The 72,089-nt window shown below is 40.2% G+C and overlaps 1 protein-coding gene, 1 non-coding gene and 1 pseudogene across 2 annotated transcripts; 1 reads left to right on the top strand and 2 right to left on the bottom strand.

Annotated features, from left to right (window-relative positions):
* Positions 1-9,417: 9,417 nt before the first annotated feature.
* On the bottom strand, positions 9,418-9,699 carry SMIM36 (small integral membrane protein 36). The gene has a single exon (XM_049701634.1). It carries the CDS (start codon positions 9,697-9,699, stop codon positions 9,418-9,420), a length of 282 nt encoding a protein of 93 aa, XP_049557591.1.
* Positions 9,700-21,943: 12,244 nt separating this feature from the next.
* LOC101287556 (growth hormone-inducible transmembrane protein-like) lies at positions 21,944-40,130 on the bottom strand (annotated as a pseudogene).
* Positions 40,131-49,858: 9,728 nt separating this feature from the next.
* TRNAG-UCC (transfer RNA glycine (anticodon UCC)) lies at positions 49,859-49,931 on the top strand. The gene has a single exon. It is a non-coding gene; the product is annotated as a tRNA-Gly (tRNA).
* Positions 49,932-72,089: the final 22,158 nt, after the last annotated feature.

Genomic DNA, 72,089 nt, shown 5'->3' with positions numbered 1-72,089 from the left:
GTACACTTGACATTTTTTAAGATGGAAAAACACAGAAAGGAGAGCATATGATATAGTCTTAGAGTGAGGGTGAGAAGTGAGGCAGATCTGCCGTATGGTCTCCCAGAAGCAGAACAGGAGAAAACCAGTCTGTGCTATTCATTCTCTCCTACTTTAAGCACCTTCCAAACAGCTTTGCAACCATGATTTGGAATGCTCTGTTATAAGGGTGCAGGGAGACATTAGGTAGGGTCATATGTAAATTCATTTATTTTATGTAGAAAGTTAAAAAAAGGTACCACCTTATACATACACTATGATTACTAATATGAAAAATATACATAAAAGTGGCAGAAAATGCAACAGAATAGTATAGTGATTATCTCTGGGTTATGGGTGATTCCTATTTTCTTCTCTATACTTTGCTCAAAGTTTCCCTAATGGATGGGCATTCCTTTTATAGTCAAAAAAATACAATCAGAAAAACATAAATACTAATAAAAAACCAAGCATGCAATTACACTAACTGCTACTGGAGATCACTTAGGGTAGTTAAAATCATCATTATCTCTTTCTTTTCCAATTCCAGAGCTTTCAAGTTTACCTTAACAAACAGGTATTAATTTTAGAAGGAAAAACAACCCCACAAGGACAGTTGCCTATACCAAATTCATTCTCTCCCTTTTCTTTTGTAATGAAACCCTGAATTTGGTTGGGGGGAATGTCAATGTACCCTGCAAAACTCTGCATCTTCCAGCCTTCTTTGCAGATGGGGGTAGACATTTGGTTAACTTCTAGCCAATGAAATATAAGTAGAAGTGGTTGAGTGGGCCTCTCAGCTGACTTGACTGGTATCAGCCCATTTGCCCTTCCCCTCTTATTCCTCTCTCTCCCTGCCTGGAACTCAGATGGAAGGTTTGGCACTGCAGTGGCCATCTTGCAATGAGAAGACAACTTCAGAGATAGAAATCATGAAGTAAAGCTGATGGGGCAGAAATAAATGTACCTGGGTCCTTGGGGGTATCTTAGAGCCACTGTACAAGGTTGAACCATCTCCCTCCCAACTTCAAGCTGCAGGAGAGATAACAAAGTCCCCATCATGTTTCAGCCACTGTGTTTTGTGTCTTTGTTAGTCATAGATGAGCACAATTTCTAACTAATGCAACCACTTAAAAAATTTATTTTTAATTCCTAATCACTGCAACCATGTGAAAACAAGGTTTTAGGGGGAAGGCAATTGAAATTCACTTAGGATGGAAATAAAAGGCAATGTTTTACTAAAAATTAAGGATTGTCTCCGAGGCTCCAATAAATCTAATCTGTTTCACATTGTCAATGTTCCACACTTGGCAGTAAGTTCATTATTTTTACATTTGGGGACAATAAGTTTGTTAATACATCCCAGGAACTAGGAAATCAATGCATCACCATATGCCTACACTGAGACCATTTGTCACGGTTTATGCTCCTTCCAAAGCGTGCAAAAGAGACCTTGACTTGAAGAAGCACCAACGTGGGGATAGTTAATTGAAATGTCAGATGAAAGACATGTTAGAAAATGGGGTGTGTGCATGCCTCCTGTGAAAGAAAAGGACTTAGCCCTCCGTTAAGCCTCACTTTGCAGCTCCCTGATCAATAACAATGCCACAACCAAAGGCAGGTTTTCGGGACAAATCCTCCTGTCTATAGTTTCTTCATTCTAAAAGGCCAGGAGAGAGGAAAGTTCAGGAAAAAGGAGAGATATGGGGTCAAAAATGCCAGAGCTGGAAGGACCTTGGATGGTTGTTAATTAACTTCATTGCTTTCTTTCTCTAGATGAGCAAGTGGGGCCTAAAACCTCCCAGGAAGTTAGTGACTGGGTTAGAATTGGAACCTGGGGCAGCAGCAGAGTCTAATAGCACAGAGGGACGTGGCAGGACCAGGTCCAGGAGGACTTGCAACCATTTTCCTGGTGGTTCAGTAGAGGCAAAAAAGGAAAAAGAGGGAAAAGCAAAGAGGGAAAGAGGAAGTTGGAGGATTTTGGTGGCGCTGGGGCCAGAACGGGTAGAGAGGTGGAAGGACTCTTTTCTATTGCTCTGGTTTCCCAGCCTCCTCTCCACTGTGCCTGTGAGGGAGGGGAGCAGCCCTGGCATCATCTCGGCTGCTTCATTCATTACAAGACTATGTGCTGCACGTTCCTAGTCTTCGAAGCTTGGGGATGTCAGAGCAGCCCAGCCACCTCCCTCCTGTGTCTGGGGCACTTTGTTTCCACAGGATAGTAATTCCTATTCTACAGTTGAAGTAAAAAAAGTCTTCCTTTCTCTAACAGGATGAAGATTTCCTGATGTGTTCAGTCCTTTACTGGGTGCTGCGGGGACTGAACCAGGCATACAGGACACTCACTCTTTTGTTGGCTTTTGTTGACTTAAGATCCAGCCAGGAAAGAGAATTCAAAGTAAATGAATAGGATTTACAAAGGAGAAGAACTTATCTTTGCATATTTAAAAAAATCATCAAGGAATTTTGCCAAAACGTCCTTAACAGTACAGAGATCTAGTCCAAACTTGAAAATTACTGCTCATTATTAAAAAAATATATTTCCTAGATCAAGTTCTTAGACAAGGTTCCCATCCCCACTCATCCAGAGCAAAACTTAGGGTTAGGCTGGGGGAGATTGGAGGTAGATTATTGCCGTTATACACAGACAAAATCAGGAGGCAAGGTGGTGGAATGGCGTGGAGCAGTGGTCTCCAAGGTGAGGTGTACAGGAAGATCCGTAAAGTACATAAAATGTGTAAGTATATGCATATGTGTATATACATCTACAAATCTAGACTTATTTAAATATATATTATTTAAATATTCATAAATGTATACTTATATAAATACACACACACAGGTGAGTACTAAAGTTTTCTTTAGGGAAAGGAATGCAGGCTCAGAGGTGCTTGGAGGCCGCTGGTCTGGAGAATGGGTTTTAGAGTCTTAGCTACCAAAAATTCATAAGATTGGGAAAAAGACAGTACCTCTTAGGGTTGTAGTGGATAGACAGACAATACATGAAAAGTGCTCAGGAATTTTTCCTGCTACTTGGCAAGCTTTGTGAGGACAGAACTCGCATCTGTTGTGTGCTTAACGTATCTCCTGGACCTGGCACGAGGCCTGTACAAAGTAGGTCAAATATTTGTCAAATAGATGAGTGATCAATAGCTATGTGCAATTGCTTCCATGTTAGCTGTCACCACACCTGTATCAGCGCTGCCTCAGCAACAACACTGGAGTACACAGAAGTGACAGTGGCATTAGGATTGAGATTACCTTTAATTCACCCCGTATTTGAAAACAGGTAAATCATTCACAAACTTAGATAACTTATTTTTAGTAACAAATGACTTGCAGACATCTCACAACTGATGGTGATTCGTCAATAGGCTATGAGTGTGATCAGCAACCTTATGACTGTGATCTAATCTGATTGGATTCTTTCATGAGACATGTTTATACAAATCACCCGATAAACAGTGATTTCTAAAAAAAAATAAAACCCAGAAGGGGCAAATGAGAGAAAATGAATGTAGAGTATAAGAGGCAGAAGAGATTTAGGTTAAATTTAGGGAGACTTTCTTGTTGCCATTTCAGAAACCAATCGTTTCCTTATCTGGACCTTCTGATTTTCCTCCTGAGTATCTGTCTAATGACTGTTACATTGAAATTTTTCTCCAAAATTCTATCACAAGTTTTTCTCCCTCATCTAATGGCAAGCAACTTGTCACTGATAAATTTCCATGGTAAGAATGTCCTTATCAGTTCTGACAAACAGTTCAGATTCCAAATTCCACTGCCACGTTTCTTCTGCACGCTTGTTGGCCATTTTTTTTTTTTTTTTTTTTTTTTTTTTGCGGTACGCGGGCCTCTCACTGTTGTGGCCTCTCCCGTTGCGGAGCACAGGCTCCGGACGCGCAGGCTCAGCGGCCATGGCTCACGGGCCCAGCCGCTCCGCGGCATGTGGGAATCTTCCCGGACCAGGACACGAATCCGTGTCCCCTGCATCGGCAGGCGGACTCCCAACCACTGCGCCACCAGGGAAGCCCCTTGTTGGCCAATTTTAAGCACACGCCACCCCAGCCCTTGGAGCAACAGGCTTTTCTCTCCCTTGGTCCCCTTCATCCTAACCAAGTCCTCATTCTTCTAGTATCTCCTAAGTCTTGAATGTCTTTCAACCTCAGATTGCAGCTGAGGCCACCAGGCTGTAGATATGCCAAACAGAGAACCAGTAGATCCCAGCATATGGCTGATGTTTAATTAAATAACAGTCAAGTACAGAGAAACTTCGAACAAAAAATAAGCATGTGCAGACAACTTCTCACTATCTTGGGAGGATGTGAAATAGCTGAGATCTTTCTTAATCTCAGTGTTACAAAACCCTTATCTGGAACACTGACAGCCCAAGTGTTCTTTTACTTTGTATATTTCAACCACTACTGTTCTCAGGGAAGATGAAGTAATGAGAAAAGGGCTATCCTTGGTACTCTTGAGCAACGCTGGACTGTGCCCTCTAGTTCTCAGGGGCTTTTGCCCTCATCAAGGGGTTTGTGTTATCGGTGCTTCCTGAAAGTAAAGGCAGTGAGAGGTAGATTGCAAAAGTGTACACTCAGCAGGCCCAATCGCTCTGCTACTCTGCATAGATTCTGGGCTGCCATGGAAATATAGGCAAACTCAGGGCTGAGTCAGGATCCCAGGGCTCTGCTAATCCTATTCTGTCCCCTAAAAGTTCAGACAAGACAATCTGAAACTCCCTTGTCTCTAAAATAAGAATAAATGTTCCTCCCCCTACAAATTTTCTGGCAGATTAAATGATGTGTCTGGCACTCACTAAGTGGCTTCTGAAGTATCTATGGGATATCTGGAGGGACTTGGATTCTTTAAGGCTAGTTCTGAGGCTTTTTATTTTTTTGGCTTCAACCCAGTAGGTTTACCCTTGGACTCCATAACATCTTTTCTTTGTGACTGGCCCCTTCTTCCTCTTTATAGAGCTTATTCCTCTCAATTATCCTTTACATTCTATTTAGGAAACCACAAGCATAGTTTCTTCCTCAAGACATTTCTCCTGTATTCTACCCTCCTTAAAAACACAACAAATTGTTACTCTGCTTGTGCATGTCTCTTTCCCAGGTAACTCTGATAAAGCTTAGCTTTCTAGCTTCTGCCCAAGGCCCCAACTCAGTATGGTGTCACATCCAAAAGAATCATGTCACTGACTCCAAAGGGCCTTAAAATGTTAAGCGTCCCATTATATGTAGTAAAATTACCTTTAGGCACTGTATGAGTTTGCTAATTCTATCCTAACAATTTACCACAAACTAAGTGGCTTAAACAACAGGAATTTATTGTCACACGGTTCTGGAGGTACAAAGTTTGAGATCAAGGTGTTGGCAGGGTCATGTTCCCTCCAAAGGCACTAGGGTAGGATCTGTTCCAGACCTCTCTCTTCCCTTCTGATAGTTCCTTGGCAAGTGGTAGAATAACTCTAGTCTTCACAGACATTCTCCTGTGTGTATGTCTGTGTCCAGATTCCCCTTTTTCATAAGGACACCAGTCATATTGGATTAGGGCTCCACCCTCCTCCACTATGACCTCACCTTAGCTAATTATACTGGTACTGATCCTATTTTGAAACAGGATCACATTCTGAAGTACTGGGGGTAAAGACTTCAACGTATGTCTTCAACCCATCACAGATGCTTCCCCCTATTTCCCAATTCCTGCTGTGTGTGGCAGCTCTCCAACCTCATCTTCCTTCTCCTCAGTGGTCCCATAAATGAGCCTGAATCTGCAGGAGCAGTCTTTGCCGCTGAGTGGCAAGATGCCCTACATTACTTTCACCTTATCTGTTGGTATTATAATAATAGTGGCTTTCGTTGTGTTGAAATCATACCATATGCCAGATATTTTACATATATAATTCTAAACCTCATCGACAACGTTGTATTTAAGTTGGGCAAAAGGCTTAGGCAGTTAAGTGATGCATAAAAGACTCAACAGCAGGTAGAGACAGAGGGTCTTGAGCTTGGCATTTCTGGCACCAAGCCCTGCCTTAGGCCATTCCATCTTGGTGTCTTTTGGAATATCAGAAGATAATGTTCTGGCCAAATTATCACAATTTATTTTTTCTTTGCTAGAAATCTGAAAAAACTGTTATATGATTTAACAGCTTTTTCTTGAGCAGTCTCCCAGGTATGCACTTCTAGCATGGGAGAGAGAAAAAGAGGAATAAACATGGGTTTGCTACTGCCCTTGAATGGCTGAAAAACATAGAGAGCAGAGGCGACATACCTACAACTGAGCTCAGATGCTGCCTCCTGCATGGACCTGCTGTGGACCTGCACAAGCTCTAGTGCATTCCTGAGCCTCCATTTTCTTATCTTTAAGCTACTTTTAATTGTGTCTGTCTCATAGGGGAGGGGGAGGGTGAAAAAAAGGCATCTGGCATGTAGAGATTCCTGACAAACCTACATTCTCTCCCTCCCTTCCCTGGCCTTGGAAGAGTTCTGTTTATGTCCTTCCCACAACTATCATCCAAATTAGGCCAAAATATTGCATTTGCTTTGATAAAAATTGTGCATGATGGGAGAATAATGAATTAAAAGAAGGTGGAATAAGGGAGTCCTAATCCCAAAAGGAAACAAAAATAATGCTGTAGTATTTGACTGTAAAAGGAGCTCCTTGGTTCTAGCTGGCACCCGCTTCACCAGGCTTTAAGACATTGGTTACAATTTCATAGCTGTGCAACTAATAATTCCATTGGGAATTAAAGCTTTATTTAAAAAATAAGAAATAAATCACAAAGTTTTAAACTACAAACAGGTAAGAGATAACGTTTACCTGAAAGAGGACTGGGGGACAAATAGGAAAAAGGGAATAACAGGATCTTTGTGTCAGTTTTGAAGCCAAAGGCTCTTGGGAAAATCACTCTTCTTTCTGGGCTAGTTTCCTTGTTGGTAAAATTCTTAAAGATACTTCTAGTTCTTATAAGATTCTAAGTGTACGTGCTATACAGAAAAGATTGTTTTAAAAGCTGAGAAGCTGGTTCCTGTTGGAGAACACAACTCCAGATGAACCACAAGTCAAAGGAACCGCAGGCTTGGAAAAGCTTAATGCCCTTTATTCCAACATCCACCCTAGAGCCTTTTTAGTTTCCTTCTTTCCTTCTTTTTTCTGACTTTATTTCTGTTCCCTTTTCTGTCGTTGTTGTTAGTTTAACTATTTGGTTTTTTGTTCTTCTCGTTCTCCTTCTTTCTCTTAGAATTTATTTTTCTTTTCTTCCATTTCTGTTAATTTTTCTTCTTCAATTGACCACAATATGGAATTGAAATATAATTGAAACTATTTGTTTATCTAAAAATTATCAATGAATGATTATATAATCTTAACTTTAAAATTAGATGAGATAAACATTTTCTATTTCTCTCTCTCAAAAAGCTATGATTACAATTATTATTGTTGTCAACACTTTTCTTGTGGTCCTTGGATTTTTTTCTTCACTGATATATTTTTTTCTCCACTAATTTATATGTATTCCCATGATGGGGAAGTAAATAAGGTTAGTCCAGGTGAAGTTCACACTAGGCAAAGTGCAGGTTCTTAGAAGCTGCCTGTTAATTTACTCTATTTTCCCATTAATTTTATATTTTCACTATTAAGGTAAGGATGGCTCCTTGACCATAAAAGAAAAAAATTTCTCTGAAAGATTCTCAATATAATTTTCAAATCACATATGTAAGAGAAAATATGATTTTCTGATAAAATATAAAGAAAAATTTTTAAATATTAAAAATCTGAAAACAAAATTACTGGGATTTTGTTTGTTTTTGTTATACTACTCAACAATCCAATGTCAAAACAGTGCCCATTGCTGAAGCTGGCAGGGCAGGCTGGGCCAGTACCTCCTCTTCAAGTTTTCTATAAGCTAAAATGAAACTTAATTTCTCACTTTTTCTTCCAAGTTTTGGAAGCCATCAGACTGTCACAGTCAGTGAACGCTACAATTTCTGCTTCCAAGCTTTGTCTATATTATCTCTTCTGTCTAAAATGCCATCTCCTGTCCTACTTCCAAGCCCCCAACACATTTTTGTCCTTCTAGAAAATAGTTGCTTATCTTTCAAGACAAATCATCTCATCTTTGAAGCCTGAGTCTAAGATGAAATTGTTTATTCAACATTATGCAAATGTTTCTTGAGCCCCTTCTTAGTGCTAGGCACCCATGTCTCTGCAGACTCCTGCACTCTAGGTAGACTTCTAGCACAGAATCTGCAATGCCTTCTTGTCCTTCATCCTCTGAGTCATTCCTGACTCCTCCTCTTCCTGTTAGGCAGCAAAGACCGAAGAGAGGGTCATGACGCACTCATTTCTTTGTATTTCCAACAGGGCCTGATTAGAAGAAGGGGTTTAGTATATCACCAAGTGAACATGTAAGTTGCTCTGAGCTCAGAGCAGGGAGGATTAATAAAAAACATACATACACAATGGAGATACTAATTCAAAATTGTGAAAATAAATGAATGAGCAGAAAAACAAATTTATAGCTAGTAACAGCAAAGAAAGGGAACAGGAAGACAGCAAGTAGTGCTGGGGGGAGTGAAACACCAAGCCATGGGACCTCAGTAACTTTGCATTGGACCAGGTCAGATTTGAGGACTGGAGATTAAATTTCTTGATGAGAAATATGAAAGGGAATAATATTAATATTCATCATAACAGCTAACCCTACGTGCCAAGTACTGTCTCAGGTGTTTTCAGTGAACTCACTAATTTAAATACTCCAAACAGCCTGGAGGTCCTCCCACTAGTCCTGAGGCACAAACAAATGGCTCTGGTCACACAGTCAGTAAGTGAAGGAGACAGGGTCTGAACCCAGGCTCCAAGCTTTGTCAGTAAACCACCATGCTCTACAGTTACTGTGTTCACCATATTGACTCACAGTGAGGAATGAATGTGAAGAGATGGTACCTATAGAAATAATAAAAATCTTAAGTCTGGAAAAGTTCAGTGGTTGCCTTGAAAAGAAAGGATTTGCTAAGTATAGGATAGATTTGAGCTAGTCTCATTCCTCACCACACACACACATACCATTGCACTCTCTTCTTTCAACCCTTTCTCAAATGTCAATCTCTCCTAGAAGTTGCAAGGAGAGCTTCATCAGGAATGTACTTGTTACCAGCTTCACTAAGCAATAGTATTGCTGAGATTTTGCATCTGGAGACCTTGACCAAAGGTCGCCGTGGGCTTCTTACCTTAAACAGTTGCTTCACCCTCAAGGAGGATGACAAGAAAGCAGAAAGGAAGGCAGAGCTCCCACTTACATAGCCAAGCAGGACCTATGTGCCGAGAGAATTGTAGCCATGTGGGGAAAGTTTTGTCCAGAATGTCTAGTGCTCTCTCCCCAGTATCCTTCAGCCAGTCTCACACCATTGTGCTTTTCTTCCCTAGTGGAGCACGATTCCCAAAATGAAGGCCAGGGCCCCTTGCCCAGTGGGCCCGCGGAACACTTTGCTGCATTACCACCAGGTGGATGGAGGACTGAGCGTCCAGGGTGGCCTCAGGAGCATACTCCTTACTGGGGTCCTTGCCTCGGCAGTCATACAGCACGCAGGAGATGAGGAAAACCAGGAGCAAGATGACGTAGCTCGCAACTAGGATGATCAGGTTCAAGGTGACAGGGTCAATCTCCAGGTAAAATTCCATCGCATCCCTCACGGTTGGGAAGTGGGTCTAGAGAAAGGCAGTGGGGCCAGTTTGGTAGTTGCTGGAAGCAAACCCTGGCTCGATGGAATAGCTACATTGGCTCTGCAATAAAAATACATTAATCCTCACTGCTTCAGGAGACCTCACAGATTAAAGCTGCCTGGTTTAATAACTTAAGCTCTTCTGTTAATACTGCAGCCACCAAAGCACAGAAACTGTCTCATCAACTCACCTATACAGAGAGAGAAAGAGAAAAAGAGACATGGTTCATGTTACCAAAGTGTGGTATGTAAGCAGGAGGTCCATATAATTCAATGCCCAAACACGGAGTTTTGGTGAACAAGAGTAAGTGCTGTTAATAAGCACACTGTTAAACACTGGATTGTCCTGGAAAAATTGTGAAGTATGGTCACCCTTTATATAAGGGAAGTTTATTTATTTCATTTTATTTTTTAAATTAAATACAATATTTTATTAGTTTCAGGTGTACGACATAGTGATTGAATATTTTTATAGATTATACTCCATTTAAAGTTTTATAAAATATTTACTATATTCCCTGTGCTGTACAATATATCTGTGTATCTTATTCTTTTTATATATAATAGTTTGTACCTCTTAATACCCTACTCGTGCCTTGCCCTCCCCCCACTGGTAGAGTTTGTTTTCTGTATCTGTGAGTCTGTTTTTGTTTTGTTATACTTATTTGTTTGTTTGTTTTTTTTGGATTCCACATGTAAGTGATAATATACAGTATTTGTTTTCCTCTGACTTATTTCACTAAGCATAATACTCTTCAGGTCCATCTGTGTTGTTGCAAATGACAAAATTTCAGTCTTTTTTATGGTCAATATGTAAATATGTGTATATACACCACATCTTCTTTATCCATTCATCTGTTGCTGGACACTTAGGTTGCTTCCATATCTTGGCTATTATAAATAATGCTGCTATGAACGTTGGGGTGCATATATCTTTTCAAATTAGTGTTTTCATTTTCTTTGGATATATACACAGGAGTGGAATTTCTGGGTCATGTGGTAGTTCTATTTTTAGTTTTTTTGAAGAATCTCCATAGTCTTTTCCAATGGCTGCACCAGTTTACATCCCCACCAATGGTGCACAAGGGTTCACTTTTCTCCACATCCTTGCTAATGTTTATTTGTGGTCTTTTTGATGATAACCATTCTGACCTGTATGAGATGCTGTCTCATTGTGGTTTTGATTTGTGGTTTCCCTGATGATTAGCAATGTTGAGCATCTTTTCGCGTGCCTGTTGGCCATCTGTATGTCTTCTTTGAAAAAATGTCTATTCAAGTCTTCTGCCCATTTTTTAATCAGGTGGTTTGTTTTTTTATATTGAGTTGTATGAGCTGTTTATATATTTTGGACATTAACTCTTTTTTTTTTTTTTTTTTTTTTTGCTGTATGCGGACCTCTCACTGTTGTGGCCTCTCCCGTTGCGGAGCACAGGCTCCGGACGCGCAGGCTCAGCGGCCATGGCTCACGGGCCCAGCCGCTCCGCGGCATGTGGGATCTTCCCAGACCGGGCCACGAACCCGTGTCCCCTGTACCGGCAGGCGGACTCTCAACCACTGCGCCACCAGGGAAGCCCTGGACATTACTTCTTTATCAGACATATCCTTTGCAAATATTTTTTCCCATTCAGTAGGTTGTCTTTTTGTTTTGCTGATGGTTTCCTTTATTATGCAAATCTTTTAATTAGGTCCCATTTGTTTATTTTTGCTTTTGTTTCCTTCTCTATCTAAGGGAGATTTGGGGGTTTTATTTTTCTATTTTATTTATTTATTTATCTTTGACTGCGTTGGGTCTTCATTGCTGCACGTGGGCTTTCTCTACTTGTGGTGAGTGGGGGCTACTCTTCGTTGCGGTGCGCGGGCTTCTCATTGTGGTGGCTTCTCTTGCTGCGGAGCACCGGCTCTAGGCGCGTGGGCTTCAATAGTTGCAGCACGTGGGCTCAGTAGTTGTGGCTCACGGGCTCTAGAGCGCAGACTCAGGCTTAGTTGCTCCGTGGCATGTGGGATCTTCCTGGATCAGGGCACGAACCCGTGTCCCCTGCATTGGCAGGCAGATTCTTAACGACTGCACCACCGGGCAAGCCCTCTAAGGGAGATTTTAATGCCAAGTATCCATCTTTGGAGTGATTTGGGCTTTGGGAATGGATGTGTTTCTTTAATAAGAGGAACACGCACAGCGCCTGACATTTTCACCCTTTCTGCCTTTGTTGGTTTTTTTCATTCATTAATTCAAAAATACTTCTTGAGCACCTCCTGTGTTCTAGGTACTGTGCCAAATAATAAAAAGATAGAAGCATTTAGTCTAGCAGGGGAGACAGACATTAAACAAATAATAGCACAAGTGGGAATAAATTTATAAAGACAAGGAGAGGGTGATAGGAGAGTGTGTCCCAAGGTGGGTCAGAGAAAGCTTCCATGAGAAAGAGATATTTAACCTATGACCTGAATGATAGTCAAAATTTAGCCGGGTTAGGACAGGAGGGGAAGACTTTTCAAGCCACAGAGAAGGGCATTCGTGAGAGGTCTGAGCAGAAAGAAGCCTGGAAAACTAGAGGAATTGAAACAAGGGCAGTGGACTGTAGTATAGAGAAAGAATGGGGAGCATAACATGAGAGCGGTGGGCAGGAGTCAAATTGCAAAAGGATGTGCTAACCCTGCTCAGGGCTTTAGAGTTGATGCTGGATGTATGGGCGCCACTGGATCAGTTAATGCCGGGGTAGGGACAAGACAGATTGCACTTTAAAGAGATCACCTTGGCTGCTGTGTGGATGCAGGAAAATAAGCAAATTGAAAAGAAGATCAGATAAAAATACAGCTATCCCTTGATTTATAATCATCTTCCTGCCTCAGTGGTAGCCTGTCCCAATAGTCCTGTAGAGAGCCAACCTCACGGGCATGGGATCTGGGCAGTTGCACAGGGCCACTTGCTCAGAAGGGCCACACACTTAGTTTAATGTCCTGCCATCTCCATCTTCAATTTTTTAATAATTTTAAATTTTGTACTGGGCTTACAAATTATGCATCTGCCCTTGGTCTCAGGGTCTCATGTGTGTGCCTGTGTGTGTGTGTGTGTGTGTGTATATATATATATATATATATATATATATATGTTATTTATTTATATTTTGGCTGCACCACACAGCATGCAGGATCTTAGTTCCCTGACCAGGGATCGAACCCATGCCCCCTGCAGTGGAAGTACGGAGTCTTAACCACTGGAACACTGGGGAAGTCCTTCACGTATACGTTTTTGACCAGACAGGGCCATTTCTCCAAGAGCTAATGGGATTCTTTTGATACTCCTGGTTAAAGGTCAAAGGTCCCAGAGGTCTGCTAGTTTCTTGTGGCTGTTAAGCTTTAATGGCCTAGCTTCCCGTCTAGTCCTTGATGCCTTCCCTGGGCACATGAGGGTTCAGGGTTGCTGTAAAAGGCATTCTTATTGATGTGGAGACCTTTTTCAAATAAAATATTCCATGAATCTGTGGTTCTGGACTAAGCTGTGGAATTATATTTAGAAAGATGAATGGTTCTCAAACACCATAGGTGTAGAGCCAGGCTCGTTGGAATCAACTGGGCTTCTTAGGAATACAGATTCCCGGATCAACGCCAGATCTATTGAATTAGAATCTTTGGGGCTGGAGTCTGCAGCTCTGCATCAGTAACAATCTTCATGGATAATTTTGATATGCAGCCAGGATGGGGAATCATGGCCACAGATGTGTGAAAGAAGGGTGTGTAGAAAATGGGTAACCAGAGCAGTGGTGTCACTAAGAGATGTCATAGGAGGCATTCAACACAGACATCACACCAGTCCAACACGCTCAGATAGTTCATTTTGTCAAGAGAAAGTCCTTTTCCTGGTTGCAATTCACATTTACCAAGCTGATAGGAGACTGATGTTTAAAACAGAATACCGATTTATTGTTACAGTGAAACGTACACCTGTCACAAATGTTGGAAGGTCTTATGCTGGAATGACCACAGCTTTTTCTCCCTGGAGGCAGATCTAAAGACAAAGTTCATTTATAATAGAAAGTTTCTTCATGAGCACCGAATCTCATCAAGTGGAGTTGCCGGGTGCTTCTGTAAGTCACATCAGTGCTCCCAGATTACAGCAAGGCTTTAAAAGGCAGCAGTATGTACCAGGTGGTTATTACTCTCTGCAGAGAGTGTTTTTGTCTTTGTATCTACCAGTGCCCAAAGGTCATTTCAAATCCCGCCTTGTGGAGGCTTTGCTTCCTTCCAATGTGTTAGGTGAAATGCTGGCTACCTGATTTGTTAAATTAACCCTGGGGGTGGCTGCCTTGTTCGTACTGCAGCTCAACGTTTCCAAAGCACCTTGCCTTCATTCCTGATCTTTAAAGAACTTTCCTCTTGTGCCATCTAGTGGCCAAAGCAGAGACTACTAACTAAAGAAAAAAACTGGCAAAGGCAAGCTGGGAGGGCGCTTTGTAATCAGCAGCAGAGGGTGACAGAGGTAATAATAAGAAGCTACAGTGCAAAACAACCCCTTGACATAGTCCGGACATAGTCTTTCCTTCACTAATTTACAAACATGTATTGTGCACTTACCATGTGGCAGCCTGCTCGGTGCTTTGGAGCTTGACGATGTGATAAATGCTGAAGCTACGCTGAGTGCCTGATGATAGGTAGAGAGCACTAATGAACAGCAGGAGCATCAGGAATGAGGAAATCTAAGCTCAGAGAGGCAATGGGGTTCTAATTAGCTCATTCTTATTCCCTTTCTCCCCGTCACCCTTCCACCTCTCTCCTCCTGCTTGAAATATAAATCAAATATCTACATAGAATACACTATGCTATGTGCTCTGGGGCATTTGAAACCTAATCAGATAGATATTCCTTGGGCTCTCATTTGTGTACACACTTATCCACAGTCTAGTCCATTTTGTCTGCTGACCTGAGTCGTCACCTAATAATGCCAGATAAATATGTGCTCCATGTAAATGCATTTCCAGGCAACTAGAGTTTATTTCTTAAAACTCCAAACTATTTTTGAATTTTAATTATGCTGCATAGGAGTTTATCTCTGACATTACACACTGCCTTTCTTCTTCAATAAAATACAGCATCCAAAAAACCTTAGTGTAGTTTTAATTTTCAATAACTTTGGAGGTAAAAATGTCACAAACTTACAAAAGAATCATTGGAAGTCTAATTATTTTACAGTTGAGGACATAGAAGCTCAGGAAAGTGATTTGCTTAGAGCCAAGCAGATGGTAAATGATAGAAATAAGACTTTAAGCAAAGTTTTAAATTCTAATCTAGTGCTTTTTCTCTGGAGCTATTGACTAGGTAGAGAGGAAGATGAACGAGGTCTAGATGTGATAGATGTTAGAAAAGCAAGAATGGCAATGATCATAAAAACCAAATGCTAGCCATCTATATTTTCAAGTCTACCTGACCTAAAAATTTGCACTCAGAGAACAGAACTACCTCCAACCCATGGCCCCTCTCAACTTCACAGTCAGAATCTAGTATGTGGCTCACCTGGGACCTTCTGGAAAAATACTTCCATGTATTATCACAGAACACTTCAAGATATTTTTTCCACCTTGAACTAGGTTGAATAGAGTCTCCCTCCAAATTCATATCCTCTTAGAAACTCAGAATGTGACCTTCTTTGGAAATAAGGTCTTTGCAAATGTAATTAGTTAAGATGAGGTCATGGTAGATAAGGGTGGGCCTTAAATCCAATGACTGGTGTCCTTATAAGGAGGATATATGAAGACACAGAGATACACCAGAGGAGAAGGCCATGTGAAGATGGAGACAGAGATTGGGGTGAGGCAGCTACAAGCCAAGGGATGCCAAGGATTGCTGGCAACCACCAGAAGCTAGGAGAAAGGTACGGGACAGATTCTCCCTCAGAGACTCTAGAAGGAACCCACCCTGCTAACACTCTGATTTCAGACTTCCCACAGTCTCCACAACTGTGAGAGGATAAATTTCTGTTGCTTTAAGTGGCCCAGTTTGTGGTATTTTTGTTACAACAGTACTAGAAAATGAATATACCATCTCTCTAATGCTTAGATAAAACTAGGCATGGCTTGGAGCAAACTGGGAGATAAGCAAAGCTCTACTTTGGATATACCTACCTCTACTTCCTTTGGGTACTTGCCCTTCTAGCTCTGGTTTTGGTTCCTGGCTCCTTTGCTAAGTATGGCTCCATGAAGAAAATGCCTGAGATGAAAGAGAATTCCTGTATGTGAAATTTGCTTCCATAAAAAATAAACACAAGTTTAAAAATAGCAACTTCTTGGCAGCCCATGATATAGCCTTTTATATCTTCCCAATAAAATTCCTTGGAAGATACAGAAAAATATAAAGACCTACAAAAGAAATAAAAAAGCAGTGTGACAGGGGGTAGTATTTTAAAGGTGTTTAAAGATTGTTTCTTCCCTGTCCCCTTCCCAAGAATTATTTGAACCCATTTCTCCTCCCCTTCATCATCCAGGGTTTCTAAAGGTAGTGACTCCCAGGAGATATACATCCTGAAAGAGTCAGATTCATCATTCTTGAGTTCTTTTGTAGACTTCTGTAAATTTACACTAAAGTCCATAGGCTTAGAGCCAAGCATTGTGGGGAGAGCAAAGACCATTTTTAAAATTACAAAATATTGGCTTTGTGTATCAAGAGACTAAGAACCTAGAATTTACACCTCAGGCCAAAATATAGGAAAGAGAAAGTAAAGAATGTGAGCAACTTTTCTACTTTTAAGGCAATAAAGAGTTGAAAGGGGGATTCCAAGGGGAGGTAACAAGAGAGTAGATGTTAGTGTGCCCCTGTGAAGGCCCTTCCCTTCCCCCAAACCATCTTTCGGTGGAGAGACTGTAGACTCACGCAGAGAGAATTCCAAAGCTGAAAGTCTTGGGATCTGATTGCATAGTATGTCTCTGGGAGATTGTCAGATTCTTGGAGAGGCCATATGCCCTATATGACTCCGAGTAGCAGCGTGCTGGAATAGTAGAGAACAATTTCCAAAAAAGGTGGCTAACTGGACAAGCCAGGGCTACCTTACAATTGAAGGCATATCAGGATGGTGCAAGGAAAATAGCCAAGAGTTTCCAAGACCCACAAATACGGTTAAGGTGGAAGAGTTGAGAGATGTTCAGTTGAAGGGTTCAGAGTTTTACCAAAGAGCACAGAGTGAGCAGACTGCCAGCTGTGTGAATGGAGGCTTGGAAAGGAGCAGTGAAGTAGCTGGTGCAGAGACTGATGCCCAAGAACAGATGGGACAAGCCACATGTCAGTGGGGGACATTGAAGACAAATGAAAATATGTAGACCACATGTTCCTTCTCCAAAGCTGGGACCTGAGACCCCTGGAACTTAGATGATTCCCAGAAAGGATGTGGGAAGAAGGCAACAAGGGAGAATCCAGAACTTGAATAAGGATTTACTTCCTCAAAGATGAAGCTTTAAACAAGAAGTTGTTGAACTACTTTTTATTGGCAAGATTGGATTTTTATCATTGGCAGATGTGGAGGCTTCTGAATTAATTTATCTTTCTAACAGAGAAATGAAGGAAAATAGGTTTCGTATGCTTGAGTCATGCCTGTAAATTATACATGTATTAAAATAAGACTGAAAGACAACCCAATACAAGAATTTGAGAGACTCATGACATCAGGTAGATGGAGCTAGATTTAGCAGTATTTAAACAGTTTTCACTGCAGGGCATAATCAGGCCTTGCATTAATTAAATACAGAATGTTTAAGGATAGTTGGACATTTGTCCAACCAAACCCACCATCTGCCCCTGTATCACAGACCCAGGACACATAGAAACTTATTGCTGTCCTCCTATCCTTAACATCTTCAATTCAAGGGAAGTGAGTATAGAAGGAGGGGATGGTGGAGATGGTGGTGCCTTACATCATGGGCAGCTATTCCTCACAAGTTAAAGGTGTACAATGTGATGGTCTGACATACGTTATAGGTCAATTGTATCTCAGTAAAGCTGGAAAAAAGAAAATAATAAAAAATAAAAATAAAGAGAGCAAAAAAATAGGAGGAACCCTGAGAAAAGGCGCAATGGGCAGCAGAAAATTCCACCCCTGTAACAAAGCTGTAGTAGATTAATGCAGGGTCAGATCACAGAGGGCTTGGTAAGCTATACTAGAGAATTTGCATTTTATTCTAATTGCCACAGGAAGCTATCAGAGATATTTAAATAGAGTGACAGTGATCACACTTAATCTTGGAGAAACTCTCTATGTCTGATCTTCAGAGAATGAGTTACAGAGAGACAAGAGTTGGAGAAGAGAGATGGGTAAGGGAGACTGCTGCAATGGTATAGGTGAGATGTGATGATGGCATGGACTGGAGTGTTGATGAAGATGCTAAGAAGTGGCTTGGATTTGAGAAATATATGTTGCACTTGCTGAGGATTGGATGTAAGTCATGAGAGAAAGAGGATTTTGGCCTGAGCAACTGGGTATAGGGGGGTACCATATATGGGGTTATCACTTAGTGACATGCACATGGCTGATTTGGGGGGTGGATATAGAGCTCTCCTTAGGATTAGTTAAATTTGATATGCTGGGGAGGTAGCTGGATATCTGGGTCTTTATCTTAGTGGGAAGATCAGTGTGGCAGGTACAGATTTTGGAGTTAGCAATATAAAGGTAGCATTCATAATGACAGAACTGGACAAGATGAGATTGGGAGAAAGTGCCGATAGGGAAGAGACGAAAGGCTCAGGATGGGGTCCAGAGTATTCCAACATTTAGAGACTCAGCAGACAAGAAGGAGCCAACAAATGAAACAGAGGAGTGGCCAGTGAGGTAAAAGGTAAGCCAGGGGAGCATGGTATCAGGGAAACCCAGGGAAAAGTAGGTGTAAAAAAGGAAGTAGCTAATTGGGTTAAAAGCTGCTAAGTGATTGGGTAATATGAGAATAGGGAATTGACCATTGGTTTTGAGACCCTGATAAAAAATGAAGGAGTTTTTCATGAAGGTGGGTGGGGTGAGGGATGAAACCCAAAAAGGTAGGTTGAGAAAAGAAGGTAAGAAAATACAGACTGAGTATAGATAATTTTGAGGGGTTTGGGTGTGAAAGACTGCAGAGAAATGAAGTAGCTGGAGGACAGTGTGGGAGTGAAAGACAGGTGTTTGCTTTAAATTTTTTTTTTAGATGAGTGATATTAAAGCATGTATGTGAGCCAATGGGAACAGTCCAGTTGTGAAAGGGCAGTTGATAACACAAGAGAAAAGGGAAAACTATAGGGTCAAATTCCTTGAGCAGGGATGAGATCCCATGTAAACATGGAAGAATGGGTCACAGCTAGGAGCTGGGACAATTATTCCGTCATATCAATAGAGAAGGAAAAGTGGGTTCTGAGTGGCTTTAGTGGTAGGAAGATGAGGTTAGTTTCATCTGATTCCTGAGTTTTGTTTTGTTTTTCACTCAGGAATGAGTCAAAGTCATCAGCAGAGATTGAGTGAGGAAATGTGTGGTCTGTTGAAAACAAGAAGTTCTGAAATATTTGTGCTGGAGAAAGAGAAAACAAATATCCTAGGGAAGTAGGGTAGGAGTGCTGGGCAGTGTTGAGTTGAGATTAGTCATCATGAATTTAAAGTAAGATGTTTAGCTCAGAGTAGGTAGATAGTTTGGTTAAGCAGATTGGAGGCTTAATCAGATGAAGAAACAAAGGGTACGGCCAATAAGGGTGTTAGGAAGGAAATGATTCTCAAACTAGATCAAAGCTTCTAAGCTGGAGGTAAATGAGGGCATACAGGGGCGGAGGGGGGGGGCAGTGTGGAGTAGTGATAAGTGGTAGGGTCAGTGCAATGGCGGCCCCTGTGTGGTCAAGAGACGATTGGGGCAGACAATTGAGTCCATGAGCCAGGAGGGCTGGAGGTGGTGGATGGTAGGGGCATGACTGGAACTGTGATTTCAGAAGGTGTATGGTTATTGGTGATGATAAGATTTTGGGAGAACCATAAAAGTGTGGATGGCTGGAGTGGAGTGAAGGGCACATCCTCTCAACTGAATAGAAAAAATCTGCAGAAACAGAGGATTGTTGAAATTTCCAAGTAGGTTGAAAGAGTAAGAGTGAAGAGAATGAAGCCAGCTGAGCACTAAAGCCCTTGATGAGCGGGGAGTGGTCAGGAGATAGCCAGATCACAGTAAAAGGAAGAGGTGTCTGATGGTCAAGTCTGGTAGATAAAGGGGAAAAATATGTTTAGAAGTAGCATTCAGGGTAACAAACCACCTACTTAAACTGCAGCTCTCAAGTATGTGGGTGTGTTAGTTTCTTGTAGCTGCTGTAACAAATTAATACAAACTCTGTGGCTTGAAACAACAGAAATTTATTCTCTCACAGTTCTAGAGGTCAGAAGTCCAAAGTCAGTATTACTGAGCCAAAATCAAGGTATTGGCAAGGCTGTGCTCCCTCTAGAGATTCTAGGGAGAATCCATTATTCCTTGTCTCTTTCATTTTTTTGGAGGTTCTTGGCACTCCTTGGCTTGTGTTTTACATCTCTTCAATCTTCAAAGCCAGCATCTTCAAATCTCTCTCTGCTCTATCTTCACATTGCCTTCTCCTCTGTGTGTGTGTTAAATCTCTTTTTGCCTCACTCTTAGAAGTGTACATTTGATTGCATTTTGAACCGACCCAGATGATCCAGGATAATCTCCCCATCTCAAGGTCTTGAATTTAATGGCATCTGCAAGAACTGCCATATAAGGTAACATTCCAGGAATCGGAATGTGGATCTCTTCTTGGAAGGTCATTTTTCAACCTACCACATGGAACATGGAAAAAAAAAATCAGCTTTTATCTGAGAGAGCTGGTGTGGAACCAGAGTCTTCAGAATGGTCATTTTTCAATTAAAATAGTACTAGTTAGTAATAGTGATAATTTTTACTTTTTTATTTTTCATCTGGCTGGGACCTTTATTATGTCAGAAATAAGCATTCTATGTGACTTGAGGCGGTAAGAATAATTATTTCTGGATTACTGTAATAAATCTTTGTCAAAACACCAACTATCTCAATAATCATACACTTATTTCATTCATAAGAACTTCCAAAAATAACTCTTCTGTATCAAAAAACTTACAAATGGCACAAGAGAGTTAAATAATGATCTATGGAGGAGAGGAGGAAAATTCTGCTAGGGGAAGCTCTAATGAAGCATTTTCTCCATTATATTTTTGATTGATATAGTTCATGGAAAAACCTCACTTTGCCTTCCACTTTTTAGTGATTCCTCTGAGAGGGAATGCAAGAAACCAAATCTGAGGGGAAAAACTGCTTTCATAATCTCAAGTGTCAACCACAAACAGGCTTTAAAGCTTGAAGAGATGAGAAAGGCAAGCATGTTTTCCTTTAAACATTTCAATAAATTTACAAAAATATTCAGCAATTATGAACATATTGTTTGTATACTTAAAAATGCAACAATTTTCATGCTTTGAGTATTTTAAGGATATTTTGTTCTAGACGATTCAAAAGTAAGACTCACACGCACACATACTATATAACAGGAATTCTCCATATGATTGGCATTGTGGACTCTTCTAACAGTGTCAAACAATGGGAAGCCAAACATGATCACATATGTACTGTAAGGACAGCCTTGACAATCACCTATGTCTTTGTTTCCTGCTCAGTGCTTCTGCTAAGTTCAGCAGATGTACAACCATGACTTGTTTCCAAATGTCCAACCCCCCCCCACTGACTCACCACAATTGCGTAAGTGCTAAGTTCTCAGCATTCAAAGAAAGAATGCAGGTGACCCTTTACTTCTCTCTGGTCCCTTTACCAAACCCCTATGTCGCTTGTGACATTACTTGTTAATAGTCCACCTTCAAAAAAAAAAAAAAAAGGAGGTACACAAGTTTGCTAAGTTTCACCTAACCAAATAAATTTAAAAATAGATAAAATACTTAACTTCCTGCAACACAAACCTTGGTTTTCACACTCATTAGAACATTTTAGAATTACTCAAACGTGAGAATTGAAAATGTGTGTGCTATTTGGAATAGAACTACTGAATTTATTCTCCAGAAGAAAAAGCAGACCTGAAGCATCACATTATTGGAGCACTTGAAACATGCTGACAAGTTCTTATCTTCTAAACTTCCATGAAAGCTGCTTGCACAAACCATTTAACAAATATCTGCCCCTATTAAACAAGCCAGATATCTGATGTATTAAGGAAGTCAGAAGCTGGTCACTTCACTTCTTTCTGTTGCCTCCAGTTGCTAGAATACTGGCAACTCACATAAATATGTATAATGTATCCATGTAGACTCCCAGCATTGAACTGATGGGATCACATTTTAACTCCATACACTGGTACTCTTCTGCATGCTTGATTACTTTCTGTGGGTCATACAGAAGAAACATGCTGAAAAGAACGAATCCACCCTAAATTGCCACTGAGTACAGAGTGGCACCAGCCACAGTGGTAGGTGGAAGAAACATAGATCCCAGTGAGGACAAAAAGACGAGACCCAGGCCCATGCTCAGTGGTGTTCCCATGTTCAGAAACTTCTCGCTGGGCACACACATGGCCACGGTGGAGAGGCGTCCCACAGTGCCAGCCGTGTACCATGCATCTCTGATGAGAAGAGGCCCCCCTAATATCATCAGAGGAGCCACCACTGCACACATCACACCAGAAAGTAATAACCAAGCAAGATGCTTTGGGCCTGGGCTCCTGTCATATGATATCGACTGTACCAGCATTCCAGCTCCAATCATGGCTGCATGACAACTGGTGCAATCAAAGGTTGTACCAGTTGTCACCCAAGAGCCTCTCATCACCAAGTTCATGAGAGCAGGAGTTCTGCTCACTGCCAGGGCAGACAAAGCTGTTAAACCAATACTTCCTTCTAAGTACATATAGGTGGAATGAATTCTACCCTTCACATACTGAGGCCAAATTATAGCCTTTTCAATAGCGCCAATCTCATTAGACATTTCCAAGCCACAGTAGCACAGAACACCAAAACAGACAGCAGCTCCTCTAGCAATAAAACATCTCATCTGATCAATTTTAAATATTTTTTCCAATGATGGTTCCAAAGCTGCCTCTTTTGAGTCCTTGGCCAGTTTTCCCATGCCAGACCCCAAGTCCTGTCTTGGTGGCATATTCCCTGCTGGGTGTGAAGAGCCATCGATTCTTTGTGATGGAATTCTTCACAACAGGGGAGGCCTTGGTGAAAGCTGGGAGGAAAACTCTGGAAGGTAGTGTCCAGAGACACACAAGTCTTGTGGCCAGTATGGTGGTGCACCTGGTTTACCAAGCAGATCTGAAATGCGCAGTTCGCGTTCCGGGCGGCGAAAGGCAACCAGGCGCACTTCCCGTGCCCTCCGCCCGCCTCTTACTTGATAATTTTTACTTAATAAAAATTGTGTTGAGCTAAACTCTCAGACTATATGAACAGAAATCAGGGAAGGAAAAGATGAGTAGAACTATGCTGAAGTCTTCATCTTAAATAGGAAAAACTCAAGAAACAACTTCTTAACGTCAGCAATTGGAGAACAATTTTGCAGCTTGCTTTCAAAAGTATTGACAAGAACTGTTGCACCATGCCAGTCACCCACTTTTAGGGTTAGCAAATTTTATCACTTTCCTGGTCTGCCTTCCTCTCTTCTGCTGTCTTTTCCTTTTCTGGTTAGAAGTGTTTCACATGCATGATGACATTTTATATTTCTTTATCCGAATATGATACCATCTGGAGGCATTCTGCATTCCTTTTGGCTTTGGACTTTTTATAACCTGTGATCAGAATATAGATGGTTAAAGATGCCTACTTTATCCAGTTTCCTATGTAGGATTTATGTAATGTTAGTGCTCATTTATTTTGATATGGAGATTGAACTTGGGAGTCTATGCATGGATTTAAGCTGTACACTTAGCTCCAGGATACAGAGAAAGCTCAATGCAACTGAAACCTTGATAGTGCTGATTGGCAGGATGCCAAAGGCAATCTAGAGGGAGTTATGAGCACCAGATGGAATAACAGAAATTCCTGGTTGTTCTACATTCGAAACATCAAGAATCTAAACCTTTCTTACTAACTTCACTGCTTCTACTTTACTGTTACTGACAATTGTAACTAGTTGACCTACTCACTCACCCTTCCCCACTCCCTCACCCAGTCTATTCTCAACACAATAATCTGAGTGGAGCCTTTAAAAACAAATCAGACCATGCTCAAAACCTTCTAGTGAGATATATGCACTCTTGATACTACGTATAAAATAGATAACTAATGAGAACATACTGTATAGCACAGGGAACTCTACTTAATGCACTGTGGTGACCTAAATGGGAAGGAAATCCAAAAAAGAAGGGATGTATGTATATGTATAACTGATTCATTTTACTGTACAGTAGAAACTAACACAACACTGTAAAGCAACTATACTCCAATAAAAATTAATTAAAAAACACCTTCTAGTGACTTCTCATTTCACTCCAGCAAAAGCCAACATCCCTACAATGACAGCAAGGCACCACACAGGGGACCTGACCTACCTCTCCTCTCATTTCCAAACACTTCCTCCCTCACCTGTTCTGCTCCAGCCACATTGATGTTTCTAGTCACTCCCAGCTCAGGATCTTAGCTCTTGATGTTCTGTTGGCCTGAAATGTTCCTCCTCCAGTTATCCGCATGGCGTGTTCCCTGACTTCCTCAAGTCACTGCTAAAATGTGACCCTAGGAGAGGGGCTTCCCATGACCCCTCCTTATAAGGTAGTCAGTCATCCCCCTGCCCAGGGTGCTCCCCTTCTCCCTTATTCTTCTTTCGTTTTCTCCATGGCACTTGTTCACATCTGACTCACTCCAAGTGCTGCCATGTATTTTGTTAGATTATGGCACCCCTATTAGAATGCAAGCTTCACCAGGGCAGGCCAGTTGTTCCGTGTATGGCTGGATCCAGGCACACTGCCCAGAATACGGCACAGGAAGCACTGAGTATGTATCTGGGGATGGTCACCCCAAGTACACCTCTTGACTTTCTTGGTAAAGTCTCAGACTCTTTATTATGAGATAATGGTCATGAAAAGAGACCTCCGTGACAGGGGACTGGAGAAAATATTATAATGAGGAGAAAGATCCTAGCTGAGTGTTGTGGGTTGAATTGACTGTGTCCCCCCAAATTCATATGATGAAACCCCAACCCCCAGTACTTCAAAATGTGACTGTGTTTGGAGAAAGGGTCCTTAGAGAGGTGATTAAACGAAAATGAGGTCATGAGGGTGGGCCCTCATCCAATATGGCTGTTGTGTTTATAAGAGGAAATTTGGACACATGGGGAGACACCAGGGATGTGCACACAGGGGAAAGGCCATGTGAGGACTCAGTAAGAAGGCGGCCATCTGTAAGCCAAGGAGAGAGGCCTCAGGAGAAACCAAACCTGCCAAGCCCTTGGTCTTGAACTTCTGGCCTCCACTTGTGAGAAGAAAAATTCTGTGGTTTAAATCACCCAGTCTGTGGTATTGTTATGGCAACCCTAGCAAATGAATATACCTAACTTCAGGGAAAACTGATATTTTGAGTTGGACTTACAAATGCCTGGGTCTACTTGTATATATGAAGCCAAATGGAAACAAGCTCATTAAAGGTTTCTAAAGGCACAGTGGTTCTAGAGAGTTCATGATTACTGAGAAAGAAAGGTGTCCTACCAGTAGCAATTGTATAGAGCTAGGTTGACTTCAATCCTAGAATAATGAAGGCTCCCCTTAGGGGCAGACCACGACTATCATTGTCATCACCATTGATACCAATGCTGCCCTACCATGTGCCAGGTCCTCTTCCAATGATTCCCATGCGTGCATGGAGTCATCCAATACTCACAATAGCTCTGTGAAAGTTTATCACCTCATTTTACAGATGAGAAAACTGAGAGACAGGTTGACAAAGTTGCCCAAGGTCATATATATATATATATATATATATTTTTTTTTTTTTGCGGTACGCGGGCCTCTCACTGCTGTGGCCTCTCCCGTTGCGGAGCACAGGCTCAGGACGCGCAGGCGCAGTGGCCATGGCTCACGGGCCCAGCCGCTCCGCGGCACGTGGGATCTTCCCGGACCGGGGCGCGAACCCGTGTCCCCTGCATCGGCAGGCAGACTCTCAACCACTGCGCCACCAGGGAAGCCCGGTCATATGTTTTAAGTGGCAGAGCCAAGGTTTGAATTAGGCAGTGTCTCTGGAGCCCGTGCTTTTAACTCCTGCACTCCACCTCCTTTTATATATCTTCCCCTGCCTGCAAAAGGCTTTTTCCTGCACATTTAGATTTGCTAGTCACTGGCCTACAAGGACAAGTTCTTAGCTTAGCCTTCTATTAGCACAAACCTATATTTCCAGCTTTATTTTTATTATTCTCATACATTTAGAAAAATTGTATCATCTTGTCTATCAACTTTTCCTTGCTCTCCTCCCCCTCCCCCATATCCCTGCTTTCTTGGTCTTTGCCTTTTTTTTTTTTTTTCCCCTTAGGTCATTCTAGTTTCCTATAGTGTCTTCTGTCCTCATTCTTACCTATTATCCTTATCTAGAATCTACTCTTGAAGACCAAATCCAAACCTTACCTCTCCCATAAGATCTTACATTAACTCTCCCTTCTGAAAATTTCATTGTACCCACAACTAATTTGAGAATTAATCACATACTTTTTAATTGAAATTTTTCTATCTTTGGCTCAATATTCTGTATAAATATTCTTAAGGCTTTACTTTTCACCAGTTTTATGTCTCATCTTCAAAATAGGTTTAATTCATTGAGGGCAGGGATAAAATATCTACTCCATATGATACTTTGAACATAACGAAAATAGAGATTTATTGATGTTCTTTGATTTGGAAAAACAGTCAAAACAGAAGAAGGAAATAATAAATGTGGTCATTCTAGTTAACAGCTAGCACCATGCTGAATGCATTATATACACTAGCTCATTTATTCCCTACAATATATAAGTACTATCTATAAGTAATATCATTATCACTATTTTATAGATGAGGGAAATATGTATCTTAGAGGTACTATGTAGTTTGTCCAAAGTGACACAACTTGTAAATGTTAGTGCTAGCATTTAGAAGTGTTGTGATGGATTAAAATGAGGGATTTATAATAATGAGGGATATAAATAGCATGAGTTACCAGAAGGGAGAACACAAATTGACCTCCAAAGTTCTGGTAGCCACAGCCTAGAACTTTGTTGTTCACCAAATTCGGTGTTCTTCTTGGGCATGCAGCTGGACCACTGCAGTTAGATGTGGATTTATGCCTGAGCTCTAGCCAGTGGGACTTGAGCACAAAGGATGGAAGCCATCTCTGGTCTTGTCTCTTCCAGGACTGGACAAGGATGCTGCTGCTTTGACCCTGCAGAATGGCAGAGCCACAAGATGGAAGAAACCTGGGCCCCTGAATCACCATGTGGGGCACTCGCTTCTGAGAGGGGACATCACCTTGAGACTGTGACATGAGCAAGAAAAGAGCTTATTGGAGGGGCCTACTTGTTACTGCAGCCTCATTTACCTAACTGCTACATTCTAGTAATTGTCAAGGCAGTCAGAGAGCTCTCAACCCTCCTGGCACTGAACCAAGTATTTGCTGAGGAGTGTGAAAGCCATCTTATAACACCTTTCACTCATCAGTTAGCAGCCTCTATTTCACAGGTAGTGGGGTGATACCAGTAGTGCTTGTTCGATCAGCGGTGGCCTATGATCTATTGTGACACAGTTTTAGGTAAAATGAAACAAACTGAAAAATGATACCTCTTATGGTTATGAGGAGTAGACATTTCTTATCCAACCCTAAATTAGAAATTCCCTGATCCAGGCACACCAGGTTCTAAGGTTTCTGTATTTAAATGACCCAAATACAACACTTTATAGAACAATTGAGAATTTATAAGGCTCCATAAAAATTCAAATTACAGTACTTCTTGTTACCTTTGTCAGTAGTTCAAACATAAAGACTTTTGAAAATATGTGGAGGATTGATACAATTTATGAAAAACATTTAGATGAGTGACAGAGTCAGACATTTCTGTTACAATGATGAGCTGGAGGGAGGCAGTTTTGGCCAGTTACAATCTCTCTCTCTCTCTCTCTCTCTCTCTCTCTCTCTCTCTATATATATATATATATGTATATATAAATATAATTTTCCCCCTTTTTCATTCATCAAGCACCTATCTGATGTCAAGAGCTGCCCTCTGTTAAGCATTTCTAGGCATTTCACCCATTTCATCACCCAGCTCTGTGGGACTCAGGAGAGCAGGGCTCTCTTCTGGGTATGGACTCAACCTTGATTCAAGCCTTGGAAGGAACTTGAGAATTTCATGTCCACTCTCTCCCTCTCACACTCCTTTCTTCTTTTCTCTCTTCTCATTATCTAACAGTTTATTGATTCTCAGGCCCAGGGCCAGATTCTAGATTGGCGTCATTTTCTTCCTCAGTGCAGGCGGCTGCAGTCTCCCTCCATGACAGTAGAGGGCGCCAGAAGACCACAGCCCCGTGTAAATCGGGTTTATGGTCCAATTTTCCTTCTCACATGGAGCAGGAAATGGACAAGTGGTTTTTGGATGATAATGGAGTTTTCTCATTTTCCATTTCTTTATAACACAAGTGACATTTTTTGGCAGCAGCTGAGAAAATAGACTAATTTTCCCCACATGACCTCTCGTAGTCTGCATCAATGTCCCTTCTCTCCCCTCTTCATACTCTGTCTTCTCAATTTACAGAAACTGTTTTTGCTTCATGATGCACTTGCTAGATTATCTGTGGGGCATGTCCCAGACACCACAAATTTCAAGGATCCCTTCTCTACTCACCTGAGTTGGCTGGCTCACTTCAGCTCATTGTATTGAAAGCCTGAAAAATGAAATCATTTGTGAAGAAGCTATCCTCTGGATCTCGTAATAAACTCAACGTGTCTTTTGGTTGATGTGTAATTTGGCAGATTCGTAGATTAAAATGGTGGTGGGAGTGTGTTGCAGGGATGGATTGGGATTCTGCTGCATTTACATTATGTACCGTCTCCAGTAGGCTTTTTATTGCCATAAAACATGAGAGGCAGAGAAAAGGAAAATTGTCTGGGCCATTATCTCTGGTGCTGTGGAAAATTCAGAGACCAAAGCTGCCACAGCCAGAAATGACATTTTTCTGCTGGTAGGGATTCTCTGGTTTATTCAGAGCCATCAACTCCTGTGAATATGGTCCAAGTACAAACATTTTGTATTTGGCCAGGATGCAATGAGCCATATTTTTCCAGAAGACAGGGAATGTCAGAGAAAGGAGAGACGAAGGTCATTTAGTGCAGTTCACTAACTCTGTAAACAGCTCAGAGGCCTAAGGGCACTCAGCCTGTTGGATCTCAATTCTCCTCAGTCTGTGGTTCTTTCTCCCACATCTTGTCTTATTGTTGACTAAGGTAACCTGTCAGGGAAATTGTATTTTCTTAGACTTGCCTGAGGATGAAGGCAGGCAATTCTTATTTATTTATTTATTATTTTTATTGGAGTATAGTTGATTTACAATGTTGTGTTAATTTCTGCTGTACAGTAAAGTGATTCAGTTATACATATATATAATTCTTAAAAATATTCTTTTCCATTATGGTTTATCATAGGATATTGAATATAGTTCTCTGAGCTATACAGTAAGACCTTGTTTATCCATGCTATATATAATAGCTTACATCTGCTAACTTCAACCTCCCACTCCATCCCTCCCCAACCCTCTCCCCCTTGGCAACCACCAGTCTGTTCTCTATGTCTGTGGGTCTGTTTCTGTTTTGCAGATAGGTTCATTGGCGCCATATTTTAGATTCCACATATAAGTGATATCATATGGTATTTGTCTTTCTGACTTACTTCACTTAGTATGATAATCTTTAGTTGTATCTATGTGGCTACAAATGGCATAATTTCATTCTTTTTAATGGCTGAGTAGTATTCCATTGTATATATATACCACATCTTTATCCATTCAGCTGTCGATGGACATTTAGGTTGTTTCCATGTCTTGGCTATTGTGAATAGTGCTGCTGTGAACATAAGGGTGCATGTTTCTTTTTGAATTATAGTTTTGCATGGATATATGCCCAGGAGTGGGATTGCTGGATCATATGGGGGACATCCAGACTCCACACCTCAGGTGTTGTGGGTCACTTCTTGGGAGCCCCCATGGGGATTGCAGGGACTCTGTGGGGCTTGACCACAGGGAATCTGCGACAGAGAAGGGGGAGGGACTTGCAAAAACCAGCACTGGGGTCTTGGCAGACCCAGTCCCTACCTGCAGAGACAAAGTCTAGCCCCAACCAGCAACTCTGCCTGTCTGCAGAACCAAATCGGCAGCACAGTCTGATCAGGGAAGCATAGTCTGGCCCCCTGCTGAGTGTAGTTCCGGAATGTTATTCAGTGCTAAAGAGAAATGAGCTATCAAGCCATGAAAAGACAGGGAAGAACCTTAAGTGCATGTTACTAAGTGAAAGAAGCCGATCTGAAAAGTCTACATATGATATGATTTCGACTATATGACATTCTGGAAAAGGCAAAACTATGGAGAGAGTTAAAAGGTCAGTCATTACTAGGGGTGGGGTTTGGGGGAGGAGTGAATAGGCAGAACACAGAGGATTTTTAGGTCAGTGAAAATACTCTTTATGATATTATAATGATGACTACATGGCATTATATATTCATCTAAACCTATAGAATGTATAACACCAAGAGTGAACTCTAAGGTAAATAATCGACTTTGGGTGTCTATGATGTGTTAGTGTAGGTTTATCCTTAGTAAAAAATGTACCACTCTGGTGAGTGATGTTGATAATGGGACAGGCTCTGCACATGTGAGAGCTGGGGGTATACAGGACATCTCTGTACTTTCCTCTGAATTTTGTTGTAAACCTAAGACATATAAATAAATAAATAAATAAGTAAGTAAGTAAGTAAGTAAATAAATAAATAAATAAAAATTTTTTTAAAAAGAAGAAATGTAGCTAAAAAGATTTGGACAAAGAAACCAGGACATCTGGGTAGAATTCAAGCTCTGCCACTTACTTCCTGTGTGACATTGGGTGTCAACCTCTGTGGTTTTTAGTGGCCTCATTTGCACCTTTAGGGGATTCTTTCAGATGTTTGTTCTGGTCTTTCTGGCACTCCTTAAAATTGCATGAGGACGACTCACATATATTAATATTTATTCCAAAGAAATAGAGGAAGAATTGGTCGAAAGCATCCTTTTCAGGTTTCCTCTAACTGCAGTACACAAGAGATATCCATACACAGATGTTAAAAAAGAGAATATGGTTATTTTATTTTAAAGTCTGGTTGGTTTTGAAAATAATCAGTTGAGTTTCATCCAACAAGTCATAACTAATTTCATATTAAAAGTATTTTATCCAATATTTAAACCCAACTTTTCCTCCTAAATAAATTAGCATGTGTAGATTTTCCCGAGATTGTCAGGGGCAGTAGACGTCAGTGGTGGTGGTTTGAGGAGGGTGGTGAGGATTGCAGATCACTTCAGCTCAGGGATGTGAACTTAGTGTTGCCTTCTGAGCTCAGAACCTCAGACTGGAGTTGATTTCATCCCTTCACTGCCATTTACAGGCCAAGCCCTGGGGTCCTCCCTTTAGTCGTCTAAATCTTAGTGGGGGCAGAAAGTTTTCTGCTTAGCAATTGGGATGGAAATCTAAGAGGTTGTAGAACTATATGGAATCTAAGGGGAAAAAAAAGGTCATAAAGAACCTAGGGGTAAGACGGGAATAAAGACGCAGACCTACTAGAGAATGGACTTGAGGACATGGGGAGGGGGAAGGGTAAGCTGGCACAAAGTGAAACAGTGGTATGGACATATATACACTACCAAACGTAAAATAGACAGCTAGTGGGAAGCAGCCGCATGGCACAGGGAGATCAGCTCGGTGCTTTGTGACCACCTAGAGGGGTGGGATAGGGAGGGTGGGAGGGAGGGAGACGCAAGAGTGAGGAGATATGGGAACATATGTATATGTATAACTGATTCACTTTGTTATAAAGCAGAAACTAACACACCATTGTAAAGCAATTATACTCCAATAAAGATGTTAAAAAAATGCAGGAAAGCAGAAAAAATTGCTTGGATATAGAGCTCCTCATTTGGGAATTGTCCAGGAAAAAAGAAAAAGTGATTTTTTTCCCCTTCCTCCCTTGGGCAAGTTTAACAGTCCATGTAGGCAGCCAGGCTCAGGGAATAAAGCAGAGGTATCCCATTTGGGCCTGGCCACTAATAAGAATATAATGTTCCTTCTCCCCTACAGTCATCATCATAGTTCAGGTCTTCTGGAGTTCCAGATTCCATTTCTATTTCCTTCCAACCCACCCTTTTAAAGCAACAATCCTCTTCCTCACCCTGGTCTTTATTAAGCTGGATCTCCATCATTCATGGATTCAAGGCAGAACATCTCAGTCACGTAAGGACCTTCAGAATCCCAACACTGCCTGCCTTTCCCTTTTCTCCTGCCAACTGATTTCCCTACATATCAAGCTTCTTGTTGTTTCCTCTTGGAGGGGTGGTAGCTCATAGGTTCATGCCCCAGCCTTCTGGCAATGCCCTTTCCCTCCTATTGGCTTGGTGAACTCCCATGAATTCTTCAAAACTTGTTCCAGTTACCATCTTCTCTTGGACTTTTTGCACCTCCCCAAGCCACAGTCCTTTAAACCTCCTTACATTTTCTTACTGTACTATACACACAGGCCTCCACTTCTGTTTTCATTTCTCTTTCCCTAATTAAATTGTGCCCATTTTGTATTTATCTTTATGGCCCTGCATCCTAGCGGTATCAGTCATACAACTGAGGGCAATAAATGTTGGTGGAATAAATGAATTTCTTGGTACCTAACTTTTGGTCTTGATAAAGTGGGAATGTTATTTCACATTGGTTACATACAGAGAGAAATGAATGCAGAAGGAAAAAAACAAATTATTTTTTCCTTTGAAATCCAACCCTATCTTGTATGGACTGCTTTTATTCTGGCTGCATATCAGTACTCGATCCCTGTTTTACGTAAACATGGACCCATAGGAGACATGGTTGTTTAAGAAGTGGAAGGTAGCCATAATAATAAGCTAAGAGAACACAATAGTCCTGAATGGGACCCAAGTAAGAGCTAAACAAATCAGACAATGGTAAGATAAAGTTAAAGACACTGAGATATTTGCTGGCATGTGGAAGAAATATTTCTCCATTGTGTAGGGGTAGGTCATTCATATGCAACCCAACTATCGGTTGTGTGTACCCCCGAGTCCCTTCACCTTCTGGAGTCAATGTTTATTTTAAAATCCAAATAAGATATTGCTATGGAAAATCCCACCTGTGGATTTTTGCCGAAAAAAATGCTGCAATGTGCTTTCTAAATACTGTTCTTGGTTTCTACTTTCTTTTTATTTTTTATTGAAGCTTTGTGGGAACTGAAGGGAGCACAGCATAGCATCATGAAGACACAATTTAAAAATGAGCATTAGATTTATTTTCCTAAAATTCCCTGCTATTGGCTGTTATATGGAGGTGATGTGGTGGGCTGGCCTTCCTTTTTGTGGCTCATGTCTTCTGTTTATCCCTTCCTATCATCCTGCCTGGGTTGCCTGCTGAGATTCAAAGTTCTTCTCACTTAACTGTGTCGAGCAATTCACTTCTAATTTTTCATATCCTTCCAGATTATGGCCTGAGGTGGGGTGGGGGTGGACATTCACAGTGAGGTTCAACACAAGGCATGTATTTTTCTAAATGAACAGCATCTCCTCTGATCTGATGCTATTTGGCAGGTGTGCAGAAGAGACCACAATCTGTTCTGAGCAGTAGCTTTCTGCTTCTGGGTAACCATAGAAATAGTTGCTTTCTAGGCTCAGAATTTTCTAGAGCTGAAAACATGGAAGCCCACAATGTCTAATTTGGAAGCAATATTAGAACTCAGTCAAATAGGTTATATCTATGTCTTTTCCTTTCCTTTGTCCACATGTTTTCAACAGTTTTTCCTCATGATATGAAAAGGCTATAATGGTAAGTTTTCTTGTAGCATCAATATTGGCCATGACCCCAAAATGAGTCAGGTGCTACCTGCAAGCTTTAGTCAGCCCTATTCTTCCTTATTCAATAATCCTTTAAGTTGATCCAATTTAATTATTCTTTTAGTGAAATTGAACTTGAATGTCTCAAAATACTATCATTAAATATATTCAGCTTTGATTACTGTTACAAACTTGTCCAACAAATCTTGTGAAATTTATAGTTGTTAGCAGTCAAACATACTAGCAGTGGGACACCCATAACTAGCTAGTCTGTTAAAAATATCCTCAGGATAGTAAAAATAATAGCAACAATGGCTATAATTAATTGAGCATTCCTATTTGTCAGGCACTCTTCTAAGCACTTAACAACATTTCTTGGAAGAAAAAAACAAAGTTTCCCTTCAAGAAAGGGAGGCATTAGCAGGTGGTCTATTGGGCTTCATTTGGCCTATGGGTTTCATGTTGGATTTTTTCTATTCCAAATGAGGTGAAGAGTCTAAGATCCACAGAGGCGAGGACAGTTGTAAAGCCTTGGATTCACATCAGCTGACACTCATTTTGGTGCACTTTGCATTATGGCATCTGCTCCCCTTTATCTGAAGGGTTTTGGAGTTTCCATTTTTGCAGAAGGGGGCATGTGTTTTGCAGCTATCTGGAAGTAGTCAACAAATAGCAGGCAAGGGGCTCCGTGGTTATTTTATTCATATGTTAGTAGGAACATTTTGCCATTGCTTTCAGAAAGTAATTAATTATTATGGATTCACCTGTGACTGATTCAGGAATGCAGCTGGACATTCCAATAAAAAGTTCCACTGCTATGACCCTCTATTAACCTGATAAGTGCAGTATATCATCTTAGTTATACACTAAAGCTTAAACTTTATAGAATAGAGACTAGCATGGAAAATAAGACAAAATTTCTAAATGCACAATCATCTTTTAATAATCTGGGGCTCTGTGATACCCAGCCACTTTGTGTCTGAGCAAATGACAGATTAATTCAGAAAAAAAGAAAAAAAAAAGTAATCCAAAAGATTTCCTCATTACAATTTTCAATTCAGTTGAAAAAGTCAATTTAACAGTAGCAAATTTTTTTTGCTGCTAATGATAGAAATTGTTTCTAGTTAGTCTAAGCAAGAAGGAAGAATTTAATATAATGACCTGGGATCCAGTGACAGGAATGCAGCTGTGACTCAAAAGGGATTAAGAAGGCCAAGGGAAGCCCAGGAAACAGGCTTTATCTATATTTTGCTTTCATTTCTTTCTGCAAATTCTTTTCTTTTTCTTTTTTTTTGGTCTGTCTTTGCAAATCAACTATCTCTGCTACTTCTACTCATACGATAATGGCTGTGCCCCAGTTCTCAAATTTATGTAGTTTTCATATAACTGAACCCAAACCCACATTGAGATTTCACTCTCTCAAGTTACAGAGCTCTGATTGGCTCATTTTGGCTCTGGTGCTCGGCCACTGCCAATCAAGTGAGTCCTGAACAGTGGTTATGTAACTAAAACGTAGCTTGAAGAATCAGAGTGGAGAACTGTTCTCAGGGAAAAGGAACTTGTGAGCAGGACACACACTACAAAAGTCTCTTTTATTACCATGTCAACTAGGTCTCTGTGTGAACCAGCCTTTAGAAATTCAAGGACTATGTCGAATTCAAAGACAGTGTCTCTTCTATCAAGCCAGGCGTATTTTTAGACTAGATTGTTGAGTATGTAATTAGGTCAACAAATTTAAAAATCAGCCCGAATAAACCAAAATGTTAATTTGAGTTTGCTGTAAACCAAAAATATATAATGGATCCTAAAGCTAAGTGGAAGTGCTTTGGATTCTTCTTTTTTTTTAAACATCTTTACTGGAGTATAATTGCTTTACAATGGTGTGTTAGTTTCTGCTTTATAACAAAGTGCCTCAGCTATACATATACATATATCCCCATATCTCCTCCCTCTTGCATCTTTATTCCTGTCCTGCCTGTAGGTTCTTCAGAACCATTTTTTTTTTTTTTTTAGATTCCATATATATGTGTTAGCATATGGTATTTGTTTTTCTCTTTCTGACTTACTTCACTCTGTATGACAGTCTCTAGGTCCATCCACCTCACTACAAATAACTCAATTTCGCTTCGTTTTATGGCTGAGCAATATTCCATTGTATATATGTGCCACATCTTCTTTATCCATTCATCTGTTGATGGACACTTAGGTTGCTTCCATGTCCTGGCTATTGTAAATAGAGCTGCAATGAACATTGTGGTACATGACTCTTTTTGAATTATGGTTTTCTCAAGGTGTATGCCCAGTAGTGGGATTGCTGGGTCGTATGGTAGTTTTATTGGATTATTCTTGACACCACACCCTTAATTCATGGGGGCTGATGATGTTTAAGATTTAGCTTAAATAAGACTACTGCATTTCTTGCTGTGATCGATGGTCAGATCCTTGGAGACTGTAGGGTTTTCAAGTGCCTGCATATAATTATATAAATCAATCTAAGAGGTGCATGAGTAGAGAAAGAGGAAATTCTTGTCATGTTCCTAATGTATCTTTTGTATTCTCGTAAGACTTGAAAGAAACTTGAGAGATGACCCAGTTAAGATCCCCTCATTTTACAGATGGAAAGTGAAGCACAGAGCAGGGAATTGACTAGTCCATTATTAAATGATGTTTGAGTGGCAGATCTAGTATTAAAATCCTAGATTCCAGTCTTCTTTTTATTATGTCCTACTATTAATAGTACGACTCACAAAACATATGACAGCACTGCTGGGGTGTTATATTTTCACTAGATTTTAAATTAATTTTTCCAACATCTGGATTTTACTTATTCAAGTCTAATTTTTGATAAACAGGAAACTGAAAAAAAAGTTAAATGTCATGTGCCAATCTCCCTCGACCAAATGGTGTGGGGTTAGAGTTTTTGAATTCCTGGATTGTAATTTGTCCAAGTTTTAAATATATATTGTATTATTTGTTTTTTTCAATTTGAAAGGATACCTTATTTGATTTGCAAATCAATCTTTATTTTAATTTCAAGATATTTTTTCTAAAAAAAAAGTGTTTGATGGAAAGCCTAAGCACATTGGTGATTATAATTTTTTAAAGTTTCAGTTAAAATTATTATTAAAGAAAAGCAGACACATATTATAAAAAAATAAAATAGGATTGCAGGAGTCCTGCTTCCTAACATTGAGTTATGCTCCCCAGGAGCAGAGACCTTCAACTCTTAGCTGACTCATCTGAATTTTATCTCCATATTTCTAAATGTGCTGAAAAAATATTGATTTTTTTCAGTTTTAGGTATTATTTTACCAACTGACTTTCTGTGCACAGCTTTTCCAACTCCTCTTCTCCTGAGCTACAGTTGTGGCAACGTTTACATGATCATAATGTTATTACCACTGAATTTTGGATTTCCCCAAATTGTAATATTGGGAAGGTGGGGGTAGAAGAAGCGTGTGTATATGTATAAGTGAGGGATGTTAGTATACACAAATCTAAATCATTTTTTTCATTGTCAGCAAATGAAATAAGATATACAATTTTTAAAAAATCAAGTGTTTAAAAAAAGAAAAGAAATCAGACTTCTGGGCAGACTCTGCTCCTTGGTAAATGTATTTTAAAAATTAAAATGTATATTTTTTATCAAAGAAATACACAATTACATGTTACTCTTTTGAATAAGGGTTTGTTTTCCTCAGCATTAATCATTGCCTTACTTTTTGATTTGCCTGTTTTGCACGTTATCAGTCATTAATTCATTCTAATATGCTCTACTGGAGTTGCACGCCACTTCTCAGTTGATAGTCTATCAATTCTATTTTTTTCTTGGAGTCACCCACGTTGGAACTTTCTAACTTCTTGTGCCAGCCTTGGTAGGTTTCTGGGCTTGATGACCAACTAACATCCTGGGACGTCTCTTTACCTTCATTCTGGAAACTTCTTCCCCTTCTTGTGTTGGATCTTCTGTTTCCTGGGTCCTTTTTCTTGGGCTACTTTCTCATTTTGTAGGGTATATTTTCCAGTCATTTGTTGACAGTTAAATTTCTTTTTTTTATACTTTGATTCATGAATTTATTCAGAACGAAATGATTTATGTTCCTATGGTCTCATTACATTCACTGGAAAAAAGGTGACTGCGAATTAGGGTTGTTCATCCCAAAGAGTGGTTTTTATGGTGGGGAGAAACGTCTGGTGAGCTGAATGCCGCCTCTTCCTGCCCCTGACCCACAGGCTCGGCTCCTTTGCAGGCACAGTGGAGGTAGGGGGTGACATGGGGCCTGGGAGTTGGGCCCTGTTTTATCTCTTGAGTGTTCTGTTCTATTATGGGCAGTAGACAGACATTGCTGGGCAGTCCAGGAGGTGTAGGAGCCGCTGTGGATGGGGCAGCTGTCTCCCTCGGCGTGGAGCTGCTGCTGACCTCAGGCCAGCCCCCGCCACCCCCCGCTGCCTAGGAGAGATGCCTGCACTGTGAGTATGCAGACCTGCAGGGTGGGCGGGGAGCTGGGCCGCTGGCCCAGGGCTCCTATAGTGAGTTGTTAGCAACTGCTCCGTGCCAGGCTCTGTGATGTTCTCGGGGCGCAGCCAGGCCAGGGAAGTGTGTAACACAGACACAAGGGTAAACTGAGTCAGCATCTGAGCCAGCATCCATGCGTGTGAGCTCCATGCAGACCCTGGCTCACGTGTTTTACATGTGTTGCCTCATTCACACTCAACAACAAACCTGGGCCATTTCTGCCCTTCTTATTCTCATTTTATGATGAAGTATTGGTAAAGAGGGGTAAAGTCGCTTGCTTGAGTCCACAAAGCCAGTAAGTGGCAGATCTGGAACCTGACCCCAGGCTTTTTACCGCCTCTGGACAAGGTCTAAGTGCCTCTGAACACTTGACTGCAAACATTCTTAAGTGCGGGCAGTGCCACCCACCAGTTACCAACACATACAGTCAGCAGCTTTGCCTCCAAGGTGTGTCCTCAGGTTGCTCAGTCCAAGTTGCCTGAACGGCCCTAGGCCGAGGTCCTTGTGGAGCTCTGTAAAAGCCAAGGTGAGATTTGGCAGACACGGGACGGTGAGGAGGTATGCTTCCTCACCAGGTGGGTGTAGTCAGGTCCTATCAAACCAGAGGGCACTGTTCTCTGTTGTTCCTGTTGACTATGACCCTCATACATGATTGTAAATAATAATTCCTTCTTTGCCTGTCTCACTCTGTAGGTTGGAGAATCAGCTGAGATAAGAGATTGGAACATGTTTTCTTTTCCCAAGTGCTGTATCCAGGTGTGCAAGTGGTGTGTTTACAGGGATACAAGTGAGCATCAGGCATGAGATGAGATTACACTTATAATTCAGATGTCAGGAAATTTAACCATAGACAAATGCAAAAGGCTTTTCTTTAGCTCTGTTAATGGAGGAAAGGAATGACTGCTTTTTTGTCAAAATGAAGGTGCTTGGTTTTAAACTTACTCAGTTCCTGCCAGTTTGAAATGTTGGCTCATTTCTTTTCCGCCAAGTAGGTGGACATGGAGCATTCGGCTCAGGTCAGGCAAACAAAGCAATGCTGAGAAAAGACTTCTTTTCTAAAATGATGGGGTTTGGCAGTTTTCCCATGACCTGGGACCTCTAGATCCCCAGGAGGCAGCGAGCTACTTTGATCAGCCCCATGTAGGACACATAATCTCAGTGCCATTTACCTTGACCTGGGCTGTCAGAACGGGATATAAAGGCCTGATACAGGTAAGAAAGAAAGCCTAGCTCTGTAACTCATTGAGGAGAGATGAATGGATCTGGGCCTGGGTGTCAGAACTGCCGGTGGGGCTCCCTGATAGTGAGACAAGGCCTCAGCCCAGATGCTCAGAAATGTAGCATTGGGCTCTGATTTTTTTCTTTTTTGTGGATGATGCCATCTTGGTATTTATTGAGGCTAAGTGCTAAGTTCTCTGCTCTTAGAGTGAGAGGGAATACAGAGGTAGATGCAATGGATCTTGCTCTCAAGGTACTGACAATCTACCAATGATACAAGACGACACCTCATAGGTTCACCTGCCCAGCTTAGACCAAGAGCTCCGGAAAGCAGGGCAGCACCTTGTCCCTCTCTGCTGTCTTTCATGGCCTCGTACATAGTTGGTGCTCAAGCATTTGTTGTTATGATTTACTCTCATGATTAAATGCAAATGGTGCAGCTTTTAACTCTGGTGTGGCAAACAGTTTTGACTCACCTGCCTACTCCAGTCTGGGGGCCGTGCCTGATTGGGCACCATGGGAAGCTGCATTAGGGTGCAGTGGGAGGTGTGCTGGCTGGAGACCAGCGAGCGAGGGTTGTCTGCTACAGAGGACTTGGGGAACAGAGGCAGTAGGCACATGGCGGTCATTTGCCTTCCCCGATAAGCTCATCATGCTTACAAAAGAGGGAGCAGAGGAGTGCTTGGAGGAAATGAAATGCCCCAGTATTCCCTGAAAGGGTGGAGCAGGATTTAGATCAATAGGAAGAAGTGCTTTCAGTGATGGAGAAGACCAATGACAAAGACTCTAGGGTCCAGTGAGTCTGACATATATGTCAGGGTGTTATGGGAGCTGGCAGATATAAGCAGAGGGAGTCTTGGAGGAGGAAGGGGAGTCAGGTCGGATGGAGGCCCTGTGCCTGGTGGAGTAGCATATCAGTTGGTTTTTGGTGGGTAGAGCATAGACAGATCGTGTAGAGGTCTTTGGGGATGCCAGATGGATGATCTTAGATGTGATACAGTCCTATGCTTTTCAAGAAGCTTTCCCAAATGCTCCAGACACAATTGGTTGCTCCATTCCACATCTCACCACAGGAGATTCCCAGTGCTCTGCTTTAGCTCGGACTGTCATCTGCTGTGTCTAGAAATGTTTATGTATACATCTGCTCTCCGCGTTAAGGATGTGGACAGTGACTTAGCTATCTATGATTCCTGGTGCTCAGGACTGCACCTGGTAGGTATGGTATACCCAGTGAATATGGTTGCATTAAGTTGAGATAGGGTGCCTGAACTGCCAAGCAAGGTGGGGTGGAGGTGGGCAGTGCTTTCGTGGTGAAGCTGGGTGAGGAAGTGTATGGCTGCCAACCAGACAGTTAAATTTCTTGAGACTATTTCGTGACCGAAAACATTTTTATTCTACCCTCTTGTGTGATTAGTAGTGTGCGTGTAGAATTCTATGTGGAAGGTCATTCATTTGAATTTTGAAGACATTGCTTCTCTGTTTTCTAGCTTCAAGTGTTTCTGTAAAGAAGACTAACATTAATATGATTCATTGGTTTGCTTTAAATATATATTTATATATATAACATATTAATATATATAACATTAATAATATGTTATTAATCATATTAATAACATTAATATGATTCATTGGTTTGCTTTAAATATACCATCTTGCTATTATCTTTGTATTTGTACCATCTATATTTTGTTCCCTTTTCCCAGTCTGCTGCCTTCTCTCAGATTAATTCAGTATTTTAAAAATTCCATTTTATTGGTTTATTAGCTATGTCCTTCTTCTGTGTGATGCTTTAGAGTTTATAGCACACATCTTTAACTTCTCATAGACTACTTTTGAGTAACATTAGACCACTTCACAAATAGTATAAAAATCTTATAACAGCGTAATTCTATTCCCCTTCTCTTGGCGTTTGTGCTCTTTTTGTTATATATTTATATTTTATTTCTGTCTAAATTATACATCTCATATTACATTCTTATTACTTTTATTTTAAACAGTCTTCTAGTGATTAACCTTATATCTTTTGTGAGTCTTAAAAAATCTTTATTTTACATTTGTTTCTGAAGGGTACTTTCTCTGGGTTTGGAATTCTAAGTTGGCAGTTTTTTTTTTTTTCTTTCCATGTTTTAAAGATATTGTTCCACTGTATTCTGGCTTACATTGTTCCTGAAGAGAAGTCTGCTACTATTCTTATCTATATTCCTTTGTATGTAATGTGCTTCCCCCCTGCCCCCCAGCTGCTTTTATGATTTTCTCTTTATTACTGTTTTTAACATTTTGATTATGACATACCTTGACTTATTTTTCTTTATATCTTGTGCTTTGGGTTCATTAAGCTTCTTGAATCTGTGGGTTTTATAGTGATCATCACATTTGGAAAAATTTTTTGCCATTTTTTTTCTTCAAATATTTTTTTCTATTTATCCCTCTCTCTCTTCCCTTCAGGGACTCCAACTAATTATTAGCCCTCTTGGAGTTGTCCCACAACTTACTAAAGCTCTGGGATTTTTTTTGTCTTTCTTTTTTCTTTGTATTTTATTTTGGATAGTTTCTATTGTTATATCTTCAAGCTCACTAATATTTACTTTTGCAGTGTATAATCTGTTATTAAGCCTATACAGTATGCTTTTAATCTCAGACATTATAATTTCCATCTCCAGAAGTTCAATTGTTTTGTTTTTTTGTTTTTTTGTTTTGCAGTACGCGGGTCTCTCACTGTTGTGGCCTCTCCTGTTGTGGAGCACAGGCTCTAGACACGCAGGCTCAGCGACCATGGCTCACGGGCATAGCCACTCTGTGGCATGTGGGATCTTCCCAGACCGGGGCACGAACCCGCGTCCCCTGCATTGGCAGGTAGACTCTCAACCAGTGCACCACCAGGGAAGCCCTCAACTGGGTTCTTGAGAAATGTCTTCCATATCTCCACATGGTTCATCTTACTTCTACCATCTTGAATATATGGAATATAGTAATAAAAACTGTTTTAATATCATTGTCTACTAACTATATTATCTTTGTCTTTTCTGGGTCTGTTTCTATTGGTTAATTTTTCTCCTTAGTATGAGTAGTGTTTTCTTTCTTCTTTGCATGCCTGGTAATTTTTGATTGTATCAGACATTGTTAAATTGTTGGGTACTGGAAATTTTTATATTCGAATAAGTATTCTTTAGCTTTGTTCTGGGAAGCAGTTTCATTACTTACTTAAAGTAGTTTGATACTTTTGAGGCTTGCTTTTAAGCTTTCTGAGGTAGGATTGGAGCAGCCTTTTATCCTAGGCTAATTTTTCTCCATGACAGAGATAACATCTTTCTGAATGTTCTACCTAATTGACCTTGATTTACAAGGTTTTCCACTCTGGCTGGTGAGAACACAAACTATTCTTGGATGTGTGAATCCACTGATTGTTACCTCTTCTCCTCTGGGTTGTTCTTTCCACAGCCCCATGTGGTTTCCTCACATGCATGTGCTGGTCAGTACTCAGCTGAAAATTTGGGAGGGATCTTTTGAACATTTCTGGAATTTAATCTATCTGTGTAGATATTGTCTCTCAAGGGATTTGTCTTACAAATTCTGGCACTTTTATCTCCTTGGACGCCCAGCTCTCCCTCCTTAGTTCAGGAAGATGCCTGAGCTCAACCTGGTTTCCACCTCCCTGCACTGTTGCCTGCAAGATATCTATAGATAGTAAACTGGGACAACTGTGCTTACTTTGATTGTTTGCTGTTTTTAAAGGAATCTCTGTCCTGCATTGCTTAATGTCCAGTGCCTGAAAACCATCATTTCATATATATTCAGTCTCATGTTACTCCATCTTTATTGGAAGTGGAAATCCTGTTATTCTATTTTTGTGATAAAACTTAAGCTCCTTGGTTCTAAATCACTTAGTTTTGCTTTAGAATGTTTACACAGGCCACTCTAGGTGGCAGCATTAGGCATCATGTCATCATTCTTAGCTTTATAAAAGCCACTATAAGGGTCTTTATTTCTAACATCTGTAAGGTAGTTCTATTTCTACCTGAAGAGATATTTATTGGGGGTTAGGTCCCTGACACTTAGGATGTAGAAGTGAAGAAGGCATGTGAGGCCTTTTCCTTTAAGGAGAAAACATTAAATAAATAAACATAATACATCCTATCACTATCTCCTTACCCTACCTTAGTTTTCTTTTTTTTGAATTTTATTTATTTTTTTATAAAGCAGATTCTTATTAGTTACCCATTTAATACATATTAGTGTATATATGTCAATCCCAATCTCCCAATTCATCCCACCACCAACACCCCCACCACTTTTCCCCCATTGGTGTCCATACGTTTGTTCTCTACATCTGTGTCTCCATTTCTGCCCTGCAAACCAGTTCATCTGTACCATTTTTCTAGGTTCCACATATATGCGCTAATATATGATATTTGTTCTTCTCTTTCTGACTTACTTCACTCTGTATGACAGTCTCTAGATCCATCCACATCTCTACAAATGACCCAATTTTGTTTTTTTTTATGGCCGAGTAATATTCCATTGTATGTATGAACCACATCTTCTTTAACCATTCGTCTGTCGATGGGCATTTAGGTTGCTTCCACGACCTGACTAACGTAAATAGTGCTGCAATGATCATTGTGGTACATGACTCTTTTTGAATTATGGCTTTCTCAGGGTATATGCTCAGTAATGGGATTGCTGGGTCGTACGGTAGTTCTATTTTTAGTTTTTTAAGGAACCTCCATACTGCTCTCCATAGTGGCTGTATCAATTTACATTCCCATCAACAGTGCAAGAGGGTTCCCTTTTCTCCATACCCTCTCCAGTATTTGTTGTTTGTAGATTTTCTGATGATGCCCATTCTAACTGGTGTGAGGTGATACCTCACTGTAGTTTTGATTTGCATTTCTCTAATAATTAGTGATGTTGAGCAGCTTTTCTTGTGCTTCTTGGCCAACTGTATGTCTTCTTTGGAGAAATGTCTATTTAGGTCTTCTTCCCATTTTTTTGATTGGGTTGTTTGTTTTTTTAATATTGAGCTGCATGAGCTGTTTATAAATTTTGGAGATTAATCCTTTGTCCATTGATTTTTTGCAAATATTTTCTCCCATTCTGAGGACTGTCTATTCACCTTGTTTGTAGTTTCCTTTGCTTTGCAAAAGCTTTTAAGTTTCATTAGGTCCCATTAGATTATTTTTGTTTTTATTTCCATTACTCTAGGAGGTGGATCAAAAAAGATCTTGGTATGATTTATGTCAAAGAGTGTTCTTCCTATATTTTCCGCTAAGAGTTTTATAGTGTTCAGTCTTACGTTTAGGTCTCTAATCCATTTTGAGTTTATTTTTGTGTATGGTGTTAGGGAGTGTTCTAATTTCATTCTTTTACATGTAACCGTCCAGTTTTCACAGCACCATTTATTGAAGAGTGTCTTTTCTCCATTGTATATCACTGTCTCCTTTGTCATAGATTAGTTGACTAAATGTGCACGGGTTTACCTCTGGGCTTTCTATCTTGTTCCATTGATCTATGTTTCTGTTTTTGTGCCAGTACCATATTGTCTTGATTACTGTAGCTTTGTAGTATAGTCTGAAGTCAGGGAGTTGGACTCCTCCAGCTCCGTTTTTTTCCCTCAAGACTGCTTTGGCTATTCGGGGTCTTTTGTGTCTCCATACAAATTTTAAGATGATTTGTTCTAGTTCCATAAAAAATGCCATTGGTAATTTGATAGGGATTGCCCTGAATCTGTAGAATGCTTTGGGTAGTATAGTCATTTTCACAATATTGATTCTTCCAATCCAAGAACATGGAATATCTCTCCATGTGTTGGTATCATCTTTAATTTCTTTCATCAGTGTCTTATAGTTTTCTGCATACAGGTCTTTTGTCTCGATAGGTAGGTTTATTCCTAGATATTTTGTTCTTCTTGTTGCAATGGTAAATGGGAGTATTTCCATAATTTCTCTTTCAGATTTTTCATCATTAGTGTATAGGAATGCAAGAGATTTCTCTGCATCAATTTCGTGTCCTGCAAACTTTACCAAATTCGTTGATTAGCTCTAGTAGTTTTCTGGTGGCATCTTTAGGGTTCTCTATGTATAGTATCATGTCATCTGCAAACAGTGAGAGTTTTACTTCTTCTTTTCCAATTTGTATTTCTTTTATTTATTTGTCTTCTCTGATTGCTGTGGCTAGGACTTCCAAACTATGTTGAATCAAAGAGTGGTGAGTGTGGACATCCTTGTCTTGTTCCTGATCTTAGAAGAAATGCTTTAAGTTTTTCACCATTGAGAATGATGCTGGCTGTGAGTTTGTCATATATGGCCTTTATTATGTTGATATAGGTTTTCTCTATGCCCACTTTCTGGAGAGTTTTTATCATAAATAGGTGTTGAATTTTGACAAAAGCTTTTTCTGCATCTATTGAGATGATTGTATGGTTTTTATTCTTCAGTTTGTTAGTATGGTGTATCACATTGATTAATTTGCATATATTGAAGAATCCTTGCATCTCTGGGATAAATCCCACTTGATCGTGGTATATGACCCTTTTAATGTGTTTTTGGATTCTGTTTGCTAGTATTTTGTTGAGGATTTTTGAATCTATATTCATCAGTGATATTGATCTGTAATTTTCTTTTTTTGTAGTATCTTTGTCTGATTTTGGTATCAGGGTGATGGTGGCCTCATCACCACCATTGATTTTGGTAGTGTTCCTTCCTCTGCAAGTTTTTGGAAGAGTTTGAGAAGGATGGGTGTTAGCTCTTCTCTAAATGTTTGATAGAATTCACCTGTGAAGCCATCTGGTCCTGGACTTTTGTTTGTTGGAAGATTTTCAATCACAGTTTCAATTTCATTACTTGTGATTGGTCTGTTCATATTTTCTGTTTCTTCCTGGTTCAGTCTTGGAAGGTTATACCTTTCTAAGAATTTGTCCATTTTTTCCAGGTTGTCCATTTTATTGGCATAGAGTTGCTTGTAGTAGTCTCTTAGGATGCTTTATATTTCTGCAGTGGCTGTTGTAATTTCTCCTTTTTCATTTCCAATTTTATTGATTTGAGTCCTTTCCCTCTTTTTCTTGATAAATCTGGCTTATGGTTTATCAATGTTGTTTATCTTCTCAAAGAACCAGCTTTTAGTTTTATTGATGTTTGCTACTGTTTTCTTTGTTTCTATTTCATTTATTTCTGCTCTGATCTTTATGATTTCTTTCCTTCTACTAACTTTGAGTTTTGTTTGTTCTTCTTCCTCTAGTTCCTAGGTGTAAGGTTAGATTGTTTATTTGAGATTTTTCTTGTTTCTTGAGGTAGGCTTGAATTGGTATGAACTTCCCTCTTAGAACTGCTTTTGCTTCATCCCATAGGTTTTGGATCATCGATTTTTGTTGTAATTTTCTCTAGGTATTTTTTGATCTTCTCTTTGATTTCTTCAGTGATATCTTGGTTATTTAGTAAGGTATTGTTAAGCCTCCATGTGTTTGTGGTTTTTTTGCCTGTAATTGATTTCTCATCTCATAACGTTCTGGTCAGAAAAGATGCTTGATATGATTTCAATTTTCTTAAATTTACTGAGACTTGATTTGTGACCCAAATGTGATCTGTCCTGGAGAATGTTCCATGTGCACTTGAGAAGAATGTATAATCTGCTGTTTGGGATAGAATGTTCTATAAATATCAATTAAATCTATCTGGTCTATTGTGTCATTTAAAGCTTGTGTTTCCTTATTAATTTTCTGTTTGCATCATCTGTCCATTGCTGTAAGTGAGGTGTAAAAGTCCCCCACTATTATTGTGTTACCGTCAATTTCCTCTTTTCTAGCTGTTAGTAGTTGCCTTATATATTGCGGTGCTCCTATGTTGGGTGCATATATATTTATAATTGTTATATCTTCTTCTTGGATTGATCCCTTGATCATTATGTAGTGTCCTCCTTTGTCTCTTGTAACAATCTTTATTTTAAAGTCTATTTTATCTGATATGAGTATCGCTACTCCAGCTTTCTTTTGATTTCCATTTGCATGGAATATCTTTTTCCATCCCCTCACTTTCAGTCTGTATGTTTCCCTAGGTCTGAAGTGGGTCTCTTGTAGACAGCATATATATGGGTCTTGTTTTTGTATCCATTCAGTAAGCCTGTGTCTTTTGGTTGGAGCATCTAATCCATTCATGTTTAAGGTAATTATCAACATTCATGTTCCTATTACCATTTTCTTAATTGTTATGGGTTTGTTTTTGTAGGTCCTTTTCTTCTCTTGTGTTTCCCACTTAGAGAAGTTCCTTTAGCATTTGTTGTAGAGCTGGTTTGGTGGTGCTAAATTCTCTTAACTTTTGCTTGTCTATAAAGCTTTTGATTTCTCCATCAAATCTGAATGAGATCCTTGCCAGGTAGAGTAATCTTGGTTGTAGGTTCTTCCCTTTCATCACTTTAAATATATCATGCCACTCCTTTCTGGCTTGCAGAGTTTCTGCTGAGAAATCAGCTGTTAACCTTATGGGAATTCCCCTGTATGTTATTTGTCATTCTTCCCTTGTTGCTTTCAATAATTTTTCCTTGTCTTTAACTTTTGTCAGTTTGATTACTATGTGTCTCAGCATGTTTCTCCTTGGGTTTATCCTGCCTGGGACTCTCTGTGCTTCCTGGACTTGGGTGGCTATTTCCTTTCCCATGTTAGGGAAATTTTTGACTGTAATCTCTTCAAATATTTTCTCAGGTCCTTTCTCTCTCTCTTCTCCTTCTTGGAACTCTATAATGTGAATGTTGTTGTGTTTAATGTTGTCCCAGAAGTCTCTTAGGCTGTCTTCATTTCTTTTCATTCTTTTTTCTTTATTCTGTTCCACAACAATGAATTCCACCATTCTGTCTTCCAGGTCACTTATCTGTTCTTCTGCCTCAGTTATTCTGCTATTGATTCCTTCCAGTGTATTTTTCAGTTCAGTTATTGTATTGTTCATCTCTGTTTGTTTGTTCTTTAATTCTTCTAGGTCTTTGTTAATCATTTCTTGCATCTTCTCAATCTTTGTCTCTATTCTTTTTCCGAGGTCCTGGATCATCTTCACTCTCATTATTCTGAATTCTTTTTCTGGAAGGTTGCCTATCTCCACTTCATTTTGTTTTTTTTTTCAGTGGTTTTATCTTGTTCCTTCATTTCGTACATAGCCCTTTGCCTTTTCATCTTGTCTATCTTTCTGTGAATGTGGTTTTTGTTCCACAGGTTGCAGGATTGTAGTTCTTCTTGCTTATGCTGTCTGCTGTCTGGTGGATGAGGCTATTTAAGCAGCTTGTGGAAGTTTCCTGATGGGAGCCACTGGTGGTGGTAGAGCTCAGTGTTGCTCTGGTGGGCAGAGCCCAGTAAAACTTTAATCTGTTTGTCTGCTGATAGGTAGTCCTGGGTTTCCTCCCTGTTGGTTGTTTGGCCTGAGGTGACCTAACACTGGAGCTCTCCAGCTCTTTTGTGGGTCTAATGGTGGACTCTGGGAGAGCTCATGACAAGGAGTACTTCCCAGAACTTCTGCTGCCAGTGTCCTTGTCCTCACAGTGAGACACAGCTACCCCTGCCTCTGCAGGAGACCCTCCAACACTAGCAGGTAGGTCTGGTTCAGTCTCCTATGGGGTCACTTCTCCTTCCCCAGGGTCTTGATTCACACACTGCTTTGTTTGTGCACTCCAAGAGTGGACTCTCTGTTTTTCCCAGTCCTGTTGACGTCCTGAAATCAAATCCTGCTAACCTTCAAAGTCTGATTCTCTAGGAATTCCTCCTCCCATTGCTGGACCCCCAGGTTTTGTAGCCTGACATGGAGCTCAGAACCTTCATTCCAGTGTGTGGACTTCTGTGGTATAAGTGATCTCCAGTTTGTGAGTCATCCACCCAGCAGTTATAGGATTTGATTTTACTGTGATTGCACCCCTCCTACCATCTCATTGTGGCTTCTCCTTTGTCTTTGGATGTGGGGTATCTTTTTTGGTGAGTTCCAGTGTCTTCCTGTCAATGACTGTTCAGCAGTTAGTTGTGATTTTGGGAGTGAGAGCATGTCCTTCTACTCTGCCATCTTCTTATTTTTCTTCATAATACTCTTTGCCACCTGATGTACCTTATGTGCATCTTAAAATTTTTTGGTTTTACTCCAGTAAGACTGCAAGCTCCAGGAGAGCCAAAACCCTGTGGTTTTCTTTGTAACTGCCATGTTCCCAAAGCCTAGAAAAATGTCTGGAGTATAGTGCATGCTAAACAAATGTTTGTTAATAAATGAGTGTTTAATGAAAGAGCTACAGAGAGGAAGGCAAAAATATAATGAAATTTTACGACCTGGAATTCCTCTCAGGATGCAGTCCTTGGAAACACCTGCATCAGAAACATTTCAGGTAACAGAAGTCCCTGGTGGTCCAGTGGTTAGGACTCTGTGCTTCCACTGCAGGGGGCACAGGTTCGATCCCTGGTCAGGGAACAAAGATCCTGAATGTTGCATGGCATGGCCAAAAAAAAAAAAAGAAAAAGAAAAAATGAAAGAAACATTTCAGGTGATTTTTTAACATGTACATTTTGATCACCTCTCCAGATCCACTGATGTTGACTTTCTGATAGTGAGGCCTGGCAATTAAAAATTTTAACAATTTTCCCATATAACTTATACACACCCTGAATTTGGAGAACCACTGTTTTGGAGTATAGAAAAGGTTGAAGAGAAGTAGTCATGTAAATGAAACTCTGAAGAGTGTGTGTGTGTGTGTGTGTGTGTGTGTGTGTGTGTGTGTGTGCAACCTCCAGGTGGGAAGGAGCTATTTCAAGAGGTTTTTTTAGCAGGAGAGTGACATGATTAGGTCTATATTTTTAAAAATATCACTCTGGCTCTAGCGAGGTAGTTTTGTTTATCTCACAAGTTCTCCTGTCTTATAGTTGAGGTCCCATATATACAGAGAACACATGCTTTGCAGTTAACTGGACCAGACACAGCCTCTTATTAGCTGTGTGACAGAGATAGAGTACATAAATCTCTTAGCCTTATTTTCCTCATGTGTAAAATGGGAATAATAATACTTTTCACATTGGGTTTTCTGAAGAATTGACTTTTAACTCATGTAAAATACCTGGTACATAACAGACCTGAGAATAATGTTGGTTTCTTGTGATCCTCATCCTCAAGGTGCTTTTGCTCTTTGGAAGAAAATCAGGGAAACACATCAAGCACTGGCATCCCCAGGGCCAATGTTGACAAGTTGTGAAATCAGTCTCAGATATGAGACATCCTGCACAGTGTTGGGGAGACCGTGGGTAGGTACAGACCCCTAGAGGCAGCATCAGGAAAAGTAGAAGAAAGTGGTGTGACCAGTTCTTGCTGGAAAAGACATGAATAATTTATGCACAGACAGCCTGTCATCAGGGACTGGGACTGGAGGCCAACTATTCAACAAGATCTTTGTCAAAGACCAGCACTAATCACTTTAGTTCCAGTAATAAAGTTTTCCAAGTATTTGATTAGATTTCTCTCTTCCCTGGTGATTTTTGCTCTTGACTGCGTAGGAATAAAAATGTCAGGAACATTTTGTAACTTGTTTTCCTCCCTTCCTTCCTTCCTTTCTTCTTCCCTGTTTCCTTTCTTCTTAACTTACATCTTAAACAATTAGCCTCTAAGAGTTGAACCTGTTTTATATTTTCCTATTACTAGAACTGAGTGATGGCTTGAGCAGAGATCCGTGTTCCCAAGCCAGCATCATGTTCCTCCCTACAACACACACCCTCCACTGTGTCCAGTCATCTCTCATTAAGTCTTTTGTTATGTTTCACATTGCCTGAGTGTAACCTCTTTCTCTTTTGAGGCTGTCCTTAATGTTCACTGTAACCTACTTTCAGCTGGTTAGAATTAATGGGGAGATACATAGGGTAAACTTTGTTTTGTTGAGACACTCTTTCACTCAATTAAATTTAAATACAGAACACATATACTCACATAATGCTCATTATGTGAGCATTCATACTCACATAATCTTGAGTGACTACTATGTGCCTGGCAATATTGATAGTAAGTACACATCGGTGAATAAAACAATCAGAATCCCTGCAATCATGGGGGAGATAAAAACACACATACAAGTACATGTATAATAACAATAAATGGTAATAAGCCCCATAAAGGAAATAAACAGGACACATTAATAGAGAAAAACAAGGAGATAAAGAAGAAGCTTATTTAGCATGAGCCTGGAAGCATCTCTGAAGATATGAATTTGCAGGATAAGACAGGTCAGCCATGGAAAAAGCACAGGGACATGCACTCAGAAAAAGGGAATAGCATGAATGAAGGTCCTGAAACAGGAGAGAGCTTTATTTGTGTGAGGAATTGGAAGGAGATCAGTGTGGCTTGGCATCAAGCATAAAGGGAAAGAGTGACCCAAGATGAAGTTGTAAGGTTGTGAGGACCGGGGACTAGATCTGTGGGCTCTGGGTAAGAAGTATGAGTTCTATTTTGAGTGCACTGGGAAGACATTGAGAGTATTTGTGAAAAGGCATGAAATTATCTGATTTTTATTTTAGAAAGATTTACTCTGGCTTATCTGTGGAATGTAGATTGGAGGATCAAGGGAGAAATCAGGAAGCCCAGTATGGAGGCTGTCACTGTGATCAAGGGAGAGATGCCTGTGGCTTGAACCAGGATGGTTGCTAGAGCAAGCAAAAAAGTGGGTGTACATCATGCTTATTTTGGAAGAAGAAGTGAAAGAATGGATCTGGGGTTGAGAGGAAGTAATCAAGGGTGGCTTACAATTTCTAGTCACCTATTGAGAAAAGGAAAGGCTGGGAGAGAAACGGTTTGGTGGTTAAATCAAGAGCTCAGTTTGAAAATGTTAAGTTTGAGATGTCCGGGAGAAATCCAAGAGTACAAATCAAATAAGTACTTAATTCTATAATTTTGGAGTTTAGAGGAAAGTTCAAGGCTACAATTACAAACTACAGCTTCATCAGTATGTAGATGGTATGTCAGTTGTGGCGTCAACCAAGATTTAAAAAATCAGGGCCCTAGCAGGACAGGGATAAAGACGCAGATGTACAGAATGGACTTGAGGACGCGGAGAGGGGGAAGGGTAAGCTGGGACGACAAAGTGAGAGAGTGGCATTGACACATATACGCTACCAAATGTAAAATAGACAGCTAGTGGGCAGCAGCTGCATAGCACAGGGAGATCAGTTCGGTGTTTTGTGACCACCTAGAGGGGTGGGATAGGGAGGGTGGGAGGGAGATGAAAGAGGGAGGGGATATGGGGATACATATATATGTATAGCTGATTCACTTTGTTATACAGCAGAAACTAACACAACATTGTAAAGCAATTATACTCCAATAAAGATGTTTAAAAAAATTCATAGAAATTCCTAGAAAATGTGGTGGTTTTAAAATATGAGTGCTTGTTCTAGTATACATAGGATGGATAAACAAAAAGGTCCTACTGTATAGCACAGGTAATTATATTCAATATCCTGTGATAAACTATAATGGAAAAGAATATGAAAAAGAATATATGTATAACTGAGTCACTTTGCTGTACAGTGGAAATTAACACAACATTCTAAATCAACTATGCTTCAATAAAATTAAAAAAAAATCAGGGCCCTAAATACTGTGGATCAAGTTTATTTCTCATTCCTGTAATGGTTCAGAGGAGGTGGCTGGTCTGGGTTAGGTAGACAGCTCCACTCCACAAGGTCATTCAAGGATCCAGTTTACCTTTATCTTATTGATTTGTCATCCCCTTGAATATTATTTTTCTTTGAATGATTGACATTGGCTCACTAACACCAGGACCACATTCCATCATTCAGAAAAACGAGAAAAGACAGCATCTTCTTTTTAAGGAAGTGAGACAGAACTTTTATATATTGCTTAGCTGCAAGAGAGGCTGTAACATACAGTCTCTAAACTGGACACATGATGAGGTGTCAATTCCACTACTAAAAAGAAAAGAAAAATACATACCAGAAGATGACACATTTTTTTTTCTACCACACAGATAGTATATGTGGTCAAGGGACTGGCTATACAGGGTTTCTCAGTGCTGGTACTATTGACAGTTTGGACCAATAATCCTTTGTTGAGGGAGGCTATGTATTGTAGGATTATGTATTAACCATCAGTGTTTAGTGGCATTGCCATCCTCTACCCTCTAGATGCCAGTGACATCCTCCCAGATGTAACAATCAAAAACGTCTTTCAGGGCTTGCCTGGTGGCGCAGTGGTTGAGAGTCCGCCTGCTGATGCAGGGGACACGGGTTCGTGCCCCGGTCCGGGAAGATCCAACATGCCGCGGAGCGGCTGGGCCCGTGAGCCATGGCCACTGAGCCTGCGCGTCTGGAGCCTGCGCTCCGCAGTGGGAGGGTCCACAACAGTGAGAGGCCCGCATACCGCAAAAAAAAAAAAAAAAAAAAAAAAGTTAAGTAGCCAGTTTGATGGGACAGAGAGTATATGTGTGGAATTAGAGAGAGAGGATGCTGACAAAATACAGTGAAGATTTAAATGGTATGAGTAATAATTACAACTAATATTTGTCAGGCACTTAAAATGTGCCAAGCCCTGTCCTTGGGGCTTTAAATTCATTACCTCGCTGAAAGCTTCTAACTAAACTTTGAGATTGATGTTATCCTTACCTGCCATTTTACAGATGGATGAAGTGAGGTTTAGATAAGTCATTTGTCTAAGGTCACATGGAGAGTAGTGATGAAGCTGAGACTCAAACCCAAATTTATCTAATATTAAAATCCCCATGTTGTTATTCATGGAACTTTATGGTGACCTGGCAAATGCCACTATTGACATCAAATGGGCTGTACTTCAGAGCCACAGTTTTAAGCCACTGGGAACATTTTTCTTCTCCCCTGATTTATGTTGGTCTGATATAAGTTGTCATTTGCTGCAGACTTTCAGAAGACTGTGAGGGAGGAGTTGGCCCTAATTTCATCCCAGTATAGAAAGACTAAAGAAATGAAGAGTGAATAGGCTTACTGTCTGCTGAAAGGTTGTCTCTGTTACCCAAACTAAACTATAAGAAGTTAGGTCTTCACATTCAGGTGTAAGAGAATGGACTCATTCATCCTTACACTTACACTGGAAGGGGGATCAAGGGCATCATTTTCTGAGGCTCTGGATAATGTATCACTTGAGATGCCTTCCATGTTGGCTTTATTCAGGGTTACTGACTTAGGGCAACTATACATCCATATATAAAAATTATATGGCCACTCTACTAAAGTTCAGGGTAACTAAGGAGGTTGGAACAGCTCCCCACACTGTCACTTTGGGTGAGGTTTCAGTCTTACAGAGAGTTGCAAGTGGGAGTGTAGACCACAGAACTCCAATTCTGCTCCTTCACAATCTGGCAGAATGGATAATGCCTTAGGGATGCGGAACCTATCCATCCAGCCAAATGACTGATGGTGTCCTTGGCTGCTTCACAGACAATGATGTCAGGTGCTCTTCCTGGCATTTGAGGGGATGAACTCAGGGTGAGGTAAGAGGAGAGGCTATACTCATCCATGAGGTCACCAGCTTTGGGAATGGGAGGATATGGGCTGAGAACTTCAGTCTCAGGAGATCCCACTGAAATCTGTCATTGTGAGTCATGATCAGGGAGACACAAATTATGCCCTGAGGTCAGGAGGCTCCTTAATGAGGCATCATGAAGCCCCCTTCCTCTACATACCTATGTTGGAAGAGTTATTTGTACTCCTTGAAGTTTTCTACTAAAAATTAAAAAGTGTATAAATATCATCTATCTTGGTTTACCACTTAACTTGGCATATTTTAGTTATTGATGATTTTGAGGAGATTATTTTATCATGAATTCATTCACATTTGTTGAGTACAAGACGTTGGGCCACTGGGCTCAGGGCTGAGATTGGAGAAAATAGAAACCAGAGTAACATAACGTTGTAATGTTGTTCTTTCTCACAAAGCTCATTCTCACCATCCAGTACAATACACCACTTAAGCAAATATTTTTAAACACACAGACAATACTCTATATTGTTTGTAGAAACATTCGTATACAATAAAAATACAAAAATATGCAGGAGAATGATGCAACAACTCTTGAATATCGGTTAACTTTAGGGAGGGTGGGAGGGAAGGAAAGGGATGGGCCTGGGCTTTTAGCTGCATTGGGAAGCATTTTATTTCAGAGAGAGAGCGAGAGAGAAAGCAGGCTGAAACAAAAATGGCAATATTTCAACATCTAAATCTAAAAATCTTATCAGTGGTATTATTTTCTGTACTTTCTAAATGTTCCAAATGTTTTATAATTAAACATTAAAAATAATCCTATGACTGCTGTTTAAGGAAGATGGGTCTTTTTTTTTTCCTTGTTCTACCCTTCTGAACAGAAGATTTCCTTCTTTCTTTCTCTCTTTTTTTTAAACAATCCAGAAGAAAAATTTAATGATTAAATTTTAAACTCTTTCTCTCCCTGTGCTATACAGGAGGTCCTTGTTGGTTATCTATTTTAAATATAGCTGTGTGTACATTGTCAATGCCAAACTCCCATTCTATCCCTCTCCCCCACCCCTTCATCCTGGCAGCCATAACTTTGTTCTTTAAGTCTGTGAGTGTTTCTGTTTTGTAAATAAGTTCATTTGTATCATTTTCTTTTAGATTCCACATATAAGTGATAGCATATGATACTTATCTTTCTCTGACTTACTTCACTTAGTATGATAATCTCTATGTCCATCCATGTTGAGGCAAATGGCATTATTTCATTCTTTTCAATGGCCGAGTAACATTCCATTGTATATATGTACTACATCTTCTTTATCCATTCACCTGTCACTGGACATTTAGGTTGCTTCCATGTCCTGGCTACTGTAAACAGCACTGCAATGAACATCGAGGTGCATGTATCCTTTTGAATCACAGTTTTACCTAGGAGTGGAATTGCCGGATCATATGGTAACTCTATTCTTAGTTTTTTAAGGAACCACCATACTGTTCTCCATAGTGGCTGTACCAATTTACATTCCCACCAACAGTGGTGTGTTAGTTTCTGCTTTATAACAAAGTGAATCAGCTATACATATACATATATCCCCATATCTCCTCCCTCTTTTGTCTCCCTCCCTCCCACCCTCCCTATCCCACCCCGCTACGTGGTCACAAAGCACCGAGCTGATCTCCCTGTGCTATGCGGCTGCTTCCCACTAGCTATCTATTTTACATTTGGTAGTATATTTAAGTCCATGCCACTCTCTCACTTTGCCCCAGCTTACCCTTCCCCTTCCTCGTGCCCTCAAGTCCATTCTCTGTGTCTGCATCTTTATTCCTGTCCTGCCCCTAGGTTCTTTAGAACCATTTTTTTTTTTAGATTCCATATATATCTGTGTTAGCATATGGTATTTGTTTTTCTCTTTCTGACTTACTTCACTCTGTATGACAGTCTCTAGGTCCATCCACCTCACTACAAATAACTCAATTTCGTTTCTTTTTATGGCTGAGTAATATTCCATTGTATACATGTGTCACATCTTCTTTATCCACTCATCTGTTGATGGACACTTAGTTTGTTTCCATGTCCTGCCTATTGTAAATAGAGCTGCAATGAACATTGTGGTACATGACTCTTTTTGAATTATGGTTTTCTCAGGGTAGATGCCTAGTAGTGGGATTTCTGGATTGTATGGTAGTTCTATTTTTAGTTTTTTAAGGAACCTCCATACTGTTCTCCATACTGGCTGTATCAATTTACATTCCCACCAACAGTGCAAGAGGGTTCCCTTTTCTCCACACACTCTCCAGCATTTATTGTTTGTAGATTTTTTGATGATGGCCATTCTGGCTGGTGTGAGGTGATATCTCATTGTAGTTTTGATTTGCATTTCTCTAATGATTAGTGATGTTGGGCATCCTTTCATGTGTTTGTTGGCAATCTGTATATCTTCTTTGGAGAAATGTCTATTTAGGTCTTCTGCCCATTTTTGGATTGGGTTGTTTGTTTTTTTTGATATTGAACTGCATAAGCTTCTTGTAAATTTTGGAGATTAATCCTTTGTCAGTTCCTTCATTTGTAAATATTTCCTCCCATTCTGAGGGTTTTCTTTTCATCTTATTTATGGTTTCCTTTGCTGTGCAAAAACTTTTAAGTTTCATTAGGTCCCATTTGTTTATTTTTGTTTTTATTTCCATTACTCTAGATGGTTCAAAAAAGATTTTGCTGTGATTTATGTCAAAGCGTGTTCTGCCTATATTTTCCTCTAAGAGTTTTACACTATCCGATCTTACATTTAGGTCTTTAATCTATTTTGAGCTTATTTTTGTGAATGGTGTTAAAGAATGTTCTAATTTCATCCTTTTACATGTAACTGTCTATAGAAAAGAGTTTCTTTTCTCCATTGTATAGTCTTGCCTCCTTTGTCATAGATTAATTGATGATAAGTATATGGGTTTATTTCTGGGCTTTCTATCCTGTTCCATTGATCTATATTTCTGTTTTGTGCCAGTACCATACTGTCTTGATGACTGCAGCTTTGTAGTATAGTCTGAAGTCAGGGAGCCTGATTCCTCCAGTTCCGTTTATCTTTCTCAGGATTGCTTTAGCTATTTTGGGTCTTTTGTTTCTCCATACAAATTTTAAGATTTTTCGTTTTAGTTCTGTAAAAATAGTCATTGGTAATTTGATAGAGATTGCTTTGAATCTGTAGATTACCTTGGGTAGTCATTTTGACAATACTGGTTCTTCCAACCCAAGAACATGGTATATCTTTCCATCTGTTTGTGTCATCTTCCATTTCTTTCATCAGCATCTTACTGTTTTCAGTGTACAGGTCTTTTGCCTAAGGAATGTGGGTCTTTAAAAATGGATGGCCCTTTTGCAATAACAAAGACTGAACAGCAAGGAGGTGATGAGAGGAGAGATGGAGGAAGAGGGGACAGTGAGAGGGGATGAGGCTGGGGCCAGCTAGTCTATGAAAAATCTTCAAGTATGGTTTGACTATTTCATGTAAAGTGATCTCCATATGTAATTTGAAGTTGTGTGTGTTGTTCTAATATAAACATCTCTGTCTACTTACACACATGTGCCTGGTGAGAGCTGTTGTTTTTTTAAACCAAGGAAGGTTCCAGGTTCTTATCTGGGTGACTTTGGTATAGAAATAAATAACATGGCAAGAGCAAGATTAATGTCCACATGGTTGTTGCTTGGTAAAAACAGGATTTGAGAACCAGGTTGATTTTTGAAGAATCTACCTCTTGAGAAATGCACAGAAAATTGGAGGTGGACTTTGGAATTCTACAGGGAAGGCATAAGAGGGAATGGAGTTGTGGCAATCTTCTCTAAAGCTTAAGGGCAGGAAGACCTCAGAGGACTCTAGGTGATAGTTCTTACACTGGTGAGGGAGAAATTAGTAAGCCCTTCAACCATAGTCATCATGAGTAAGACTCTAAGAAAAGATGGGGGAAATTGGAAAAGTGTGGAGGGAGAGGAAATGTGAGGGAGATGGAAAGAAGGAATACAAATAGAAGAAAATGAATGTAAGAGGAACTTTCAGTGAGGCACAGGGTGTTACCAGGGTCTCACTGAGTGATACCTGGGCAAGAAACAGGCCACCCAGTCAATTCTCATTGGCTAAGAACAGCCTTGGGTCCTGGTGGAACACATGGATCAATAGAAGTTGCTCAGCGTTTGTGAACATTGGTGAGTTCTGAGGGAAAAGACACTGGAGTGAGTCTGCTCAGCTCATTCAGATGTCTTTTATAAAAATCAATTAATTAATTTTTGGCTGCGTTGGGTCTTCATTGCTGTGCATGGGCTTTTCTTTAATAGTGGCGAGCAGGGGCTACTCTTTGCTGTGGTTTCTCTTGTTGTGGAGCATGTGCTCTAGGCATGTAGGCTTCAGTAGTTGTGACACATGGGCTTCAGTAGTTGTGGCTTGTGGGCTCTAGAGCCCAGACTCAGTAGTTGTGGCACACAGGCTTAGTTGCTCTGCAGCATGTGGGATCTTCCCAGACCAGGGCTCAAACTCGTGTCCCCTGCATTTGCAGGTGGATTCTTAACCACTGTGCCACCAGGGAAGTCCACATCCAGATGTGTTGCTTTATCCTGCCTTTCAAACTATGGGCCACCAGGACTCTCACAAGGAGTCCTACTTGCAAACACAGTGGCTACTTCCACCAAGTTGTTGACTTTTGACCACAAAATGGACTGAGGTCCGTTGTCCCATTAACAACATAGGCAGAAGGTGGTAACCTAGAAAAGGCAAAGGCAGGGGAGTAATATTTTGCCATCGGCTGCAGCCACTGACTGAAATTTAATCTTTTTTTTTTTAGGTCTGGTATTACCTAGGGTCATGTAGCAGCTTATTTCCTGGACAAGCAAGGAGTTGATGCAGTGGTAGATGGGGTGAGGGGTGAAATGGTGAGGCAGAGTGGGTGGACAGGGAGGAGGCAGGGCCCCAGAAGACAGCAAGGGAGGAGAAGCAAAACAGGTTTCTTGGAAATGAAACTGCCTCTAATAAAGAACAGCCTGATGTGATAAGAGCAAAGTAATCAAAAACAGACAGCTCACATTTCCCTGGAAGTGGAGAGCCAAACAGCAACTGGATTTTGACTGTTTCCAGATCATTAATTCGACGCAAGTCCTTCCCCGGGCCTTGGGTGGGGAATGGGGTGGGGCAATCTTTCTTCAAAAGCTCCCCACTAGCTCTATGGCAGAGTGCAAACCTTGGGAACAGTGAGCCCTCCTTCCTCCACCTCCCAACCAATGTGGTCCTATCAGCACTACAAACAGAGGGATGGAAAGTCCTCTTGCTCAGTCCCCTCCTCCTTCCAAATCCCCCTCACCTGATCCCTATCCCCCAGATGCTTCACTAAATCATCCAGCTCAGAAAGGACTGCCCACACCCGTGTCATTCACTCCCTTGCTTGAGTGGAGGGCCTAAGAGGTAGAAGGTAAGTGGAATCCAATTCACACAGCTCGCAAGGAGAGGACTTCATTTGATAGTCTTTGTTCAAAGGAGTCAGTGGTGAGATTTGATATTGGATCAAACAGCTTCCCCCATCACTCCCTCCTAACCCTTTGTTTTGGCTGATTTCCTCCTAAGCAGGATCCCGAGAGCTTTCTTGAACTTGTACCAAAACACAGTCTTTCTTGCACCATTCAAAGACTGCAGTTTCTGAAACCTTGGCAGGAGCAGTCTGTTTCTTTGGCAGCTGGACAAGGGAAGGGGCAGGTCTCTAAGAAGAAAGTGGGACCTTGATTCTAAGCTGATAGCTCAGTGGACCTAGAGGAATAGGCCCAATGTTATACCAGAGTCTTCATTTAGTACTGAAAGTAGCACAGGGGCAATTCCAAAGCAGAGACAACTATGCAACGGCAAGGATGAACATCTGACATTTCAACTAAAGCCTAGTTGGGGTGATGAATAAGAAAGGGCAGTTATGTAACTTTCCCACGTGTTAGCTGGAGATGAGTCTGGGCACTGGTCCCTCCGTGAGCTTCTCTCTCTTGATCCAAATGGGCTCTGGGTTTCCGAGTCCTGGATGCAACTTGGTGGAACAGAGTCTCTCCTTTTCTTGTAATTGTTGTAAAGCCCAGCAAAACAACAATGATTGAATTCAGATCGTGTGTGTGGCCCTAAGAGGAGCTGAGTGCTGTGATGGCTGCTGTAACAACTGAAGACATGACTTGTGGCCTAACAGGAGAGGAAGGACACATTGCCTGGTTTACAAAGGGTTTAGCTCAGACTTACAAGATGTAGAGATGACTGCAAATTAATAGTGAAAGCATGGTACAAAGTAATCTGTTTACCTGACACTTAAGAGATCTTATACAAGATTCAATATCCATTAAAATTTAATTTCTCTAGGTCAGGGATTTTTCTCTGTTTTATTTCCTGTTGCATCACCAATGCCTGGAATACTGCCTAAGTATACTGCACATATTAGATACTCAATGAAATTCTGTTGAATGAATACATCTACTCCAGGACCAAACCTTTTATATTAAGTACCTATTAGAAATCTTTCCTTAATTCCTTATAATTTTTATTGGTACCCTAAAAATAAGAGACAAAACTTAAATTTTGCTTGGTGACTCAGGACTGATTCCAACCTAATTACACCATTATAAGAAGAGAGTAGATTTCATCAGGTACATGTGCCTGTTTGTTGCTGTTTGCCCCTCTGCTAAATGGCCTCCGACTATTTTGAATTCTGCTGTTGTATTTGTATTGTTTTCCTTTATTCTCCTACATGGGTAAATTGTGGTTTTAATATTCTATTTTTGTTCTTTGGGCATCTATCTATAACCTCCTGAGTTCTGATTTGCTGCTTTGAAACTGTGACTGAAATGCCCACTCTAGTGGGAGAAAGTGCAGGCCTTGAAGATCTGGGTTTGGTTTCACCTCTTAACTTTGTATGTATAACTGACAAGGTGATTAACCCCTGTGGGGTTCAGTGTCCTCATCTTTAAAATAAGAATAAAAATATCTTATTGGGAGAACTCAACAAAATAATAAATATTAGTCAAATGCCTGCGTGCTTAGAGCCCGTGCTCCGCAACAAGAGAAGCCACCGCAATGAGAAGCCCACGCGCTGCAACGAGGAGTGGCTCCCCGCTCGTAGCAACTACAGAAAGCCCACGTGCAGCAACGAAGACCTAACGCAGCCAAAAATAAATAAATAAATAAATTTATGGGAAAAAATGGCGAATTTTATTTATATACATTTAACCACAATTTTAAAAATTAATAATGTATTATACTCAAACCATTGAAGCATACACTTTATTTATTTATTTATTTTAACATCTTTATCAGAGTATAATTGTTTTACAATGGTGTGTCAGTTTCTGCTTTATAACAAAGTGAATCTGCTATACATATACATATACGTATATTCCCATATCTCCTCCCTCTTGAGCCTCCCTCCCACCCTCCCTATCCCACCCCTCTAGGTGGTCAGAAAGCACTGAGCTGATCTCCCTGTGCTATGCAGCTGCTTCCCACTAGCTATCTATTTTACATTTGGTAGTGTATATATGAATCATACACTTTAAATGGGTGAATTGCATGGTATGTGAACTAGATCTCAGTAAAGCTGTTTAAGGCACTATTCTTGCTTTACAGGAGTTCATGCCCAATGAGAAAATCATTCTATGAACAAACGATTATAAAGGACAAACGTATCAACACTGAATGGTTAAGAAGACATTTAGAGAGTCACTTTGCTTCAATTGAATCACTGCTTTTCTGTTTCAATGGTGTAATAATTTTTTAATAATCATTATTTTATTAGGCATTGCAGTCTAAAAAAATAAGTGACATTTCTTCATGTGTGTTTACTACTCTCACTTGAACTGAGCTGTCATGGATGTCACAGTATCCATTCACTCACAACCTGAATGTATTACTGACAGACAAAACTTAGGGAGTTTTGCGTTTGGGATGCCTATGTTACCTTCTCCCCTAACTTCCAAAAAATGCCTGAATTCCCTCATCACCTTTTCTACTTGCGCAACTATAAACCTTCATTTAAAGAGTGCTCTGTGGGGTCATTTGGATTTCACTTAGTATCAATGCAATTATCACTGCAAAAGTGGTCCTGAAATTTTATGGGAGATCTTACTCATAAAGTGGTTGTCTAGAACATACGAATTACACTTGGATTAATTTTCAATGATGGGTCATTTATATGGGTTAAAATTGTTAAATTTAGGCACAATTTTAAAATTCACATGGAACTTTACGACCTCGGAGTACATTTTTTCTGGCACTCAGTATCAGCTTTTGTTAATCTATTGATATGTTGCAATGCTATGTATTGTTGATGTTCCTATGCTCTCATTTTCTGTTTTCCCTCTCTTTCTAAACTTCCTGTGCATGGGCTTCTACATCATCATGCTACCCTTTAAATCAAACATCTATCTCTATTTCTATCTACATTTACATCCATCCCTATATCTATGTTTAAGGTAAGAAATTCTGTTAAGATAAATACAAACTGAGCAACTATGACCCATAATGGATACATTCCTTAAAGATCATGCTTAGAGTTTGGAAACACAGATTCTGAAATCTAGCATTGTGGTCCATATAGAATATATGACTGCCAAACTCAAATCAGAACTCTGATTCTTTTTTAGCCTCACCTTTATTTTCTGTAAATATGAGAGGACTGCACCAAGTAATTGCTGATGCTCTGATTAGGTCAAATATTCTTAGACTGAGTTTCTCATCTGATTTAATTAAGCTTTTCCATGGACTATGGAAGTGTCTCCACTGGACAACAACATCCACAAGGGTTGGATTTTATCTGTTTTCTTTGTATTTATTTCTTAGCACAGAGCCTTGTCCAATAAATAAGGATAGAACGACCATTTATTGAATTTCATTAATATACCCTCAGATATCATATTTGTTTTGCTTCAGTTCACCAACCAGACAGATTTGATCATGCTATTCTTCCACTTCACAGTCTCTGAATGGACTCGCATTGCCTTCTTAGAATGAAATCTAAACCCCTTTCTATGGCATTTAAGGACATCTACAATCTGGTTCCACCTACATGATGATGTAGAAAATCATGCACAGATAAGACGTTAGCCAGGAAGCTTAGGAAGAGAGGAAAAACAGAAAGTATTAGTCCCATTTCCTGACACTCTGTCCCTGTACAACAGCTACATTAAACTACTTATTGCTATTTCATTGCTCCACCCATCAATTTTGAGGGTTCTGGCTACAAATTAGTGATTTGCATCGCCAACAAGTATGGAGAGCTGAGATTTTCCCATATATTTTAAGTAAGTGATCTTCTTTGCTTTAATTGTGAATGTTATGGATTTTTCCCTCTTTCCCTTTTTAATGTAGGCATTTAAATAATTTGGGGCTTGTTTGATCCTTGATAATGTGACTATTTTAATTTTTATACAAAATTCTTTTCATAATCTTATCCCTCTATTCATTTATTCATTGAACCATTGTCTCATCATTTTTTTTTTAGTCTTAAATATTTTAGTTTGTGTAATCTAAATATTTTCTGGAAATATGCAAAAAGTTTACCTTCCCTAAGCAACCAAAATATATACTATTGGTTGTGTTTGTTATATGTTAATTATTAATCTTTTCTTCAATATGTCTGTGCAACTTTTATTAGCCTACTAAACTTATACCTTGTGGCATTTATATGCACTCAACATAATTAGTCCTTGAAATAATTAAAAGTTGTACAATTTAACATTTCCAATTTCTCTTTCTTGTTCTTGTTTTTCACTTAATCTATTGCTAAACTTAGTTCTTTTAGCTCATAGTGGAATGTTTGAAAGTTCATCTTTTTAGGTCCACTTGGAATGTTCTCTTTATCCTATACTTTGCAGGTTAAAAAAATTAGTTGCTGAATTTTTAAGTTCCTTAAAAATGCTTATTGGACTTTTAGGGAAAGCTAAAAAGATGTAGAGATTTCTAGGCCACTGAAAGTTTTTATTTTTCTTATTGTAAAAGTAATTTTTATACTTCCACTAAACTAAATAATTTATAACATTAATAATTTCAATTTCATTTATGTCATTTTAAAAGTACTTACTTTATGCCAAGTGGAGAGTTAAACCCTGAGTAAGAGAGGTACATAGCCATGCTCCTTCCCTTCAAGGAACTCTCCATTTAGCTAGGGAAGCAAAGGGACCGACACTGAGTTCATCAGGGCTCTCGAGAGAAACAGAACCAACAGGATGTGTATATATAAAATACATACATAAATATATATGTATAATATCTATATATGTCTGTGTGTATATACATCTGCATACATATGTGTGTGTGTGTGTGTGTGTGTATATATATATATATATATATATATATATAGCGAGAGAGAGAGAGAGAGAAAGGGAGAAAGAGACATAGAGAGAGATTGAGTTTGACAAATTGGCTCATGTAATTGTGAAAGCTTGGCAATCAAAAGTCTGCTGGGTGGGGAGTCAGGCTGGAGACCCAAAGAAGAATTGCAGTCCAAGTCCTAAGGCAGACTGCTGATAGAAACCCTTCTGGCTCTGGGGAAGCCAGTTTTTGTTCTATTAAGGCCTTTAGCTAACTGGATGTGGCCCTCCTATCCAATCATAATCCATCCATTATGGAGGGTAATCTGCTTTACTCAAAGTCCACTGATTTAAATGTTGATCTCAACCAAAAGAATCTTCACAGTAACATCCAGAATAATGTTTGACCAAATATCTGGGCACCATGGCCCAGCCATTTTGAAACATAAAACTAACCATCACCGATAGTGACACTGCAAAGAGTTTAGCACCATGCCAGTTTCATAAACAATAAGCTACATGAGCATGTGGCAGTGAGGAATGGGGACATCTAACATTTCTAAAGTGGAGAATTCTATCATGACTTCATAAAAGGAAGTTACTTTTCTGGAATTTTAAGAATAAGTGTTAATAAGACCAGTAATAAGAGGCTATTTTACCTAGATCGTCCTCGTAGTAGTGTGGCTTCAAGAATTTCACTTTTAAGTGCTTTAAATGGCTGTATTTCCTTTCTAAGTATCCCACTTTTGAGGGCTACAGTGCCTTGGATTTTTCTCAGTGTCACAGTACTGAGTGTGAGCACACTTCCTATTGCCTGAAGGATTGGTTATCAGGTATAGTGTGCCATTGTCACAAAGCTGTTTGCTTTTAACAATTCTTTTTTATTTTTTCTAACAGAATTTTACCCAATATTTTCTAAAGTGTGTTCTGTGGCACACTGGGCCTGAAAGACACTATGGGGAACAAAAGGTCAAATATATTTGCAAATAGCTGCATGTGATTCCTTTCTTAGAAGTTAACAGGGCACATGTATATTTATTAGAATGGTTTTAAAGTGAGGTTAAAAATATCCTACCAGTAGACATTTGATTCCCTTTATTAAAAAAAGTATTGTATTTGTTTAGTAAAACACCTTTCTAAGCTGCTAGGAGAAGATGAAGTCCCAAGGACTTGGATTAGCACGATAGGATGTCACAAGGGAGACGACTAAATCACTGTGCCTTAGAAATGCACAGAGACTTGGGGGATGGAAGGAGAGTAGAGAAGAGAAGAGAGGGAGCAGGAAAAAGGAGAAACCAGAGTAACTGAGTAACGGTAGATTTTGTTGTTTGCCTTTTTGCCATATAACTCCCATTTATTATAGTTTGTTTCACAAGCAAAGGAATTGTGTGAGACGAATGTGACTGATTTCTTCATTTGGGTCAACACCCGTCTGGAGTTAGAGGAATAGCTGTAAGACACAGCAGAGAACCAAAATTCAGGGAACATGGGATGACATCAGAGACAGAGGCAATCATGGGCTTGTTAGCACTGGAGTATTTCATAGAAATGTGGGAGGTAATGGATTCTCCCTCCAGGCAAAGACAAGGGATTCATAACCATCTTTCAGTACGGAAAAGCCCAGTTGGCACCTGGATTGTGTGTATGTATGTGTTTTCACATGTAGCTGATGAAAGTGCACTAAAATGTTAACAATTGTCCTTTCTGGGTGATTGACTCTCAAGCAGCTTTTACTTTCTTCTTTATACTTTCTATATTTGAATCTTCTCCACTAAGCATATATTATTTTTATAATCAGATTAATTTAAAGATTCATTTTCATTTCTAAAAAGCATTCTCAAATATTGCTTCACTCAGGCAGGCTTTTGGTAGACATTTGGCAACAGTGTGTTCCCCAAGATTGCCTATCCCAAGATTGTAAACCCCAGGAAGAGCTTGGAATGTAGCTAATTAAGGTTTCCCATTACAAATCCACATGTCTTAATAGATTGTCTAGCTGGGATAGGGTGGATAGTCCTTTACGGAAATAAGACATCTCTGCTATGAAGTGGCCTAAGGGAGTGTTGTTTGAAGTCTCACAGTGATCAATATATTGATTTAAGATTAAACCATTCTTTAGTTTATTATTGGTCTTCTCTTGTTTGGGAGAACCAGGAAGATGGTTCAACTAACTAATTTTAAGATTATTATTCTTTCTTGTAAACGTATTTGTACTGTTTCAGTTCTATTTTCGACCACCTTGATCCCTGGGAAAATGAGCTTTTTCTATCTGGTCCCCAAGTCCCTATCTCAGCTTTAGGTCATGACCCTGGGGACACAAATGTGACATTCATGTGGTAGGTTAGTCTTGAACCACCCTTAGCTCTGGTACATCACACTGAGTACTAGCACTTTTCCTTGGTTTTGCTTCTGCCCAGGTGATTTGTTTCCTCCTGTCTAGTCCTCAAGAGTCAGTGCAGCAAGGGGGTTACAAGCATGAGATTGGGAGCCAAATGGTTGACTTCTAACCTTGGCTTGGTCATTTAATGACAGCATGATCTCATGTATGCTACTTGACCTCTCTAAGTCTCAAGTGACTCATCTGTAATGTGAAAATAAAAATAGCTCCTTCTTCAGAAGTTTTTGTGAAGATTAATTAGATGATGGATGAAAAGTCCTTAGTAGGCTCTAGTATATCTGTGAGTGCTCAAATAAACATAAGATATTATTTCTTAAAAATATTATCTCACTTTGTGCTTTCCTTCAACCTTTCATGACATTCTTGTAAGGCTGATATCAGAGCCTACTGAATCTCCAGCTGTTGCCACATATTCACCTCTTTTCAACAGGATGTAGTAAAAAGAGTGAGGACTTTGAAGTTAGGGAGACCTGGTTTAGAACTGTGGGTACACGACTTACTGTATGATTCCTGGCCACTTGTGGCCCTTAATGTTCCAAAGCCTCAGTTTTCTCACTTATAAAGTAGAGATGATAAAACCAACTTAAAGAGCTTGTTGTGAAGATGAGTAGGTGTCCTCATCACTTCAATACTAATTATCTGGGTGCTCTGCCCATAGTAGTTGATCAATGAAAGTATCACACTTTTTCCTTGTATCTGAGCTTCTTTAAGATTTCACTCCCCAGGTCATCCAACACCCCCATCTGGGATAATACTACCCTCTTCTCACCCCTCCCCCACCAGAAAAGCCCTATCTTTAAGTCTCATTCAAGGATAGATTAGTAGGGTTGTTAAAATCTGGATTTGATTCCTACTTTTCCCATATTTATGCTGGGTAAGTTTGGGCACAGTTTCTGACATTCTATTTTTCTTCCTCTTTAAAACAGAGATAATGATAACTACTTCAAAAGGTTGTTCTGGGGATCAAATTAAATTTACTTACTGAGTATATTTTGAGGACCTGCTCTGTGCCTGCCATTGTGCTAGGTACTGGGATTGAATAAAGAGCCAGCCAGATAGTGTGTTTCTACGGTGCTGAGCACAGTGTATGGTATCCAGAAAGCTTCAACACGTAATGTCTGCCATCATCATCATCACCATCATCATCATCATCATATCTGTGTTATGCTACATAAACACAGAATCTTTCAATTACATTTTATATCCTCTAGTCTCAATCAAAATAAAGAAACCATTCTATCTTCTAAGGAAGTCTGGGGAGCTATGTCTTTCCACAGAGGTATCCATGATCCATGATACAGCAAAAACCACAAGTAAGGTAAAAAGTTATTTAAGTCATTCTCACATACAGCTGAGGTTGCAAATCATTGGTGTAGAGTGTACTGTCCTGTAGTTAGTACCTGATTAAAGTGAAAGAGTAGTCTGTATAATCCTAAAGGATAGATAATGTTTTAAAAATTAAGTGATTGAACAGTAGAATAGATAAATTATGGTATGTTCATAAACGGAATACTACACAGCACTTTTTTTTTTTGGCCATATGGCTTGTGGGATCCAAGTTCCCTGACCAGGGATTGAACCCGAGCCCCCTGAAGTGGGAGCACTGAGTCCTAACCACTGGACTGCCAGGGAATTCCTGGAATACTACACAACACTGAAAAATAATGGGCTACATCTTGTTAAATGTAACAACGTGGAAATCTCACAAACATTATGAGCAAAAGGGGCCAGATTGAAAAGAATACAATACTGTATGGTTCCATTTATGTGATGAGCAAGACAGACAAAACTTATGCATAGTAGAAGTCAGAATACTGGTCACCGCTGGGGGAAAGTTATTGACTGGGAAGGCCATAAAGGAAACTTCTAGGTTATGAAAATGTCCTCTATTTTGATCTAGGTGATGATAAATGATCTCTCTTTCTCTCTCTCTCTCTTGCTCTAGCTCTGGCTCTCAGCAGCTTGATACATTTTACATATGTTAAAATGCATCAAGCTGTTTACTGAAGATGTGTGTTCATTATTAAATGTAATGTTACATTTAATGTTAATTATAATATGTAACAATAAATGTTAATTAATATTACATCACTATAAAGTAAATCTATGTATACATCTCTCTATCTCTCTTTGTCTATCTCTATTCCCATTAAAATTAGTTATACATATAAAGTTAACTTATATACATAAGTATAAATTTGTAAATTTTATATGAATATGTAAATTTAAATTATATAAAAATAAATTATATATATAAATTTTTTTCTCCTGCCTATTTACTTTGCAGTTCATGTGTAGTTGAGGCCGGTATGAGTTGTGTTTTCCAAGTGTAGTCTCGGCTCCTCTCTTCCTTCCTCAAGCTTCTTGGCAGTATTTTTTGGGGAAGAGGCTGATCAGTGGGTGGTGGGGGAAAGTCATAGGGCAAATACAAAAGTAGCCTTGGACTTAAAATGTACTGTCAATTATTATTAAAGTGAATCATTTGTATGTGGGTAACTGCTCATTATATGAGGCTGTTAGGATTTTTTCCCTGGGCGTTGGCAATGGAGTGCTCGGGTGCCTCACCTTGGCCGAGGATTAAATAGGATAATGGTAATTACAAGCAGGTCTCTAGTCCTCCAAGTTATCATTTTGGGTGGATGATAATGGCTTTGGAAGTGTTGGGGATGTGATGGAGGCAAGAAGAGAAGGTGGAATTTCAGGCGAGCACTTCCCTGCTTACAAAGTTTAGCTGCTGCCGTCATTTTCTTTAAATTTGATTGATGCCTGAAGGGGTAAGGGGCAGGTTTCCTGGCTCCTTCTGACTTGGCTTTGGGGAGGGGCCATGATGGTGCCTGTGCAGAGTGCAGCTCGTTTGAAAGAGGAAAACGTTGATGGTCCAAACACTATGTTATAAGTGGCCATGTGTTGGGAGAGTTCCTTCCCCAGATGGGCCCACAGCCATGGGGGTGGCGGGAGGGTGGTGGGTGTGAAGCGGTGGTAAGATCTACAAGGGAGAGGAAGGAAGCAACGCAGAAAAGGCGCAGGAGCAAATGCAAAGCAAATCTCTCTCTTCTTTTTTTTTTTTTTTTTTTTTTTCAGTAAAAGAGAGAGAGAGGAAGAGAGAGAGAGAGAGAGATTGGGCTACACAAAAGAAACTAGGAAACGAATGGAGCTGGGAAGGTGGGAAAGAGAGAAACCAACCGCTAAAGAACAGTGACTTGACAACCTCCAAATCATAATTAGGAGCAACTTCCTGGCCTCACATTTTCCACATAAACACTCGGGAGCTGGGCAGAGTTAATGGGCCCTGACTCCTGCCCGCGAGCAGCTCTGGCCAAGCCCAGCCGCGATTGACGTCACCGCCGCAGCGTCTCAGAGGAATGTGCCCGCTCCCCGCGCTTCTGGGTCTGACCCTAACCTTTCCCAGATGTGCAACTGTTCTTCCTTCCAAACAGGGAGTTTCAACACTGGGCATTGTGTGCTCTCTGAGTCCCGTCCTGTGGCCAAAACAAAAGTCCCAGTTCCTGCGTTTCAGAACAGGATTGTGCGCCCGCCGGCCTTTCGCGCTCTGGGCTGCTGGGCGGTCCCGCTGGAGGCGGGTACCACGGGGCTTGGGTCCCTACTGGGGTCCTTATCTCGCGCCACAAGCTGCTCGCTAGCACAGGTGGGCCGCCTCTCTTTGGCTGCGGAGCGGTGGGAGTCCCCGGCAAGCAAGGTCCTTTAGGATCGGCCTCCAGCCGGCTCCTCCCCTCGTCCTGCCTGAACTCCCTGCCTTTCCTGGCCTCAGGCACGCAATTTGCAGTTGAACTAACACTTCTTGGTGACCCGTGGCCCTCCTTGCCCACTCTGTTCAGCCTGCTGGAATGTCCTCTACCCCTTTCCCTTTCTGACTTGGTGGACACAGAGTCCTCATTTAGTTATAAAGACAGTGCAAGCTTCCCCTACTCCGGGAAGCCTTTTCCAACCCCCTTCTCTGTTGCCTCCCGGTTTGAATTGGCTGCTCTCTCCGTAGCCCTGCTGCCCTGCTTTACACAGACTGCAAACCTTATGCTTCATTACACTGGGGATTACTTTTCTCTCTATGCTTTATGTTTGAGTTGGTTGTTCATGTGTCTATTTCTCCAACTAGATTGTAAGCCCTTGAAGAACAAGGACCATATCTTGCCCATTTTGAACCTCCAATTTAGTAGGATATGTAATAGGTATTCATAAATGTTTGTTGAATGAATTAATGAGTATGTCCAAGGACATGAGAACAATGGTGATATAACAGAAGTCAGGTATCTTGATGATTTTGGAAGAGTTAGCATTGATAAAATAGCAAGGCCTTGTTACCACTGAGGAAGATGAGCATAGGAAAATAAACATACATATTACACAATAGGAACAATTGCTGTTGCTATTAGAGGTCCTTAACCCTGTCCCTTTCTAAGTGCTTCACTGATAT

The sequence above is a fragment of the Orcinus orca genome, chromosome 19 (genome assembly GCF_937001465.1).
Source record: "Orcinus orca chromosome 19, mOrcOrc1.1, whole genome shotgun sequence".
NCBI classification, from domain to species: Eukaryota; Metazoa; Chordata; class Mammalia; order Artiodactyla; family Delphinidae; genus Orcinus; species Orcinus orca.
The sequence above is the reverse complement of the archived record's forward strand: the minus strand, read 5'-3'. Positions and strand labels throughout refer to the sequence as shown.

Excerpts from the sequence above, each read along its gene's own strand:
- SMIM36 (XM_049701634.1), bottom strand. The coding sequence starts at position 9,699 with ATGGAATTTTACCTGGAGATTGACCCTGTCACCTTGAACCTGATCATC.